Here is a 72,089-nt window from a genome sequence, read left to right as displayed (position 1 = left end):
ACTTTGTTTTATTCTTAATACTGGTAAATTTTACTTTTGTATTTTAAATGATTTATGATTTACATGTTTAACTGCAGCTATCGACTTCAGTAAGGGAGTTCCACCAGCGTTGCTTGTGGAGTACGGTGCACGTGATTAGGGAGCATGTAAGTTGTAATTTGTTTTACATATGAGTTTGAACTTTGTTTTATTTCTTAATACTGGTAAATTTTACTTTTGTATTTTTAAATGATTTATGATTTTACATGTTTAACAAAAATTTTAATTTTTTCGATATTTTTACGGTGGGTCGCTCCGGTGGCCCTAATGTAATACCTCGGATCGGATCGGATCGGGCCACTCGCATCGGTCTGAGGGGATTACATTTAGTGGTATCAGAGCCTATGTTGAGTTAATTTTTTCTGGATAGACCGGTCGGTCAAATGTTAAAAGATGTTTGGCTAGTACATGCCCCTAGACTACAACCTTACTTCTCTAAGACGGAACTTCAAGGTCGAGTCTCTCTCTATAATGAGCTAACCTAAGTTTTCTATCCGTAAGGGCTCTATCTATGCATAAAGGAATATCAGTAATGTTTGTCCAAATTTTATAGGGTTCCTCATGAGTAATGTGAGAGTTACTCACTCGAGAAATTATGATCTGACCCTAGAAATAAAATTGGGACATGTTACTGCTCTATGAGCCTAACCTCGTTGCCAAGGTTGAATTGATTCCATAAGCATATTTCCGTTCTGATTCTTCTATTGGAATGAGGGAGAGTTCTAACGAAAATGTATACTCAGCTGGTTAAAGATTAGTAGAGGACTTGTACTTCTATAAATGCTACTAGAAGACATGGAAGAATTGATGGAAGAATTGATGGAAGCTTCATTTCAACATTTCTGTAACTTGAGGTGAATTTCGAGGACGAAATTCTTTTAAGGAGGAGAAAATTGTCATACCCAATTTAGGGGTCAAATTCTAATTTTTAGAAACTTATAATCAGTTTTAAAATTTTGCAAGAATTCGAGGACAAAACCCATAATTTGCCCATTTTTCCTTATAAGTGAAAAATAAACTTTTACCTCCCCGATCAGTTAACCCATTAATCCCTAAAATTTTCCCTCAATTTTTCCCTAACCGCCACCTCTCCTTGGTAAATCAACATCGTCTGGTTGGCTTCGAAGCCCGTCGTCGCTCCCACCGAGCTCCCTATCGACCGGTGAATCCAACCCAACCTGTGATTCGTCGAGAAATGACGTCGTTCGTCGTGGTTTAGCCAATGAAAATTTATCGAAACTAACCTATTGCCGAGTGGATCTTCACTGATTCCAGTCGTTCTAGCCATCGGTGAGTCTTACATCCCTTCACATTGTGTTCTCCGACCGATTCCGCTCAAAACCCGACCGATGTGTAGCATCAACATCTCTGTTTTCCCTCCGTCGTAGGCCTGGGTAAGTGTTTCTGCCATTTTCTTTATTTTCGATTGGTTTGGGCTGAATGATGATGTTGTATTGGATTAATTTGGCACATGATTGGAAAGGGAGTAATCGGCCAACCGCCCCGACCTCCGTCGCCGCTACCACGCGCCGTCACCCCTACGTGGGCTTGTCTTGGCCTGGAGAAATTTCCAAAACCAGGTCTTACCCGACCCGCCTGCCTTATCCGTCTGGTTCGGTCCAGTTATTGAGTCAACCTACTCAAGTCAACTCGGTCTGAGTTAACCTTCTGACTTTGACCCGTTGACTTTGACCTAAAAGTTAAATTTTTTGAAAAACCCTATTTTATATTTTTAGACGTCTTGAGTCTGAATTCGAAGTTTGTATGCCAAATTCACACCCGATAAGCCGTTTTTCAATGTTTTACCTTCAGATTCAATATGGTTTCTTAATTAAGTTCAGTTTCTAACATAAATTTGATTGATTTGTATTCGAGGAATTATTGGACATTGAATTTAAGTTCGAGGGCGATGGAGTGGAGTTTAAATGGTTGATAGATATGGCACAAAAATTGATGTAATACATTACTACCAGTTTCATGCTTTATGGAACATGTTAGTATTGATTTCTCCATGGATGAGTATAATTCGTCACATGTATGTAGTGATCACTTCCTTAACTCGATCCGAATACAACAAAAGGTTGGTAATTGAATATGACTTATATGATCGTTTAAGAAAGTGGAAGATTGTTCGTGTGTTGTGAGTACTATAAAATATACGCAAATAATGTACAAGTATACACAATCGCTCAAGTAATATAATGATGAGTGAGTATCGTCTCCACAGGGATTTGGTGAAATTACGAAAGTCTAACCAAAGCAACGCACTAAATTATCTAAGTATAGTTAGTCTTGATATATACAAATGTCACGGCAATGGATATGTGTATGCTGGTGGATGCAGATTGATGGTGTGATGGTGTAGCAAATGGAAATGCAGTGGCAATGATGGATGTTAATATTGAGTATGGTGAAATGTCATGGCAATGAAAATGGTAAAAACAATATAAAAAGATAAAAAATAAATAAAATAAGAAAATAATCCTCACGTGACAAGCCAATGAAATGAATGGTAAGGATTGGTCTAAGGTTGCTAAACTTATTTCTCAAGTATTTTAAGCTCTTGTCTTTACTTACTCGACAGGGATTCCTAAGGTGTTCAAAAGAACCTAACAGAATAGGATGCCAAGGCATCTGCTCTCACTCAACGATGTTGGACAGCCTACCCTATTGATAAAGACACCCTTTTTAGTCGTTGAAATCCTATCCTAGTCTCTTCCGAGATCTAAGGGATTAAGTTATAAGCCCCTTAAAAATACCATAACCCATTGCTTATGAAGATCTTATCTTGCGTTTCTTTCGAATACTTACAAGTATTTTTAGCTTAGGATTCTTCCAAATACCTAACCTTCATCTAAGAAATGGACATTCCAGCTTACAAGCCTAGATGGTGAGCATTCATAAGCAAAGCAAATAAAGAACCCAAATAAACTTAAATATACCCTAAAAAATAAAGTTTAAATAATCATTCAACCAACCACCACCAAATAAGTTAGTTCATGGTGGGGTTCGAAATATCCAAACACAAAGTCATGAAAATATTCGTTCCAACAACCCACAAATTAATAGAAAAATAGCAGCAAAAGGGAAGTGAGAAGAAGCCTTCGACGCGCCACCGGAGGTCTCCTCTCGACCACCACGAACCACCTAGCTCGCTAGCTCCTTCCGGCGCCTAGCTTGCCACTCCTTGGAGCTTTATCAATGGAGGAATATCCCAAGGAAGAAGAAAGGAAAAGCGAAAATAAAAATGTGATTTTTTTTCTGCTCTATGCGTGTGCTCTCTCTCCCCTCTTTTTTCTCTCCCATGAGGTGTCATATATAATAAAAATATCTAGGGGTAATGATGAGGTTGTTGGGTGCAAAATACCCCTCATACCCCTAGAATCACATGTTGTACATGAACCTTATCCTCCAAGTGGCAGTGGTCCTTTGGCAGCTCTGGCAGGCGGTTACAGCAGTCCTTCACATGCAGAGACAGTTGTCCAGTGCCAGCTATCCTTATGCAGAAATATCTTTTTGTCTTTTTCTGCGCCAGAAATGCCAAGGCATTTCAATCTGCTTTAGCAACGTGTGATGCCACGACATTACTTTCCAAAGAATCCTTTTTCTTGTTATTCCCTGCACACCATAGACAAACTGCACCTTTCCCTCAAACAGCACCATTAAGAAATAAAATAGCACAACCACCACAAATGCAACTATATGCAGCTACATGATCCTAAAATGACTAAAATGAGCTTTTAAACAAACAATAACTTAAGTGAAAAAGGCTTTAAAAGTAACCTTTTTAGGAAGTTAACACACCCCCAAACTTAAGCTATTGCTTGTCCTCAAGCAATGGATAGCAGTTACATAAGCATAATGTCATGGCAAAGTTCGATAGTAAGACAGTAGAACAAAATTGAATTTCAACCCTCAGAATGATAGACTTCAACATGCTAGACTTATCAAGAATTCAAGTACTTTTCCTAGTAAAAATCCTTGTGGTAGTGTGTGTGCGTGATTGTATCCAATCTATACTTAGCGAATTTAGACAATTCTAATCAAGTCCCCTAGTTTTTATCAAGGCATTTACTTATCATTAAGCACATTTTTACTCCCTTTCCTTTTCTTTGATTTTTGTTTTATTATTATTATGCTATTACGAAGGGAGTCAGCTCATCACACCTACTCTCCCACACTCTAGATGAAAGGGAGCATACCTTCCATCCCGAGCTAATTAAGTAAAGTCATCCCGTGACTTCTTTCATTCACTCATTGCACAAGGCTTCCATTTATTAAAGAAAGTTCCAGGAAATGCACGACAAGAGGAGTGTCCCTCTACAGCTATGCTTAAGCATTTATTCACAGTTTCATTTCTAAGGGAGTTTGTTTTTATTTTTCTTTAAACACCGTACTATATTTCAATGCCAAGACTAACTAAAGTTCCTTCATAAAAATTTCCTAAATTTTCTAAGTATAGAAAACATACAAATCGTGTAAATATTTTCACAAGCATCAAGCCCTAGAGTGAGTTCTATCATTCTCAATAGTCATTTACATTCAGATTCTAGCCTAACAAAATTATCATCATCAGGTATCCTCAAAACATTTCATCTAATTGTCCTACCATTTACTGATGCCATGGCATAATACTATACTAATGCTATCATGCATATGACCTACCAAGAACAATACCTCCCCCAAACTTAAGGGAAACATTGTCCTCAATTCTTTAAAGAGAACTAAACTAACTATAAACTATATGTTATGCAATGAAATGCAACTAAATGAAAATGGATGCAAGAGAGGAACCTCAATGTTTACGTGGTGGTGGTGCTTTGGAGGTGCTAGCAGCTCCTCGTCGGGTGCGCTTTCGGATAGGTGCTGGGCTGGACTCGGAAGAAGTGGAGTAATAGTGCGCGTCCAGCCGTGGTCTTGGTGCGGCGACCACTACGTTGTGCATGAGAAAGATTGGGTGCTGGGATGGGGTTGGGTGTTTCTTCGACAGGGACAGTGGGCGGATATTCAGGAGTCTCGGACCGGTGTGTATAGGAGTAGGGTTAGCAGAGGAGGATCGGGTGCATCGTGCTCAGGCTCTGGAGATCCTCGCATGATGCCGCAGGAATTTCAGGGGAAACCAGGGAAATTCCGTTGACCGTGGGGAAAATTTCTTGAAACAACGTTCCACCACATCATCTATGTCACGTATCCAAAGAAATTACATGTCACGTGTAAAGCATGCAGTTGAGCTTGAGTCTGCGTCACAGCTTCCTCGAGAGCAAGTAACCTTGCCTCGGCATTTGATTCTATAGTACCTACAGATTGCTCATGAACAGGGTCTTTAGACTTGGAATTTTCAAGTCCCAACAATAGTGGAAGTCTAGCCCTAGTGATGCCCGATAATCCAGGTAAAATTTCATCAAAAGCATTTTCCTCAACCTTTTTCTTACGACAAAAAGCGGTAATTAAATTAGGAAACACCAAAGCACTTGTCTTTTTACCCAAACAGTCATGAACTTGTTGAACAATAATACGACCCACATCGATCGGACGGGATATCATAGAATGTAAAAGCAATAAGCGTGAAAGTGATACCGTAGTGTTGTGGGAAGTGGGCATTAGTTTATGCTTGAGAAAGTGATTCCATAACTTTGCGCGCGGCTGAAGACGTTCTCGATTGACCGAGTATCTACTCCTTTGTCGTCCATTCCACTCAGTGTTTTCAAAATAAAGGTCATCCAAGACTCCATCGTATGTGTTGCTATCGACTTCCTCTTTGAACATGCCATGGCCGTCTACTACCTCCTATAAATGAAAATAACGATTAATAGCAGTGGATGTAAAACGGATTTGCTTACCTCGAACGAAGATAGAGTGTTGATTGGGCTTGGAAATGTTAGCATAGAACTCCTTAACTAATGAGGCGTTCACCGAACCAGGATGACGGGCAAACTTCTGCCACTTGTGCGGCGTCACGATGTCCATAACATCGGGTCCAAAACCACCATTGGTTTCCTCGGTAAAATAAATCCCAACTCAAAAAAGAGTTTTCGGTTCTTGATGTTTTGGAACCGAGCCTTGGCCTCATCGTTCTCAAACTGTTGCCAAGCGGTCGTGTCGGTTGGAGCTGGTCTTGAGCGCACCATTTTCAGTGTTTTTGAAGTAAGAAAAATGAAAAAGGAAGAAGCTTTTGAAAGCTTTAAAAAATTGGATGTATTTCGGATATGGACAGAATAAGGGAAGAAGATGAGTAAAAGAGAGAGAAAAAGTAAAAGTTAACATGAAAAAGAAAAAATGAATAAAGAAAGAGAAAAGAAAAAGTTAAAAATTTGGGAGGGAAAAGGGGTGATAGGACGGTTAAGAGTGGAATTAGTGGGTGAGGGGTTGTGCATGTATAGGGAAAGAAAAACAAACTGCCAAAAGGTAATGATGTGATAGGACAAGTCTGTGGAAAGAGAAAAAGAAATGTCAGAAATTAAATTAAATAAAAGAAACAAATCAAAAGAATATCTCTCCAATAATTTGTCATTCCTCCCTTTGGTAACCGCTCCTTGTACGGTTTGCAGCAATGTGGTCCCTACAAATGAGATCAAAAATTAATTACAAAATAAAATAAAACTAAAGAAAAAAAACTTGAATGTTAAATTTTGTATGCACAGACACATATTCAATGCCGAGGGAATCGAATTTGGTTTCCTCTGAGCAGCTTCAGTATCGTGTAGCCGTAACACGTCCTTCTTGTGCGGTGGTGGAATTCCATTGGATAGCCCAATAAGCTTTATGTTTAAGCTCAACCGGGAGATGACAAGCTTTACCATACACTAGATTAGATATCTCAGCTTGGCCATTTGTCTGTGGATGATATGCCGTGGCAATCTTGTGTCGAACTCCATATCTCAACAATGCCTTGGCAATCAACTTGTTATCAAAATGGGTTCCTTCATCACTGATGATAGCACGAGGTACTCCAAACCGAGTGAAAATATACTTGTGCAAAAACTTGAGTACGGTCTTGGAGTCATTCCTTGATGTTGCTATTGCTTCCACCCACTTTGACACATAATCCACAGCAAGCAATATATATATTTTCCTTCAGAAGATGGGAAAGGTCCCATGAAGTCGATGCCCCACACATCAAACAACTCTATCTCCAAAATATTTTGCAGCGGCATCTCATGTCGTCTGGAGATGTTTCCAGTCTGTTGGCATCGATCACATCCTTTGTAAAATGCTTGGGCATCTCTAAACAAAGTTGGCCAGTAAAAGCCTGATTGCAGGACCTTAGCAGCAGTCCTTGCTCCACCAAAATGGCCTCCACTTGGGGCCGAATGACAATGGTACAAAATATCACTTTGCTCATCTTCAGGTACACATCGTCTAATGAGCTGATCGGCACAATGTTTGAACAGATATGGCTCATCCCAAAAATAGTGCCTTGCATCGTGCTTGAACTTGTTTTTAGCCTGACTATTCAAATCAAAAGGCACAATTCCACTAACAAGAAAATTAACAAGGTCAGCGTACCACGGGATTGCCGCGGCATATAAAATTTTCTCATCAGGAAATTCCTCTTGGATATCTACAGTGTCATGGCATTCAGAATTGTTCTCTAGCCTAGATAAGTGATCAGCAACTTGATTTTCAGTTCCTTTTCTATCTACCACCTCTAAGTCAAATTCTTGCAAAAGTAAGATCCACCTAATAAGTCTAGGCTTGGCATCCTTTTTGTTTACTAAGTATTTTATAGCCGAATGATCAGTGTGAACAATAACTTTAGTGCCTATTAGGTAAGGTCTAAATTTATCAAAAGCAAATACTACGGCAAGTAATTCTTTCTCAGTGGTGGTGTAGTTCAATTGTGCTTAATTTAAAGTGCGGCTAGAGTAATAAATAACATGAAAGATTTTACCTCGGCGTTGCCCCAAAACAACTCCTACGGCATAATCGCTTGCATCACACATCAGCTCAAATGGTGATGTCCAGTCGGGAGGGACTACAATGGGTGCCGAGATCAGTTGTTGCTTTAGCTCAGTAAACGCGCTGAGGCATAAGTCGTCAAACACAAAGGGTTGGTTTTGTTGAAGCAATATGCACAAGGGTTTAGAAATCTTGGAGAAGTCTTTGATAAACCTTCTATAGAATCCAGCATGTCCAAGAAAACTTCTTATTTCCTTGACCAAAGTTGGTGGTGGCAATTTTTCAATCACTTCAATCTTTGCCTTATCCACCTCAATACCCTTATGTGAAATTTTGTGGCCTAATACAATACCTTCAGTCACCATGAAGTGATATTTTTCCCAGTTTAAGACCAACTCAGCCTCCTCGCATCTCTTGAGAACTTTTGCTAAATTGCCGAGGCATCGTTCAAAGTCGTCCCCACAAACAGAAAATTCATCCATGAAGATATCCAGAAAATCCTCAACCATATCTGAAAATATAGCTTGCATACAGCGCTGAAACGTTGCTGGGGCATTACAGAGTCCAAAAGGCATCCTCCTAAAGGTAAAAGTGCCATAGGGACAAGTAAATGTAGTCTTCTCCTGGTCCTCTGGTGCGATGGCAATTTGATTGTACCCCGAGTACCCATCCAAAAAGCAATAGAATGCTTTGCCGGCCAATCGATCCAACATTTGGTCGATGAAAGGTAGAGGAAAGTGGTCCTTCTTCGTAGCTTTGTTGAGTTTTCTATAGTCCATACATATCCTCCATCCGGTCATAGTGCGAGTGGGTAATAGCTCATTATCCTCATTCGTAACCACTGTCGTGCCTCCTTTCTTCAGAACACATTGGAAAGGGCTCACCCATGAGCTATTGGAGATAGGGTAGATCACTCCAGCATCAAGCCATTTCAGAATTTCTTTCATCACCACTTGCTTCATAACAGGGTTGAGTCTTCTTTGTGGTTCAAATGAATTGCCGTGGCAATCTTCTAGCAGAATCTTGTGCATGCAGATCGTGGGACTAATGCCTTTCAAATCGGCCATAGTCCAACCAATTGCTTTCTTATGCTGCATCAAAACACTTAACAAACTTTGCTCTTGGTTAGCAGTAAGGTTAGCAGAAATAATCACCGGTAAAGTCTCATCGCTACCTAAGTAAACATATTTAAGATGCCCTGGCAAAGTCTTAAGCTCTAGATTGGGTGCATGCAATAATGAAGGCTTAGGAGAAATGAATTCATTAAAATTCTGAGTTTCAAAATTCATACCTAATCTAACTTGTACTAAGCTAGATTGCTCCTCCAAAATTGGAAAGTCGTCGGACTCCACTAAGCTTTCATCATCCACCCAATATTCATTTTCTGCTAGCTGAATGAAGTTGTTCTGGCAAAGATGTTCAGTCTCTTCTTCAATCACTGAGTTCAATTCAGAAATGCCTTGGCATTCTTCAGTGTCATCAACATATTTGAGCGTTCTAAAAACATTGACAGTCACACACTGATCAGCCACTCTCATGGTGAGTTCACCTTTTTCACAGTCTATCAAGATACATCCAGTGGCTAGGAAAGGTCTTCCCAGAATGATTGGTGCCTTGGCATCAACTTCACAGTCCAGAATTAAGAAGTCGACTGGAAACACAAACTTGTCCACCCTTACTATGACATCCTCGACTCTCCCTTCAGGTTTAACATGGGATTTGTCGCCAAGTTATAAAATAACTGAGGTGGGTCTTGCATCTCCTATGCCAAGCTTCAAGAATATTGATTTCGGCATTAAGTTGACACTTGAACCAAGATCACATAAAAGCCTTTCCAACGAAATTAGATCCAATTGAACAAGGAATAATAAAGCTGCCCGGATCATTTCTCTTTGGTGGCAACTTACTCAATGAAGAACAAAATTCTGTTGCCGTGGCAACAGTCTCTACTTTCCTCTTCTTGGTACAGATGTCCTTCAGAAATTTGGCATACATCGGCATCTGTTCAACAGCTTCCAAGAGAGGTATATTGATATGGAGCTGATCAAGATGTCTACGAACTTCTTGAACTGAACTTCATCATTGTGTTTCTTCAAACTTTGCGGGAAGGGTGGGGGAGGTCTAGCTTCCTTAGCTGTAGGAATAGAATTTTCTTTTGCCTTGGCATCAGAATCTGGTACCTTGTCATAATCCTCCTCCTTGTCCTTCTCAGAAACTCTATCATCTTGTAATTCAGCTTCAGTAGTGGGATTAGAATCATCATGCTGTGGCCCACTATCCTTGACTTATCGATTGATTTGTGTTCTACTCCTAAGAGTTAACACATTGCAATGTTCTTTTCCAGGCCCTTTAGTGACTTCAGTATCACTTGGCAAACGTCCTTGCTAACGCTCTTGCAATACCGTAGCAATCTGACCAACTTGACCTTCCAAAGCTCTCAGAGACGAGCTATGGCTTTGAAGTAAGGCGCCTTGACTATGAAGTAAAGCTCCTTGATTCTTAATTGAAGTAGAATGGTCTTGCAGCATTGTCTTCGTAGTAGATATGAATTCTTGAATTGTAGCTTCTAAGGATCTTATGCTCGCTGAAGATGAAGCTCCTTTGTTAGCATTATGCCGTGGCATAGCATTTTGGTAACCTTAAGGCTCATTGTGATTTTGTTGCCTAGTAGGTTGATTAGCATTGTGGGCTCCTTGATTTCCCCATGAATAATTAGGATGCTGACGCCATCCAGCATTATAAGTGTTTGAGTAAGGATTGTTACTGCCTCGATTGTAATTGCCTACAAAGTTGATGGACTCATGGTTGGTTGGGCATTCGCTCTAGTGATGATTGCCTTGGCATAACAGACATGCCAGACTAGTTGTTTTCACTTCCTTCACATCAGTGGAACATTTTAAGTTCTTCAACATATTAGTAATAACTGAGAGTTGAGCGGACACCAAATCTTTGGATTCTTGCGTTTCTTCCGAATACTTACAAGTATTTTTAGCTTAAGATTCTTCTGAATACCTAACCTTCATCTAAGAGATGGACATTTCCATGCCACTTACAAGCCTAGATGGTGAAGCATTCATAAGCAAAGCAAATAAAGAACCCAAAATAAACTTAAATATACCCTAAAAAATAAAGTTTAAACAATCGTTCAACCAACCACCACCAAATAAGTTAGTTCATGGTGGGGTTCGAAATATCCAAACACAAAGTCATGAAAATATTTGTTCCAACAACCCATAAATTAATAGAAAAATAGCAGCAAAAGGGAAGTGAAAAGAAGCCTTCGACGCACCACCGGAGGTCTCCTCTCGGCCACCACGAACCACCTAGCTCGCTAGCTCCTTCCGGCGCCTAGCTTGCCACTCCTTGGAGCTTTATCAATGGAGGAATATCCCAAGGAAGAAGAAAGGAAAAGAGAAAATAAAAATGTGATTTTTTTCTGCTCTATGCGTGTGCTCTCTCTCCCCTCTTTTTTCTCTCCCATGAGGTGTCATATATAATAAAAATATCTAAAGGGTAATGATGAGGTTGTTGGGTGCAAAATACCCCTCATACCCCTAGAATCACATGTTTTGCATGAACCTTATCCTCTAAGTGGCATTGGTCCTTTGGCAGCTCTGGCAGGCGGTTACAGCAGTCCATCACGTGCAGAGACAGCTGTCCAGTGCCAGCTGTCCTTATACAGAAATATCTTTTTGTCTTTTTCTGCACCAGAAATGCCAAGGCATTTCAATCTGCTTTAGCAACGTGTGATGCCGCGGCATTACTTCCCAAAGAATCCTTTTTCTTGCTATTCCCTGCACACCATAGACAAACTGCACCTTTCCCTCAAACAGCACCATTAAGAAATAAAATAGCACAACCACCACAAATGCAACTATATGCAACTACATGATCCTAAAATGACTAAAATGAGCTTTTAAACAAACAATAACTTAAGTGAAAAAGGCTTTAAAAGTAGCCTTTTTAGGAAGTTAACAAAGATCAATCGGAAATAATTATAAGTTCAGTTATTCAATAATAAATGAATTGGTTTCAAGATCAGTATATTGTGCTAAATCACTTTAAAGGTTAAATATCGGGATTATTTGGATAAGAAATTATCAAAAATACCCCTATGGGGGTAAAATTATGAAAATGTCCTTATGTTCTATAAGATCAAGATTTCCTCAGATGGTGAAAGATAACACAGAAAAAAACATACTTGACCAGTTATAAAAAATAGTGCATATGTTTGAATTGAAAAGAATTACCAAAATGTCCTCGAACTATAATAACCTCCATTGATCAAAGGAATAAAATACCATGAACGCTAAAGGAACTAGAATTCAATCGAGCCTAAATTATTGTAAGTATGTCACTGCCTGAATTAAGTTGATTGATGATGATACGCTTAAAGAGTAAAAAGAACAATGGATGGCTATGGTAAGGGAGACGACTTAAGAACTTACGTTTTGATCCACTTAAACCTTGGAATCATCGATTTAAATTTCTGAATCTATATTGGAATTATAGAATTGACCCTGAAGTGTACAATAACCAAAATGCCCCTAAAGAGTAAAATGGCCTAAAGTATCTCCAAGTCATAGAGTAACTATATATCCTCAAGCTCTGAAATGATTAAATCAACCTAGAATACCAAAATGACTTTATTGTATGACCAAATTGAACTGAATGAAAGTACCATATGCATCCAAATTTCAGAAACATCCGAATTATTCTAGAAAACTCTAAAGTGACCGCGATAGACATGACTACTAAATTAACTAAGTAACCTTAATGACTGAGAATTAAGTAAGTGATTTGGATGAGTCTGGAAATGCTGATGACTTTTAGGATGTATCGTCCCTAAGGGTTATAAACCACGAATTAAAGTACGTCGACAATTCTTGATATTGTTGAAATGTGGGAATTAAATAAAGACCATTGGAATATCTATTCTTCTCATTAAGATATATTCAGCGATGATTCTGAAGGTGATCTATGGACAAAAATTGTTGGTATTAAAGAGTGAATACCCTGGAAGGCAATGAATGAATCGGACGACATGCATTAGTTCTAGGAGTTGTTCAACACAGATTGTAAATGTCCTGAATCTTCATTTCTCTCTTATCAGCTCAAATCACTCTGGTCATATCTGAACACACATGTAACTCAGATGCAAAGGATCTTGAATACCCCATTCGGTTCATTTGGACTTAAAATCCTAATAATTCAATTCATAATCCTGGATACCTCTGATTGTTTGAGTAAAGGAATCACTCTCCGTAAATCTAAAATCTAGCATGATTATGTATAAAGGTTCTTGAACATCTTCCTGATGTATTTGGATCATTGCAGGATTCTAAAGTATCAACTTTAAATGTCAGCTTAGATCTATTAGTAATCAATTCCTTTCAATAGGACCTCATTCCTATAATCCGATCAAATTAAATATATTTCATTTTTTTCATGATGCTATTAAGTGCTTCTGAGAAATACTTGGATACTCTAGTGTGTTCCACATGTACTATGTGACGGTTTTATATGTTTTGAAATGTGTTTTAACAAAATTATTGATTTATTGGTTTATGAACCATAGCAACATGGTATGTGTTCTCTAATTACGATTTTCACCAAAAAAATTTGAATTGTTCCTTATTTATGGAATCATAGAATTTACTGGTTTATGAACTATGGTTTCCTATTTTCACTGGTTACACTCGAACTGTTTTATTAGGATATTATCTGGGTAGGCTGGAGTATGGAGGTACAACTCTGATCAAGATGGTAAATCCTTACGAACCTAAGGTGACCCTTGGGTAGGCTTTTAGTCCCCAAGGCACTCCCTTGGGTTAATAATGAGACTAAATATGGTGTATAGGTGGAAATCGATTATATGATTTGTTTCATGGTTACGTTATGACATTTTACTGGATCATGATCCAGATATTATAATTTATGGTTAAAACTAATTTCTATTGGATTTTTATATGGATAGTATTCAAGAGTATGAAGGTTTAGCCTTTAATCCAGCTGGTAAATCCTTACGGACTTAAGGGTACCCTTGGATAGGCCCATAGGCCCCAAGGCATACCCTTAGGTTGGCTCCCTTTGATGTGTGCTTAGGGTAAGCCTTTATGGATGTAGTTTTGGGGAAATGCATAATGGAGTTTTGGTGGAGGGTTTCACTATGGTTTGAAAAATATGTTGTAAACAATTACTGATTTAAAAGATTATATCTTTTCACTAGTTTTGGTTGGAACACACTAGACATCATATTCGTTCCCCTGAAAAAGTGATGCTATGAATGTTTCGTATGAACTCAAATATTCATGCCTGTTACTTGAAGAAATTTAGTGATATTGTAGATCATCTTGAAAACTTGTATAAGTCAGAGTCAACAAGGAAATTTTATGGCTTTCCATTTATCTACATGTCCTGTAGCATCAACTGGTAGTATTGTATTACTGAGCTTCCCAAAACTCACTCTGTTACTACCATTTCAGGTTAAAAGAATTGTACCAGTGCAGCTATCGACTTCAGTAAGGGAGTTACATCGATGTTGCTTGCGAAGTACGGTTCACGTGATTAGAGGGCATGTAGGTTGTAATTTATTTTACATATGAGTTGAACTTTGTTTTATTTTAAATACAGGTAAATTTTACTTTTGTATTTATAAGTGATTTTATGATTTTACATGTTTAAACAAAAAAATTAATTTTTATGAGGTTTTTACGGTGGGTCGCTCCGGTGGCCCTAATGTGACACCCCAGATCGGATCGGGCCACCAGTATCGGGCTGAGGGGGTTACACATGTGTATGAGCCGGATGACGGCGATGACGCATGGGATAGTCCCTTGTTTTCTATCACTCAACATGAGATAGTGTCTAAAGCATTACCAACATACGAATGGATGAAATATCATTAAGTTATAAAACAACCAAAATATCATTCAATGTGAAAATGACTACCCCTATATTGTACAAAGGACTATAAACACCTCATAACTTGATTAATCTAGTTGTAATTACTCGATGATATTTATTAAGGGCCATTAACTACCAAATAACTAATATATCTTTATTAATATTCTTAGAAATGACTAGTGATCACTACTAGAAAAACCTCTTTAATGACGCGCATTGCGCGTCATCTATGGGTGCAGATGACACACAAATGTGCGTCATTGAAGCCACCAATATAAATCTCAGATGACACGCAATTATGTGTCATTAATCTATGACGCGCATTTATGACACGCGTTTATGACCTGCATTTATGACGTGTATTGAGCGTCATTGAAGCCTTCGTCAGAAATGAAGATGACACACATTTGTGTGTCATATTTACGACTTACATTGCGTGTAATTGAAGCACACGTCATTAAAAAAGATGACACACATTCGTGTGTCGTGATTGTATGTCGTAAATTAATATATATATATATATATATATATATATATATGGTAGATTGACAAATAATCAAACTAAATCACATTTAATGCCTCATAATACTAAATATATATATCATATTATATATAAGCAATCCATTTGCATACAATATATTAACATTAAGTTATCAAAAATATTGTAATCATATGTCAATACAAAATATCACGACATAATAAAGTTTGCCACATAAGATACCCATTCTTTGTGAATATCATCAATGTCATCATCTGTGTATTCTTTCTTCCCATCGCCAACCTAAGTAAAAAATATGAAATAAGTATATAATTTATACTTATTTAAAGTGAAGTATATAATTATCAAAGAGTACTAAAATGACCAATTTTACATATGCATTCTTTCAAGCATATGTAAAAATAATTTTATACATTTAATTAGTAAAACTTCCCATATAAATTATATTTATCACATCACGAATTCACAGTTTTCAGTCTTGCTAACAAGTACTTGCATTAATTTGTTTAGAATACCATCTTACTTCAAGTCCGTATGATAGTTGTATGACTAATGTGTATGTATGATATGACAGATGTGTATCCGAAAAGTTTGCTTACATTCTTATTGACCAGTACTTCAAGTCCATATGATACTAAAATGTGTATGTATGATATGATAGTTTTATGTCAAAGGATTCAAGCTCATAATATCAAACCAGATGACCCTATCATTTTTGAAAGTTTGATGTTTGTTTATTCAGCTTGCATTGAATGACGCTGAGCAGTTTATGAACTTAAAAAATAATTCTATAATGGCATATATCCTGAAGGCTAATGCACTGATTTTAGTGAGTATTTCAACTTATTATGCATTGTTTGCTTAAAATTACTCTATGAACCAATCACAACTCCATGCGGGCATACTTTAGGTGATTTTGACCCATTTGCTTTTTAACAAAAGACATTGAATCAGGAGATGCTGCAAATGAGAGTTTTGATTCTGAGAAAGAGTGGTCTTTGGTGTTTGAGGAGCAAAGAAAGAAAATAATACAACTATGGAATGAATGCAACATACCATTGCATCACAAGACCTACTTTTCTTACTTATCACAGGCGATCCATCAGATTCTGTGTATATTGAGGTGGAGCTATTGTTCATAATATTTTATAGTAATTGATGGCATGATGAAGACTTATTTGTAGTTGACTTTTTTGTTGTTGTTGCGGTTACTTACTTATGGGCGAAGAATCTAGTTTACTGAATTATTTGCCAGAATTGATGCAGTTGATGCTACCACCATCAAACGTGTAGCCAACAGATTCATATTTGACCAGGTTTGCTAGAACTAATCTGATTCTTGTTATTGATTCAACAAGGAGAACCCAAGGGTTCTTAATATTTACATGATTTTATTTTTCGTGGGGTTTTATTTTAATCATAATAATAAGATTATTGCAAGTATGGAAATAAATAAAGTAGGAATGTTCACGGGAACTTACCATTTTATCAACAACAATCTGGACATTCGGGTCATAACCTCCTTTTTTTTCATTTGTCTTGCCTTTTTCCACAACAATGCTCTATCAATCTCGTCTTCCTCCTTTCCCGTTTCTTTCATCTAAATTTAAAAGAACAGCAACAATGAATTAACATAAATATATGCATATATAAACTATTCAATTAATTTACTACATACAATCTCAAGAGTTAGTCCAGCATATCCTTTTCTACTCAACCGATGATTGTATCTATGATGTCCACGATTTTTTTAGCTTTCTTACTTGTTTCCTGCATTAGAAACATTGTAGCAGACGCACTGGTCTTCGCTGCTCCACAACTGGAACCACCTTCTCCATGAGCTGCAGTAAAAATCAACATGATGAGAAACTCTTTTAGGAACTTGATAGGCACAGCTTATTAGAGTATGTTCTGTTGTCCATAATTACATTTCTCACTTAGGTATTGTTTAAGAACTAACACAACTACTAAAGCCAAGTTATCTATAAGTGTTAAAATACAAACTACGTATCCGGTATTACAATGAAAGAATCATAATATTCCTCAACCAAAAATAATTACACTTATCTAGATATTTAAATCAAATTGTGTTACTTGTTGGAAAAGGAAAAAGGACACATTAACAGTTTTTTAACTTCCTATTAACAACGTAATCCTATATATTTAGTGCATTAGGTTATTCTTAAAACCTTCCCACTTTAATTTCTTACTAATACAAACGGTTCCAACTACACTTAAGATCAAACTATTTCTTTTTTTTGACCAATCCCATTGAATCAGTTTAACCATTAATCTAACTCTTAATGCTCTGATAAAAGAAGAGATTTATAACCTGCTTAAATCTTTCCTTAGTTCTCTCAGCCTGTAAGTAAAAGAAATGCGTTAGAGATGAAAGCATACGTAATAAAATCTAGTGAAGTGAAAGACGTTGCAATGCATTAACAAGGAAATTAGAATGAGAAAATAGAAAAGCATAACAATAAATAAATTATGAGCATTAGCTTACTCTACAAGATAGTACTACAATTTAGAATATTGTAACTAAGAAACAAAGGATAATAAGAAAACCTAAATTTAAGCTGCAAGGAATTGAGGCCCAGGAAATGAAAACAGAAACATACATGAAATAAGATGGGTAAAGTTAAAACATAGTTCCTTCCAAGCAATTGACTTAACACCTCATGCATAAGATGCATAATAAGGGAGAGAAGTGTTTTGCTCTGGGTAAAATATGATTTATGTAATGTGCATAAGGGCAAGAAATATCATGCATTGAATAATTTTTTCATTTTTAAGTGTGGTATATGCATGCATGTTCGTTCGGATGCAAGTGTGCTTCTGCTTGAATAATTGCAACAATGGCAAATCCATGGAATTGACATTCAAGCTATATCCACCAAGAATTAAAGCCAACACATGTATATAGGTGAAGCTAATCATTTAAGTTCTTGAAAATGCAAGGCTTCAAAATTTGAGTGCATAAAGCAGTGTAGGATGCACCCATATACTTATGGCCTAAGGGACCATAGTCTATAAACACAACACATAGAAAATAATGAATATTTTCTATAGAAAACATGAAACTGAAAGATGTGAACTGATAAGTGAAAGAACACCACAAAACGAGATTATAGCTTACAAGTAGCTTGGGAACGTTTATGGTGAATAATCACTAGCCCAATACAACAAAGACTATGGACATGATAGGCAAGGAAATTATGGTGGAGTCCAAGAGAATATTGTGAAACTTATTGTTGGAAGATGCATCAAGCCAGTTAAACACAGTAACGCTAAAAAAGTACCAAGTATTGTTATTATCAACATTTGGAAATTTCGGAATAAAAGTTGACCAAAACATGAGCTCCTAGATTTCAAACAAAATCCTTTCAGAGGCAGCTAAAGTAAACGTCTCTTCTGGAGGAAGTCATTGCAACTACATTGAGGACAAGAGAAACACTATGTGTCTAAGATAAACGAAACTTCCCGCCTTTATCAAGTAATTAATGAGGAAATTAACCATTCCGATCATTATCTGAAATCATAAATTCATAAGATGAAAGGTGATAAAAGTTGAGAAAAAAATTCAATACATTTTCTTTCAAAAGCCACTCGTTCTCCTCTTCCAGTTTTACGGCTAATGATTCCAATTCAACTTGGTATGCTTGCAATTACGATAAAAAATAAAACACCAAATTTTCTAAAAGAAACAATCCATTAAAGTTGACACAATTCAATCCAAAGAACTAAACCAATTGTATACCTGCTTCCTTCCCCGAAACCGGCCAGCAGATTCCCTGTTCTTAATCATCCTTCTCTGCCGCTGCTGTGCCGCTTTATCCAACGGCTCCACTAAAACCCCTCTTCCCCTCTTCCCTCTCCCTCCACCACCTCCACTCCCAATAACTTCCATACCGTTCCCAAACCCAACAATATCTTATCCAATATCTGAAACGCACTCCCTCCCACCGGATCGAACGGGTACACTCCACCATTCAACCTATCTGCATGCAACTTAACCTCCTCCTCTTCCTCCACAGCACCAGACTTCGCCAAGAAATCCTCCAAAGTCATCATCTCATTCGGTGCCTCCTCTTTCATCGTGATGTCTTTCCTCTCGCCTGATACAATTTCCCTCCAAACCTCGTCCACACTTCTCACAACATTGTTATTAAAATCCGCTAAAGCTTGAACCTGAGAAGCTTCGAAATTATCCGCGGCAACATTCAAAAGAAGATTAAAATTATGGGGGAAATTAAAAGACGACTTTTAGAGATGACACACAATGAAAAGTGTACTCCGTGTTTTGTTAAATTTTTTGGATTATGACTATTAAATATGACACACATTATTGTAAGTCATAAATCGTTCAGATTTTAAGAAACATTACATTTTTTATGACACATTTTTTATAAGTCATAAATTAATGTGTGTCATCGTTCGTGTGTCATTAAAGGTATATTTTCTTGTAGTGGATAATTAATAATAAGTTATGTTGTGATTTGTGATAAAGACTTGTGCCTAATTTGTGAATTATTATCGTAATTATGGGATATATGCTATGATAATTTACGTTGGATGAAATGTTTTTATGCGTAGCGTATGTACTTCTATTTATTTTTATGATAGTGTACGGAGTAGGACTATCCAGATAGTCGTGGTTCGTGCTATATGATGATTTAATAATTTCAGGTGCCATCGCCTCATTTATTTTCTATTTAGTGGAAGGTAGTATATGATATTTAAGTGATTCCAGATACCATTTCCACCTATATCATCTAATGCTTATATGATTCCAAGTACCGTTGTTTTCTGTAATATCTAATGCTTTAGTGATTTCAAGTATCCTATTATCATTGTTATTGTTATGATTACGTGAACAAGTCATATTACTACAGTTTAGGTGTGTAGTTAATAATACTCTTGTATCCATATAAAACTCAATATTGTTATGATTAATAACACGTGTAATGATGATACATGTTTATATTTATAAATTGTATAAAGTATAATATAACAGAAGTGTATAATGTTGGATTAAAATCTATAATTATGATCACATATTTATAATGTATATTATTATCATAAAATATGACATAAATTAAGTGACCAAATATGTTATAAAGTGATAAGGTATTAGATGTGTCATGGAAATAAAAATTTAGATACTATTAAAGTTGTATTTATAATTCGATAAGGGGTGGAGTTATAAATATAGGCAATAATTGATTCTTAAATCAACTATATAAAGGGGTTATAGTCCCAAGAAATAGATAATCTTGTATTTACTCTTATCTTCATCAGAGAATTTTTACTTAAGAGAACTCTATCTTCTTGGAAGATCACAACCAAATCCAAATATTTGTGGTTCGTGCTATATGATGATTTTAATAATTTCAGGTGCCATCACCTCATTTATTTATATTTAGTGGAATGTAGTACATGATGTTTAAGTGATTCCATATACCATTTCTTCCTAATATCATCTAATGCTTATATGATTTCAAGTACATTTGTTTTCTGTAATATCTAATGCTTTTGTGATTTTAAGTATCCTATTACTATTGTTATTGTTATGATTATGTGAACAAGTCATATTACTACAATTTAGTGTTGGGAAATAAACCGAGTACTAGTAATTTCCCTATAGCCAGATTAGTGAGAATACGAAATAAAAGCGGAAAATAATACCCGAAAAATTGATAACGGAGTTCAGCCAATTGTGCTTACGTCTCCGGACTGCTGCAGATATTTTACTAACGAGAAAAAATTACAGGTGTTTACAAAACACACTTGAGAGAGAACTGGAAGATTTTGGGATGATTTTGAAGCTAAATGAGCTAGGGTATTTATAGTTGAAACTTAGGGACCAATCTTTGTAAATACCCTAATGTCCAATGACTAAAAATGATTTTCCCATTGCTTAAATTCAAAAATAATGGGCTGCCTAACTTTGAAAAATTAGCAGCCCCATTTAGCCACCTTTGAAATCATATAGCCACCAAAAGCCATCTAGAAGCCATGCATTTTTCAACAATCTCCCACTTGAAGACTGATTTTAATATGTCTTCACACCTCGATCAATGCAGCAACTTTCTGGTCTTGATTACTCTAGCATGCCAACTGAAGCTGAACACAACTTCAGTTTGTCCGTAGTCACCGTCTTTGTTAACATGTCTGCTGGATTTTGAGCTCCACTGATCTTTTCAAGTTTCAAAATCCCATCTTCCATAAGAGACCGGATAAAATGATATCTCAACTGTATGTGCTTCGTTCTGGAATGAAAAAATGGATTCTTCGCTAGATGAATAGCACTTTGACTGTCGCAATACAAGACATTGTTTTCTTGTTTCTTGCCTAACTCTTCCAAGAAACTTTGGAGCCAAACCATCTCCTTGCTGGCTTCCGTAATAGCGACATATTCTGCTTCAGTTGTGGAGAGAGCAACTATCTTCTGTAGTTGAGAAACCCAACTCACTGCAGTACCTCCTAGAGTATAGACATATCCTGTAGTGCTCTTTCTGATGTCAATATTTCCGGCTAAGTCAGCATCAACATAGCCTATCAGTATAGTATATCCACCTTTGAAACAAAGTGCTTTGTTTGTAGTACCCCGCAGATATCTGAGGATCCATTTGACTGTTTCCCAGTGTACTTTGCCCGGATTATTCATGTACCTGCTAACAGCTCCCACTGCATGAGCAATATCTGGTCTAGTACAAACCATGGCATACATCAGACTTCCAATTGTTGAGGCATACGGCACTTTCACCATGTGTGCACGTTCTTCCTCCGTCTTTGGTGACTGTTCTTTGGAGAGTCTAAAATGAACACCTAAAGGTGTACTTACTGGTTTAGCATCTTGCATGTTGAACCTGAAGACTACTTTGTTGATGTACTCAGCTTGTGATAACATCAAAGTCACTGACTTTGTGTCTCTCTTGATCCTCATCCCAAGAATCTGCTTTACAGCGCCCAGATCCTTCATAGCAAACTGCTTCGATAATTCTTGCTTCAAGTGTTTAATCTCTTGCATGTCTGAGCCTGCAAAGAGCATGTCATCAACGTACAATAATAAAATAATGAAGCTATTGTCGAACCTCTTGATGTAGCAACAATGGTCTGCTTGACATCTGGTAAACCCACTGCTACTCATGAAGCTATCGAACTTCTTGTACCACTGTCTAGGAGCTTGTTTTAAACCATACAAGCTCTTCTTCAACCTGCATACCAGGTTTTTCTTGTCTGCTTCTATGAAGCCTTCTGGTTGCCTCATATAGATTTCTTCCTCTAAATCACCATGAAGGAAAGCTGTCTTTACATCTAACTGCTCAAGATGTAAATTCTCTGCAACTACAATTTTCAACACTAGTCTTATTGTGGAAAGTTTTACGACTGGAGAGAAAATTTCATTGTAGTAAATACCTTCTTTTTGCTGAAAACCTTTGACAACCAATCTTGCTTTGTAGCGTTTGCTCCCATCATGCTCTTCTTTGATCCTGTAAATCCACTTGTTATGGAGTACTTTCGTGCCTAGTGGTAATTCAGCTAATTCCCACGTCTGATTTGACATAAGCGAGTCCATCTCATCTTTCATGGAAGACTCCCACTTGACTGAATCCTCCACTTGCATTGCTTCATCATAGCACTCTGGTTCACCATTGTCAGTCAGCAACAAGTAGTGCAAAGAAGGAGAATATCGTTGGGTTGGTTTAGGAATTCGGGAGGAGCGTCTCAGTTCTGGTGTGCCTGGTTCTTCTTGAATTGCTTCAGGATTGATCTAAACATCATTTCTAGAAATCTCCTCGAACTCAACAAATTCCTTTGTTTCAGCTTCGATATTGGAGCTACTTGATTCTACGGTTGACTTGTCTTTGTACATCACATTCTCATTGAAAATGACGTCTCTACTTCTGATGATCTTCCGATTTTCGTAGTCCCAAAACTGGTAACCGAACTCATCACCGCCATAACCAACAAAGACACATTTGTTGGACTTAGCATCAAGTTTACTTCTTTCAACAGAGTCTATGTGTACATAAGAAATACAACCAAACACTCTTAAGTGTGAAAGGTTTATTTCTTTCTTGCTCCAAACTTCCTCTGGTATTCTGCCATCCAAAGGAATTGAGGGCCCACGGTTGATCAGGTAAGCTGTAGTGTTGATAGCTTCAGCCCATAGAAATTTGGGTAGTCCGGCATGTATCCTCATGCTTCTGACACGTTCATTCAGAGTTTTGTTCATGCACTCTGCTACGCCATTCTGCTGTGGTGTCATGGGAACTGTTGTCTCCATCTTGATCCCATTGTTTGCACAGAAATCTCTGAATCTATGATTTATGTACTCTCATCCATTGTCAGACCTCAACCGCTTGACTTTTAGACCAATCTCATTTTCCACCATGGCCTTCCATTTTCTGAAGGTATCAAAGACTTCTGATTTCTTCTTCAGAAAATAAACCCACACCTTCCTTGTAGAATCATCGATGAAGGTGACATAATATAATGAGCCTGCAAGAGATGGAACTGGAGATGGTCCCCATACATCAGTATTAACCAACTATAACTTTAAAGCCTTGGGTGTCTTACCAATCTTTGCAAAGTTGACTTTCTTTTGTTTGCCAAAAATGCAATCCTCGCATAGTCCGACATCTACATTCTTTAGATCCGACAGCTTCCCTTTTGACAAAAGTGTCTTCATCCCTTTCTCACTCATGTAGCCAAGCCTTTGGTGCCATAGGTTTGATTTTCCATCAGCATCTGTTGCAGCAATGATATTCTCTAAATTTGAGGTTACATAGAGAGTACCAATCTTCTTACAACGAGCAATGACGAGTGCTCCTTTGGTAATCTTCCATTCACAGCCTGAAAAGGTTGTGCTATATCCTTCTCCATCAAGTTGTCCTACAGAAATCAAATTTCTTTTAAGGCCAGGAATATGTCTCACTCCTTTTAGCGTCCAGGTGGTCTGGTTTGGCAACTTTAATCGGATGTCTCCTTTTCCGACGATCTTCAAGGTTTCATCATCGGCTAGATGAACCTTCCCAAAATCACCACTGACATAGTTCTCCATGATTTCTCGGCATGGGGTGGAGTGGAAAGATTCCCCTGAATCCAAGATCCATGATTCAATCAGACTGTTGACGCTTAGAATCATGGCATCACCTGTCTCCTCTATCACGTTGGCAGAATCCTGTGAGCCGGTATTTTTCTTCAGTGCCCCCCAATCTCTTTTAAAGTGACCCTTCTTGCCGTAGTTAAAACAGGTAAAATCTTTCTTTCCTATTATTGATTTTCCCCTTCTGGATTTTGATCTGCCACGATTTGAATTTCTTTTTGAAGTTCTCCCTCTAGACTCCGTGTGCAAGGCTGAGGAGTTTGATGCTTCACCCGATTCTCTTCGTCGAATTTCTTCACTCAATACCAGATCTCGAACATCGTCAAATTTTAATTTGATGTTTCCCGATGAGCTGCTGACTGCTGTAACAGTAGCATTCCAACTGTCTGGTAGAGATGATAAGAGAATTAAAGCTCAAACTTCATCATCGAATTCAATTTCCACTAAACTCAACTGGGTTGTGATTGTGTTGAGTTCATTCAGGTGTTGTGCCACCGATGCCCCTTCCATCATCCGTAAATTGAATAATCGCCTCATCAAATGAACTTTGTTTGAGGCTGAAGGCTTCTTATACATACTGGAGAGAGCCGCCATAAGACCCGCCGTGGTCTTTTCCTTTGCTATGTTGAAAGCAACATTGCAGGATAACGTCAGTCGGATAACTCCGAGGGCTTGTCTGTCGAGAAGAGCCCAGTCTTCATTCTTCATGCCCTCTGGTTGCTTTCCTGAGAGGGGTTGATAAATATTTTTCTGGTACAAAAAATCTTCAATCTGCATCCTCCAAAAGCCAAAGTCCGCACCATCGAACTTTTCAATTTTCACCTTCCCTTCGTCTGCAGCCATCGCTCCCACTCAAATCTGGATTCGTTTGGATTGTTTCCGACAATTCTTGCGAACCACCGTGTATTAGAACACCTCCGTCGACAAATTCGTATCGCCGACAAAATTTCACTATTCACAAAATTTACTATTCATGTGAACAGTAATGAATGAATAGTAACCTCGCAAAAAATTGACAAAATTCACAACCAAAAGCTCTGATTACCAGTTGTTGGGAAATAAACCGAGTACGAGTAATTTCCCTATAGCCAGATTAGTGAGAATACGAAATAAAAGAGGAAAATAATACCCAAAAAATTGATAACGGAGTTCAGCCAATTGTGCTTACGTCTCCGGACTGCTGCAGATCTTTTCCTTAAGAGAAAAAATTATAGGTGTTTACAAAACACACTTGAGAGAGAACTGGAAGATTTTGGGATGATTTTGAAGCTAAATGAGCTAGGGTATTTATAGTTGAAACTTAGGGACCAATCTTTGTAAATATCCTAAAGTCCAATGACTAAAAATGATTTTCCCATTGCTTAAATTCAAAAATAATGGGCTGCCTAACTTTGAAAAATTAGCAGCCCCATTTAGCCACCTTTGAAATCATATAGCCACCAAAAGCCATCTAGAAGCCATGCATTTTTCAACATTTAGGTGTGTAGTTAACAATAATCTTGTATACATATAAGACTCAATATTGTTATGATTAATAACACGTGTAATGATGATACATGTTTATATTTATAAATTTTATAAAGTATAATAGAATATAAGTGTGTCATGTTGGAGTAAAATTCATAATTATGGGCAAATATTTATAATGTATATATTATTATCATAAAATATGACATAAAGTAAGTGACCAATTATGTTATAAAGTCATAAGGTATTAGAAGTGTCATGGAAATAAAAATGTAGATACTATTAAAGTTGTATTTGTAATTCGATGAGGGGCAGTGTTATAAATATAAATAATAATTCATTTTTAAATCAACTATATAAAGGGGTTATGGTCCCCAAGAAATAGACAATCTTGTATTTACTCTTATGTCTGTCAGAGAGTTTATACTTAAGAAAACTCTATCTTTTTGTAAAATCACAACCAAAGAAAGATTCAAGGATTTCAACCTATCAATCAATTTAGGTACGCTTCCACATGTAGTATTTATTTTATTCTTGATTATTTGGCATGATTAGATCCTGATTAATTTCATATTTATTATAATTTAGTTCTAACAAGTGGTATTATTGCATGCCATGTTCAATCATTTAGAATCAAAAATTTCTTTTATTCTTATTCGATTTGATTTGTTTCTAAAGTTTGAATGATTCAATATTTTAAGGTATATCATTTTTTAGGTATATTATTTTTTTAGGGTATATAAATTATACGAATAAAAGAAAATTTAGTATAATTCTGATAAAATGCGTTATTTATAAAGTTTTACATTTTGGATTGCCATTATCAATATATTAAAACTTTTTTTTTATGCTTGATTGATGAAACATTTTTTTAATTGCTTGGTGCTTATGTGCATTAATTTTAATGAATAATTCAATAATATTTTGTATGTTTTTCTTTTGAATCTGTTTCAATTTTAATTTCTTTTAATTTCATACGATTTATTTTCTTTATTATGGAAATATTATCTTTAAAGAAAAAACTAAAAAGTTTTCAACAGTTTTGGTTAGTAAGGAAATCCAAAATTTGGTAAAATATATTATTTGTATATTTTATGATTTTGTCGTAATTTATTATATGGATTTGAATTATTCATATTATAAAAATTACATTTTTAGTCACAATCAACATATATTGATTATTTTTATGAATTTTAAAACCATAAATTAGGTTATTATGTTTTTTATTATTGTGAATTTAATTTATGGTCTTTGTTTCGTTTTGTTATATTTTTTGTTTTCATCATCATTTATTTGGGGATTTAAAATCGTCAATTATGGATATTGAAGGAATCAACAATTGGATGTCGAAAGAGGAAAAGTATACACTCAAAATTAACGTAAATCGTGTTTTGGTTTAATAAGGTAAATTCATGATTAAACAAATTCTTGTGTAATAGTCAAATATTAATTTTTTTTTAATTTCTAATAACATCATTTAGACAACCTTATTTACTCTGGAAACAATGATGTGATTAGAAATTTCAGTATTGTTTTTTGACTATTATGGATTATAGAATATATATCACATTGATATATTCGATTGGTTTTATTAAAGATTTAATTGTAACCCCCTCAGACCGATACGGGTAACCCGATCCATTCTGAAGTGTCACATTAGGGCCACCGGAGCGACCCACTATAAAAATAGTAGAAAATTTAAATTTTTTTATCAAAATATGTAAACTCATAAAATCATTAATCGCTATGTAGAATTAAAACATATTTTCAGACTCACGTATAAAACAAAATATAGTTACATGCCCCCTAATCACATGTACCGTACTCTACAAACAGCACCGGAAGAACTCCCTTACTGATGATGATAGTTGCACTGGTACAATTCTTTTAACCATCAATGTTGAGTAATAGAGTGAGCTTCGGAAAGCTCAGTAATACAAAACTACCAGATGATGCTGAAGAACATGCAGATACAGATAACCATATATTTCCTTATCAATTCAGACATCTACAAATCTTTATACTGAGCAGAGATCCTACTGATATTTCAGGTAGTAACAGACAATGAGCTTTCAGTTCAGAGAAGTGTTTCGGATGAATAAGTTCAGGAGATCAGAATAGGTTATCTAGTGTGTTCCCGTAAAACCAGTAAAAAGATACATATTTTTATTTTAAAACATATATATATACACCCCCATCCTTTCACAATCTGTTTGTGTAGGTTCCCCGGAACCATACACCCCGCACAACCAGTGAGGCCCTGAGCACACAGCCGAGAAGCCTACAGATAATCTTCCTCCAACAATAAACCACCCAGATAAAACATTTTTCCGTTGGTAAACAGAGATATTAGAAATCAAAACAGAATTCATATCAGATATCAGAACAGAATCCAGATCAGAAATCAGAACAGAATTCAGGTAATGTATCAGAACAGAATACAAGCCGAAAATCAGATAAAATATTTATATGATTAGGAAACACACCATAATTTACAGATATTATTAAGAGGTACTGAATAATCTTAACAGGCAGAGAACCACGGATTTTCAGTATACCGATAAAATACCGGAAGTTCGAAATACTATTGGAAAAGTTCATTAACTGACGAAATCATCAGTTATTCAGAATGTGAATTATCAGGATCAAATCTTATTCGAACAGTTTTCAGAAGTTGTACATAATCAGAAGAGTATTCAGAATCCTTTATATCCATGTCAATTGATCGGATAATCGAACAACTTGAGAACGAAGATTCAGAACCTTAACAATCTATGTCGACTGGTCAATTCATTCTCCTTTCAGGGTATTTACTCTTTAATACCACAAATTCGTATTTACTCTTTAATACCACAAATTCTTGTCCATATATCATCTTCAGAATCATCGCTGAATAGATTTTCCAATGGTCTTTATTTCATTTCCAAGCTTCCACGATATCATGAAATACTGACGTGCTTGATTTGTAGTTAATGTTCCATAAGGACAGTACATCTTATAAACTCATCAGAATTTCCAGACTTATCCAATTCACTTACTTAATCCTTAGTCATTGAGGTTACTTAGCTTATTTAGCAGTCAAGTCTATTCTAGTTACTTTGGGGTTTTCCAGAGTAATTCAGATGTTTCTGAATTTTGGATACACATTGTACTTTCGTTCAGTTCAATTCGGTCTTCGTGGTTAATTTGTCGAACGAATATCCATTTCTTATTACCGAATACGATCTACAGTTGAGCTGAGCCGAGTACTTTCAAAATTTTCATCGAACCACACTTGAGAAGACGAACACACCTTCAAATAATACCTATGTCGTTCAGGTACTGACATATCATTACGGTTGATCGGCTCACTTAAGTTATTCCATAACTTCTAAAGGTAGTCTAACACATATGCTTATTTGGATTCCTTAATTAATCCAAGACATTTACTTAATATAGGCCATAAGGGTATTTTGGTAATTTTGGTGTTCAATTTTTATTTCATTCATTTTAGAACTCGAGGATATCCAATCATTCCTGAGCTTGGTGATATTCTTGAATTATTTCCATTACAGGGGTATTTTGGTCATTTTACAGATTTAATATATTTCAATCTTTTCCTTCCATTCGGTCTTATTATTTAATTCCAATTTATCATCTATTTCAGTCCCTTCGAACAATTCTGATAAAAAAACACCCTCCAATAAATTGTTCTTTAGGTATTTACTCATAACCAAGATATTTTCAGGTCAAGTGCCTTTTCATATTTTTACCAACGGAATATCAGGAATTTTTTTGCGCTAAGTCATGATCTTAACAATCAAATCCGTATTTGATCGAGTTAAGTATGAATCCTCAAAGTACTTTCTTATATAGGGTTAACTCAGACTATTTTTACCTCTCAAGGGTATTTTCATAATTTCTTAACCAGATAATTTCGATATTAACTCTTAACAAACATACTTATAATATAGAGATCCTATGGTTAATTGCTTCCTCGAACATTCTCTGATCTTGAAATAATTCCTTAACATACTTCTAGTATCTTGCATAAACCCTCATGGTGTTAAAAATCGGTTATCCGCATTTCCTAAGCAAAACTAACATTTCTTATGCACATTAGTAATTTTTACCGGATCAATATGTCTTTTCAGAGTTATTAACCAACTTCCAGGGATAATTCTTGTCATCTTACAATATAAGGGTATTTTCGTAATTTTACCCAACCAGAGTATTCTCATAATTTCTCATCTGAGTATCTTTAATATTTAACCCTTGTTGATATAACATATAAGTTACAAATCCAGGGCTGATTCATTTATCACTAATCACAAAACTTGTAATTTAATTCTAACAATCTCTCAATCTCCTATATTAATCATCTGAACCATAATCAGTTGCCAAATTTCTACTGTGTTCGGATCGAGTGTAAGAATTCCTTAACTACACAAATGAGACCAACATTATCTTATTCATACATTTTACCAATATTCACATGTTCCATAAAGCATAAAGAGGTAGTAAAGTATTACCTCGATTTCTATGCAATACTGATCGACCATTAAATTCCATTCGAACGCTCTTGATCTAGAAATCATCTTCCAAATATTTCCTCGGATCCATATCAATAGAAACTACATAAAAAACGGAGCTTAATTCTAAAAAACGAATCGAATCGGATGATAAAATAAGTCAAAAATAGCTTACCGGGTTCGAATTTGGCAAAACGGACTTCGGATTCGGATTCAGAACATCGAAAGCATAAAATATGACTTTTTGAAAATTTAGAATTTTTGGTCAAAATCAAAGTCAACGGATTTGACTGGCAATTTCTAGGCCTTCGGGTCCAAATTTTGAGAAACAGACTGCGGAATCGGATTTGGAACATCGAAAAACGTCAGGATAGGTATATTCGGTCAAAATCAAAGGTCATTTAATACCTGGTTAAAACCGATCAAAGTTTAGGTTAACTGTGGTCAACGTCGGTCAACGGTCAACGAGTCGAGTCGGGTCAAAGGGTCGGGTCGGTCAACTGGTTGGGTCGAGTAAACGGGTCGGGTTGGAACCGGTCAAAACAGTTCCAAAACCGGTAAAAACCAGTCATTTTTCCTTTCCCCAAACGTAGTGGCGGCACGTAGAGGCGCGTGAACAGTGCTACGGTGTCGGAAAATTCCCGGAAAAATTTCTAAAAATTATTTTAAGCGATTTTTAGGCACTTACAAAGCTCGGTTCACAATTTTGACCGAGGAAGAGCTCGATTCTGAAACATCGAAAACTTTGACCGCTTCACCTCCTCATGCGCCGCCGCCGACGGAGACTAAGGATGATACCGACAGACTCGGAACAACACAAGGAACACGATGGTGCAGGAGGTGTCGTAAACGGATCATCAAATCGTCGTGAATCGATGAAAAACCAACTGAAATTGAGTTATTACCGACGATACTTCCGACTGAAATTAACGACGAACGGCGACGATTCACGACGAAAGGTTTGAGGGGTTTTGTTCCTCGGTCGACAACGAACATGATGGTGGTTTCGGTTCGTTGATCGGAGGTCGGACGACGAGTAGATCGGAGATCGAAGTAGGGTGAACGGGAGAGGGAAATGGGGGAATTCTAGAAACTGAGCACGGGTGGGGGGAGTTATATATTTCATCATATATAAAAAATGGTTAAATCATGGGTTTAGTCACTGAACTTTCTGCACTTCTTAAAATGGTATGCCAACTTTACAAATTTACAATTTAATCCCCAATTTCTTCCAAAAATACCAATTAAATTCACCACTTTATAATTTCTTAATTTTAGCCCCTAAATTGGGGTGTTACATTAATTCATTAATATGTATTTAGATTTTGACTTTTGGTTAATTTTTTTTCTTTTTGTCTTTAGTAATTTATGAAATTATGAATTAAATGCATGTTTAAGGAATTCTTTAGAAACAATCAAAGACTTAAGTTTTCGATTTTTTATAGACCTTTTTATGTAACCTTATTTTGAGTTATTTTGGATATTGTAGTGCAAATAAAAAATTTTAGTTTTGACCTTTGATCGTTATAGAAATATTAAATTTGAATATTGATATTTATTTTGAGACGACTTAATTAAAGCAATAAGTCGTTAAATTGGCCTCAGTCATGGAAAATATTTTATACATGTTATGTACATGTAACTTAAGATATGCAAGTATTGATCGGCCCAAAGGAAGATTAGTGGTTGACATAATTGCATGTACAACTTTGGTAATAAACATGCGATAATTATTCAGTTTGATGTGTGAGTAATAAATCGACCCAAAGGAAGATTTTTTCTTAACATGTTCTTATTATCAATGTTTGGTTACCTCATCAGATGTCATTTAAGGTGAATATTTTGTCTAAAGATGAAATAATAACATAGTATTTGATTTCTTGAGATAAGGTTTAAGTATAGTCAAATTTATTATTATTTCATTTATATTTTAATTCAATTAAAAGATAAATTAAGAGAAATTGATTGGTTGACAATATTTCTATTATTTTATATTATTAATGCAACATATGTATATATTAATTAATATCATGGCTATGTATTATCTTTTGATAGATTAGCTTAAACAAGATGATTATGTGTTTCTTGTGATTCATGTGTTTATTAATTGGTCCAAAAGAAAGTTAATATTTGGCCAGATTTCAAGCGACACTAGTAGTAATAACATGGACAAATATAAGGTATTTATTTTATGTGAGATTTACATTAGTCCAATGATTAGTCTTTTGTTCGACTTAGCTTATTGTCAATGTTTGATTATTGTCAATTTTGATTACTACAACAATAATATCGTTTACTATTAATATTACTATCCATAGACTTGATATTGATATAGTGTTTGGTATCTTGTGATTAGAGTTAGCCATAATTTTGGATTTATTTGTTTACTTAAGATGTGAGCTTCATCTTTATTTATTTCTATATTGAAATTATTTATTTATTTATTTATTGATACCACAATATATGCTTTATGGAAAAATGCACTTAGAGAAGTGAATATGAAGGAATGAAAAAATGCACTTACATAATATTTTGGTTGCATAAACATAGACTTTGTGTTTAAGAAAGAACAATTTCCACCTATCATGGGGATAACTTTCTTAATTGGTATAAGAGATTTTGATAGGTGAAATATGTTTAAATTGCATAAGTCTAGTGGTCATGAAGCACACCATTTTAGAAGCATAATCTGCAAAGGTTATTAAGGTCAATGGTTTCCTTAACGAAATTGATAAATATTTTTCAAAACAATAAGGTTCAAATGACATCACTTTTGACTTCTTTGATGTCTATAAAGTACAAGGGTCAAGTAAATGTGAGAGAGTACATTATGGATATATTTCATATTGCTTCAAGAATTAAGACACTTAAGATCGAGTTTTTTCTGAATAATTATTTGTTCTTGTGATTTCACCATCGCTTACTATAAAGTTTAATCAACTCAATGGGAGAAATAAACTCTAAATGAGTTCATTTTTCATTGTGTGAAAGAGGAAGAAAGGTTGAAGCATAATAAGTCTAAAATTACTCACTTGTAAAATGTATATAAAGATAAGGGAAAAAATCATAATGTAGTTTTGAAGGGTCCAACTCAAAAGAGACAATAATATTTTACAAAAGGTTCTTATCTTTTAAGTTAAGTTGTGACATATGAGGAGAAATTAAATTCTAAAACAGGAAACAACTACTTTGGTTATTTTGAACGTTCTAGGGGTTATAAGTTTTATGATCTAATAATTAAAAATATATTTTTTAAGGTGAGATCTATAACACTATCTTTTAGGATGTTGAGTTTGAGGGGAGAAATAAGGTTTAATGAATCAATTTTGACGAGGAATTGGATTATAACTCAATTATTATTATTACTTTTGATGACATTCTAGTGTTTATACATGTTGTTAATCAAGAAGTGAGTATAGAATCTCAATAAGATACGTTTTAACAATTCTCCATTTAAGAAAAGAAATTGTTATGGAAAATCAAACTCAACAATCTCAAAGAACAAGTGTCATTAGGAAGATCCAAGAGATGAGAGAAATATTGTTTTAGATTATAATGTTTTTATAAGAAATAAGGATGATAGTAGAACGATAAAAGATGATCTAATAAACTTTCGTCATGTCATAAAAGTTATAATTCTCAAGAGTGGATTAATGTCAAGTAAGAAAAGTATAAGTTTTATACAAGATAATAAAGTTTGAGGATTTATCTCATTACCTAAAGGTGAAATGGTAATTGGTTATAAATGAGTATTTATAATCAAGATGGATGCAAATGGTGATGTTAATAAGTATAAAACATGTCTTGTAAATAAAGGATATACTCATAAATGAGGCATTAATTTTGTAATGACTTTCTCTTTGGTTTCATTGAAAGACTCTTTCAATACAATTATGATACTTGTTGCTCATATTTGATTTTGAGTTGCATAAGTTGGATTTCAAAATTATGTTTATCAATGGTAACATTAATGAAATATTTTATATGGTGCAATTAGAAAATTGTATCTAATGATACAAAATTAATAATATGCAAATTAAGGAAATCCGTTTATAAGTTCAAGTATTACTCCTGTTAATTGTATAACAAACTTCGCCAAGTGATTATCTCGTTTGGTTTTGAAATAAATTTGGTTGATAACTGTATATATATAAGTTCAGTGAGAGTAAACCAATTAATACCCCTTATTGCTAAAGGAACCAAGTTTACTCTTGATCAATGCCCTAAGAATGATTTTGAAACTAAGGAAATGTAAAAGGTTCATTATGTTTCAAAATAAATAAAGAATTTAATGTATACTATGGTTTATACACATTCAGACATAGCATATGATTTTAGGATATTAAGCAGATATTTAACCAATTTGGGTATGGATCGTTGGATGGCAGCCAAATTGATTCATACAATATATTTAGGAACAAAAATGTTACATGCTCACGTATCGGAGGTATAGTAAGTAAGAGATCATCAAGTTTATGGACTTCGACTTATTGAAATATGAATTCAAAATTTTGTCACATGAACTGCTAATTATGGATTGATAAGAAAGACCACTTGAGTTATTTTATGACAACTAAGTTGCAATCTTTTTTCCCATATATAGCATAAACATCTTAAGTCTAATCACATAGACATTATGTTTTTGGTTCTTAAAGAAAATCCAGAGTGACTATGTGTTTATAGAGCATGTTGGTACAAACCCATAATTGCGTGCTTACTAAAACAACTGTCACCTAAGGTCTTTCATGAGCACACTACTTATGTGAGTGTAATATCATTTAAGGATATTCAGTTTTAGTGGGTGTTTGTAATTTTAATGTTCGTTTATTATAAACACAATTTCAGTTTAAGAATATTTATTTTAAAATATTTTTTTGCAGAAATAAAGTTTCTTTTGGTTTATCCACTATGATTTTGGTAAAGTTTGATTTCACTGGTGTTTAAAGAGAACTAGTTGGAAATACACATGTGCGGTTTACATTGCATGTAATTTTCATGTTACACTCAATGATTGGTCTATGTCATTTGATTGTGTTTGTATACGTGACTATTAACGGGTCTAGTCATGATAAATATGGCAAAGACCGCTTTGATCCTATATGGATATAATTGATGGACGACATTGTTATAGAATACCTATTGTATGATAACAAATTTTGAGCTCATAAGGATATACATTTATTAAGAAACACATGTTGCCTAAGTGGGAGATTACTGGATTAAAATCCATAAATATGAGCATATATTTATAATGTATATTATTATCATAAAATATGACATAAATTAAGTGACTAATTATTTTATAAAGTCATAAGATATTAGAAGTGCCACGAAAATAAAACTGTAGATAGTATTGAAGTTGTATTTATAATTTGATACGAGGCAGAGTTATAAATTTAGACAATAACTGATTCTTAAATCAACTGTATAAATGAGTTATGATCCCCAAGATAATCTCATATTTACTCATATCCCCGTTAAAGAGTTTATACTTGAAACACTATTTTTTTGAAGATCACAACTAAATAAAGATTCAATGATTTTAACCTATCAATTAATTCATGTACGTTTCTACATCTAATATTTATTTTATTATGTTAATTTGCTATAATCAGATCTGATTAATTTCATATTTACTATGATTTAGTTCTATCATATGACTGAATTTGTAAAACTTAACATTGAGATAATTTCATTCACAATTTAATGAATCGATCGCGAACATCAAAGGATTTTCAACGCCTGTTGTTCAGAATATAATTTTTGATATACATCGATAGACATATTTATTCATATCACCTCACGAATAGTTCATTTTTACATTGTAAAAGTATTGGATGCATTGGGTTCAAAATTTTAAAGGTTTGAATTTGATAGTCACTGTATGATACTAATATAACATTTTAGGTCTACTATATATTTCGAGTCGGTTTTAAGAACATTATTTGGATCTAAAATGATAAATCGAGTATATAATAAATATTGAATACTTATTATCCATCATCTATTTTTTGGGCTAATCACGTTTGGACTCTGGAATGTTGAGTTTCGCTCCTTCAAGTAACGTACCTGCATTGTTTTAAAGTGAAAGCTGAAGCAGAAATCCATAGATTGTTACATCCAAAAACATCTTTGGTTTCTCGCAATTTTAGGATCCCTATCTCACAAAACTGCTTGCATTTGGTTTCTCTTTCTCTTCTCTTTATATTTCATTATTTCATTTTCGTAATGAGTTTCCTTGTCTGGGTTTTCTTTCATTTGAATTTTATTTTTTCTCTGTCATCCATTAGATATTTGTACGAAAATACTGTTACCCTTTTTCTTATTTGTGTGATTCTTCTGATAATTCTCTTTAGATTTTAATTGGTTTAATGTTGACACTCCTTTTTATAAATTTGGTGTTTCATGTGGAAAAAAGTTGAAAAAGAAGAAGAAGAAGATTTGATTCTCAATAAACGGTTTTAGATTATTGGTGAGGAAATTGCAGATGGTTCAGAAGAATTTGAAAAGGACATTGTCCTGGGAATCCCATGATTGCATCATGGCGACCCCGATTGTTTTAAGGCATGATAGGAACATCATATTTAACGAGGTCTAGCTATTCAAAACAAAAAGGGACTATTGAGGAGAGATTATGGGCTGCATGTTCTCTCAAGAACCCCAAGGTGAGAATGCCGATGAGAAAGACAATGAGAAAGACGGGGAGAAAAAGAACAATGATGCAAACGGTGAGAAGGGCGATGGTTCAAATGCAGAAGGTGACAAGGAAGGAGTTTCCGGTGGATGGCCGTCATGGTTGGCTTCAGTTGCAGGGGAAGCCGTTGCCGGATGGCTCCCTCGGAAGTCGGAATCGTTTGAGAAGTTAGAAAAAGTAATTTGTCCTCCTTAAAGTTTTCTTTCACATGTCTCTCTATTATCATTTCCATTTTTGCTTGACTTCCATTCGGTTCTTATATGGTTACATTGGATTAATTCAACTATCTAGAGAACCTATGTATATAGTTAGTTAAATGACTTAATGATGATCAAAATCCCACCATCTTTTCGCCGTGGAATTTGGTGCACATTGAGGCTGTGATGTAAACGTCATACTTACTTATGAGAACATTTAGTTCATGCTTCCTTTGGCTTGCCTGTACATTCATCTTCATATTTGAATTTATGAATACGAGTTGCGTAATACATAACAGATGATAATACATATTAATTTTTCATAGGGTCCAGGCATTGAATTGGAATACTAATTCTCTTTAAAAGTGCTAAATATGTTGAAGGGGTGGGGAAAATCTTTGGTGCAATGTTAGAAGTCACATTTGCAGCTAATTTTTGGTACTGATCACTACAGTCTACAGATGAGAATCATTAATCATTCATGAATTCATGTTGTTAAATATCCTGAGGAATTTCTATATGTTGGTGGATGCATACTGAAATGGTCATTCAAATTTAATTTGTCTTTCTGTTGTTGTTTCCAGTTTAAGAGCAATAATTGACATATTACAAGAGCTTCATTCTTGCTTATTAGCTGGTGAATGCAAAGGATGAATTGCAGTAACTGTGGGTAGGGTATGGCATTTGATGCGGTTTAATGACATCGGTTTTTTAAGTAGTTGTTGTTATATGTCTTAGACCATCTTTATTTCTGCAAATTTTTTAGATTGTGTCATGTATTGCTGTCAAAGAACCTAGTTTGCTAAAAATGTTTATCATCAAAATGTTAAACTAGCTGGGGCTTAGCATGATTTTTTTGCCCATACTGACATAGTAAGTTCCATATGCAGATTGAACAAGGAACTTATATCAGTGTATACAAGGCCCGTGACCTAGAAACTGACAAAATTGTCGCCATGAAGAAGGTTTGGTTTATTAATATGGAACCACTTAGTGTTTGTTTTACGGCTAGGTAAATCATCATCTTACGGAAGCTTGACCATCCAAATGTTATGAAGCTTGAGTGTATAGTCACTTCAAGGATGTCTAGCAGCTTGTATCTTGTTTTTGAGTACATGGAGCATGACCTTGCTGGGCTTGCAGCAACTCCTGGTATCACTTTAACTGAACCACAGGTACTTGCCTCTCCATTTATTATTTATTTTAGATAATAATATCTTGTTTTAAATGGTTTATCTTTAACTTGAAGTATTCCGGAATATGGTTTATGAAACTTAAATATTCATAGTTTCTATTTCCTTTCCCTCCTCTTTAATTTTCTACATTTCAAGCAATGCCAAAACAATGGTAATTTGATGGACAGTTCAATATGCAAGTGCTACATCCATACACTTCACATATATAGATAAAGTAACCTTCTGATTCTCATTACAACTTCTTTCTTGTCATTTTCTTATAATGCTAATACAATATCATATGCTATAAATGTGGTTGGTCTAATAAGAGATATATCTGATTTTTCGGTAGATTAAATGTTTCATGCAACAATTGTTTCGTGGCGTTGAACATTGCCATACCCAGGGTGTCCTGCATAGAGACCTCAAGGGCTCAAACCTTCTGATTAATGACAATGGAATTCTTAAGATTGCAGATTTTGGTCTGGGTACAACTTTTCAGATATCAAAAGCTGCCTCTAACAAGTCGAGTCGTAACTCTTTAGTTTAGGGAACCTGAGCTTTTGCTTGGGGAAACTGAATATGGAGTTGCTATAGATTTGTGGAGTGCTGGTTGTATCCTTGCTGAATTATTTTTTGGGAAACCCATTATGCCGGGAAGAGCTGAGGTAGCCTCTCTTTTGTGTTTCGGGATATGAATGCGTTTTGATTTTGCATATCATTTCCAAATGCACTTTCATTTTAGTTTTTGTCTATTCTGTAAAGTAATCCGTATACATCAGCCTGCCTATTAAATTCTTGATATGAATATTTCAGATTGAATTTCAAAAGCCTATTCGCAAGTACTTTATTGATTGAAAGCATTTATATTCTGCAATAAACTTATTCAATATATGGATTTTGAAAATGTTTTCCCACAAGAAAATGGAAAAAAACCCGACAGCCAATAAGTTATTGAAGACTTTTTTTCTTTGTCTGTGGTTTCCATTTTATTCTTAATCTGTTTGGATTTTGTCCTAGAACATGATGATAGATAAGGTTATTGAGTACATTATTGCATAATGAAAACTTTTCATCGCTACAATCCATGCTCATTTTGGGGGCATTCACTTCGTTAGGTCTTTAGCTAATGAAATATTGCACCAAATGAAGAGAAAAGACTAGCTAGTTTGATGAGATTAAGGCTGAGTTATTAAAGTGTGTTTATCCAAGTTATTAGTAGTTTCTTTAGCTGAATTAACTCCCTTAAAAGATTGATATTTGTATCCATAATTTTCCATGTTTCTTTGGCGATAGATTTTATATTTATTTCCAGGTGGAGCAAATGCATAAGATCTTTATGCTCTGTGGTTCACCCTCGGAGGAGTATTGGCAGAAAACAGAACTTTCCCATGCAACTAGCTTTAAACCCCAGCAACCTTACCAGCGCTGACTTGATGAGACGTTCAAAAACTTCCCTCAGTCTGCCTTGTCTCTTGTTGATAAACTCCTTTCAATGGAACCGGAATATCGAGGATATTCTGATTCAGTACTTAGCGGTGAGGTATTCAGACATCCATATATATATATATATATGCCTTTTTATGGCTGTTTGATATTTATTTCCAAATCCATTTTTTATTAATATTCTCTCCTCGTTAATTCTTCACAACAGAGCCTTTAACCTGTGATCCGTCGGATGTACATGCAAAGAATTAGATGTCAATCTTCGTTGTGAGGAAGCAAGAAGGTACGCTTGTTGTGGCCCATTTTGTTGCTTCTCTTTGAAAGCTTTCTCCATTTATGAAACCTGTGCATACTCAAATGCAGGACATATAAAATGATGAGTAACCGTGATAGAAAATGCGGATTTTGAACGAAATTTTCTTTAGAAAAAAAAATCCAAGACAAATAATTTCAATTACTTTTGCCTCATGTGTCACTGAGACTGTTTGTTTGATTAAATTTTTGTAGGTTGGAAATTGAAATGCTTAGTAGTATAAGAAAGCAGCCCAAATAAAGGAAAATATATTTTACTTGCTAACTTATTATATATTCATTCTTTTTATAACTTTCTTTTCTATGTTCATTACGTTTTACTTGTATCTTGTTTATGTGTTTCGTGTACTGCAAATTTTAATCCCATTGTCATAACTCTATATAGTCTTATAATGTATATATCCAATGCTGATGGATTGCTATTAATGAAAAAAATGTGAATCATGAGATAGATCTTCCATGTAGGGAAACCTTTTTTCCCCTTTTATTTTTTTGTTCTCCCATGTAACATTAGAAAAAGAGCAGAGGCTGTAAAGAATCGAGGAGCTGAAACTATTAGAAGCGGGTCAATGGATTTTAAGGGTGTTCGAACACCAGAATTCATTGCGCAAGGACAGTCAAAAACAAGGATCGCTCGTATTGAGAGTGGTGCCGCTGGCTTCTGGATTGATCCACACAAGGTGGCATTGCAGAATGGTTTATCTCAATACACTTCAATGATCCACCCTAGTGCTGCAGCAACATGGAATAAGGCAGGTCCTACACTGAAAGAATCAATAATGCCTCAGGAAACTAAAGCTTCTGATAGAAAAGAGGATAAAACATCTAACAATGATCACGTTTCAGTAAGTAACCGACTCTTTCTACCTGCATTTCCTTATTCTTAAATATTTTTTCCCATTATCATCACCATCATAGTTTGGTCAGTTCATCATAATCATCATTACAAATATTGAACTCGATATGGAACTCAATACATGAATTCACTGGCTATAATTACGCTAATGTAAATATTACATGTTTATATGGTTTTCGTGAACTAGGCATGTCAAGTTTCGATTTTCAGATAGAAATATCTGACACACACGCACACAGAGTTTTATGGTCTTTTAGCAGAACTAGTCCTAGCGTACTTAGAGACTATCACTGATGTCTTTGCAACAAATGGCTCAGCATCACTTGCACAAGAAATTTGCAAACTTTAATCTGTAAATATCAATAAATTGTATTTTGGCCAATACTTTTGATTGTGAGACAGACTGCAGATTATCAGGTTACACAGTTGTCATTGTTCTTTTAATCCCTGTTTCAGTTCATAAAGCTGTTTAAATTGTGCCTGTTGCATAAATTATACATTATTAGTATCTACCGTGTTACCTCTATCTGATATGATCATCTATATATTTGTTTCTTCTTTTTCTCTGCTTTCATCCCTACTACCAGGGATTATGTGTATGGTGTCTTCTTATGTTTTCTGCTGTGTAAACAAATTCTTAAATATGTCAAAATCTGAACCAGAATATGATGCGTTTAACATTTTGTGTTCATTGAATTGCTGTCGTGTTTATTAGAAGTGTTATATTCATAATGTATTTTATATCATGTCCAAAATTACCGAATCTAGTTCGTTGTTTGCTAATGCATTTCCTCTAGTATATATTCAAAATTTTCTCAACTATTCCTTGGCTGTGTTATTGCAGAGTTTTGTAACAAGGAAAAACATGTTCCACTGCTCTGGACCACTGATGCCTCCTGGGGGAAACATTGATGATATACTTAAAGAGCATGAGAAACAAATGAAGCAGGCCGTACGTAAAGCACGCCTCGAGAAAGTCTGAACTAATAGAAGTTGCAACATTCTCAGCGGAGAGGATATTCAGACAATCTTTCTTAAAATGATTTGCTAGTTGCTTCCTTGTGGGAAGCTTGCCGGTTGCTTCCTTGAGATAGGCTTGCTCCAAGTCCAAGCATGTCTAACTGTTATAACAGCCAAATCCAAAGTGCAACCCTCGTAAGCTTATTTCGTTTCATAGCCGACAAAAAGGTGAGATTCCTTGGAATATCTAAAAAGAGAGCATATAATTGAGGCATCTTTTTTGCCTTCTCTGGAACATGTTATCTGATGCAATGTTGCGCGGTGAACGGATGCCACGCGGAAGGAACGAACAAGTGAAAACGGTTTAAATGTTTGTGTTGACATTTCTTGGCGACGAGCTGATTATGGTACTGTAAATACACCAGGTAAAAGGTAGCTGAATAGAATATCCAATATTAATAACTATATAATGATTTCAACATTGTAAACCAAGTCAGAAACATGAGAATATTGAATCACTAGTTATCAATATACTGTTTGTTGAGTAATATTTAGCATGACACATAATAAGCTATATCATCATCAACGGCTTCCACAACTTGTGTCCCTTTTCGCTTTTGGGAACATATTCTTAGACAAAATGGTTAATCCGAGGCATAAAATAATAATAATAAACAAATATCTATTACATAATCGAACAAAGCAAAATAAATAAAGAATTAAATTAGAGGAATGAGATTGGTTATTCATATGTAGACATGAAATCGAGGATGAGCGGAGTTAGATAAATAGCAGAGAAGGTTTTGTAATGGATGTAATTTTAAACTAAGTGACATAACTTATTATTAATAAGTCTTTTCACCAAGTGAAACCATTTATCATAAAGTGCATCAATTTTATTCAATTAATTCATAATTTTCCAACAATCCCCCATATAAATAAAATTGATAATTTCAAACTGACTCGATATGGTTATAGATTATATGTTCGATATTTGCATAAAATAGGTAGGCGCCCCCTTGTGAACCTTCCCTTGTGAAAATATGTTTACCTTATTGGCTGTCCAGTAGACGTGATGTCCTTGAATTGTCTTGCCGTTTGTGTAAGCGATGACATAGCTCACACAAATATCTCCCTGACACGAAATTGGTTCTCATGGTTATGTCCATATAGTCGTGGAAATCATCTAGTTTTGTAAGAGCTTAGAGAACTATGCCCCAATAGTCTCATTGAAGTTGTTCCACTTCACTCTCACATAAGTTATTTATGTTGTTCTGGTCACCGAGACACATAGTGGGTCATTAAAAGCATTGCTTAACCTTATCCATATTTTAGTCATTGTTTTCATAATAGGAATGGAATTGGGATAAGAACCCCCACAGCGACCACACAAGGTCTATGCAAGTAGGTTGTCCCATTGAATTTAGATCTTGGGATCCCAGTCAACTAAGTTGGGTTTTCCTTCACATAGCGCCTTAAATATTCACGGGCTTTAGTTTCATTCCTTTCGATGTTTTATCAACTTGATCTTAACTTAACTCTTTGGATAGCGGATCCACAATGTTATCTTTTGATCTTACAAAATCAATGAATATATTTCTTAATTTGAGATCAGTTGTCTAATGATATTGTGCCGATAACACATAACATACATTACAATATATTCTCTACCAATTCTTTCTTTGTTATGACAATATATGTATATTTTGGACATATACTTTAGCCATTGAAGAGTATGCTTAAAATTATTTATAGCCATTACTTTAGTAAGACATCCCTACACTTTCAAGTACTTTTGTAACACTCTCAGACCAATGCGAGTGACCCGATCTGAGGTGTCATATTAGGGCCATCGGAGCGACCCACAATAAAAATCCAGGAAAAATTAAAATTTCTGTTAAAATAAGTAAAATCATAAAATAATTTATAATTAAAAATACAAGTTCAGAAAACCATTCATATATCACAAACAGAATTAAAATCATACAACTTTCAGACTCAGTATAAAAATTAAATGTGACCTATATAGCCCCTAATTACCCTTGTACCGTACTCTTCAACCACAGTTAAAGGAACTCCCAAAAATGAAGTTGATAGTGGCACTGGATCGATTCTTTTAACCTGAAATAGAGAGTAAAAGAGTGAGCTTTGGGAAGCTCAGTAATATAGAACTATCAAGTGATGCTGAAGGACACGCAGCTAAATGGAAAAACATAAATTTTCCTTGTTAATTCATATGTCTATAGGTTTTCGGGATGAGTTGAGGTTCCATTGATATTTCTCCAAGTAAAAGACATGAAAATTTTAGTTCAGATGAAACATTGAGAGGACCAGGTTTCAAGAGATCAGAATAGGATGTCTAGTATGTTCTAACAAAACAGAGTAATGTATATATATCCTTTAAAAAAGTTAGTAGTTTAAAAATATTTTAAAACCACAGTAATACCCTCAAATCGAACACCATTATGTATTTTCCCCATAACTACATCCATAAGAACTTACCCTAAGTACACAACAGAGGAGCCACCCTAAAGGAATACCTTGTTACCTATTAGGCCTACCCAAGGGTCTCCTCAAGTCCGTAAGGAATTACCAACTTGATCAGAGTTGAACGTCCATACTCCAGAATCCTACCCATACATTATCAAGTAGAAATCAAATTTAACAGTAAATTGTAATATTAGGATCGTGATCTACTAAAATCTCGTAAGAGTACAATGAAATAAATCACATAACTGCCCTCCACCCTTACACCATATGCAGTCCCATAATTTACCCATGGGAGAGCCTTGGTGCCTTAAAGCTTACCCAAGGTCACCTTAGGTCTGTAAAGAATTACTAGCTTCATCAGAGCTGAACCTCCATACTCTAGCCTACCCAGATAATGTCTCAATAAAAACAATTCAAGTAGTAACCAGTAGAATCCCATGATCCATAAATCAGGAACGATTATATTTTTCAGTGAAAATAGGTAATCGGAGTACACAAATCATGTAGTCATAGTTCATTAACATTAAATCAAAACATCAGTAAATCTGTAATTTTGGAAAATCACGTTTTAAAATAGGTAAAAGAATTATATGCCACATAGGGAACACACTAGATGATCCAATTATTCTTCGGAGGTACTTGGTATCTATTAGGTAGGGAGCCATGAAACTTTTGTAATTTAATAGGATTTCATAATCAATATCCCTTTAAAAAGGGGTTTTGATAGCTAACAGATTCATCAGTTATTCGAAAAGTGATTTATCAAGATCATATAGTATTCAGATATTTTTCGAAGGCATTAAGTAATCGAAAAAGTATTCAGAATCTTTTACATCAGAGTTACTTGAGGTTTCAAGTATGATAGGAGTGATTCCATTATTCAGGAAATCAGAGGCATTTTGGATATTTGGTTCTTGGATAATTCTTAGTAATTTATTCTAATAAGGGTGAAACAATGATTCATGATAATTAAGATTTATTTCTATTTATCAGGATATCGAGTAAACTTGAACTGAACAAATCTTAGCACTGTGATAAATGCATACCAGTCAAACTGATGCACTTTTAGGATATTCACACTTTAATACTGACATCACTAGCCGAACTGATCATCTTCAAAATCATCGTTGAATAGATCTTAGGAAGACGATCATGTATTCTCTCCCCAATACTGATTGCACTAGTTGAACGAACCTCTTTTATAATCAATATAGACTCGATCATCACATGATGAACCAATATTTCGTTGGTTTTTAATTTATTCATGAATTGCAACAATCCACTTATTTTAAGTCGTTAGAAAAATGGGCCTCTTCAATAGTCGAGGTTAATTCGACCATCTTAGACTTCAAGGTAGTCTGGTTCCTTTAGAGTTCAAGGTATTTTGGTTCTTTGAACATTGAAGGTTATTTTAGTTATTTCGCAGCTCGATGACATTTCGGTAATTCTGATAAATCCAAACATATGTACATTTTCTGGTAATTTGGTCAGATATATCCAGTCAGCGTTGCTTTTAGGGATAATATTGATCTTTTTGTAGTGCAATGGTATTTTGGTCAAATTACAATTCAAGGGTATTTCCATCATTTCCTTTCGTCCAGTCTTTCCATTTAATTAAATTTTTCCGAATAATTCAAACTTAAATAGTACTTCCAATATTTTAGTCTTTAGATGCTTGCTGATAATAAACAATTATAGGAGTATAAGTTAAGCTTAGGGTATCGATACTTCGATATTATCTAATGAGATCTTTAGGAAGTACCGATACCTAAAGAGCGGTATCAGTACTGGTTGAAGAGGTATCGATACCAAGTGTCTAGTATCGATACCATTATCAAGTTATAATTACATAATGTAAAAATGGTATCAGTACCTAGGGGAGTATCGATACCATAGGGGTAGTATCGATACTATAGTAAGAGTACCGATACTATTAAGCTTGAAATGCTAAATTGAATAGTTCTTTCAGCTTATATTATATTATTTAGTTATAAATGATTCGAACTCCTATATTCATATAAGTCGTATATTCGTGTATATATCGATCGAAAACAAGTTCAAGACGATTTGAAGCTACAAGAATGTGCAAGAGTCATAAGTGTTTGTATTGACTAGTGAGGCTCAGGTGAGTGCATATGATTATAGTATATGATTATATGGAAATTAGACTTGCGATGAGTCTATTTCCATGTTTTGATTGTATGAACGCATGAAAATAAGTATAGTTGGTAGTTGTATTATGTGAATATGTATTATTATGTTCTTTGCTATTTGGCATGATTTGTGTAATGATGTGACTATGTGATATAAGTTACGTGATCATAAACTATGTAATTAACAATGACTTAAGTAATAAAAAGAGGAAGTGGTATAAGCTATGTGGTATAAATATAAGTGATTATATGGACATGTAATATAGGTTAGGTAATGAGGATCTATGTGTCTATATGTCTATATAAGAACAATATATAAACCATGTAATAGGAATTACGTAGCTATGTGTTACCGACTTAAGTAATTATGTGAATATATGACAGGTGATTATGAACCTTATGAAATGTTCTAAGTTTAATGGAATTATATGACATATATTATATTGTATGATAATGATTTTGGTGAATATATGATAACAAGGTATAAGTTATATGAATTAGATCTATGTGAACTGATAAAATGGGCTTATGTGATTAAGTGAATACTGAAATAAGTTAAGTAGCATTGATATATATGATAATAAAATGAGAATCGGATATAAGCTAGAAAATACTGGGATAAGTAATTATACTAACATCTAATATTAATTGTATAGTAATTATACAGGAAACCATATGAGAATACATGTTTAGGTAATAAAATATGTGAAGCTGAACTAAGTGAATATATGAAACTAGTATAAACTTTATATTATATAGATGATTATGGAAATCTGTAAGATAAGCTATATTGTATTGATATACGGATTATATTAAAATATGTATAAGAGTACTTGCTTAAATTATATGGGTTGAAAGGTGATCATAAGAGAATAAAGAATAAGTTATATGATATAAGTTAGGTGATTACATGTATGTATTAATATATCTTGCTTGCATTACATGTTATATGAGATGAAGTTATGTGATATATGTTATAAGACAATGATCTAAGTGACTACATGAAAATATTACATGAACCATATGATATATGTTATGAGATATGACCCATGTGACTACATGTGAAATGATATAAGTTATGTGATGATTTGTGCGACTATGTGAATATGTGACAAGAATAGATGATAATGCCCATGTTATGTGATATGAGACCTAGGGGTATAGTTGGCATACCAAGAGTCGAGGGTTCTATGTGGTCCTCCGGGACAATTATGTGGCATTTCGGTGCAAAACTATATGGAACTTCAGTGTAAACCTATATGGTCCTTCGGGACAACTATGCGGCACTTCGATGCGAATTACGAGTTGTGGTGACAGTATATATACACAACCTTAATGTACTCACATATCTTTAGTTCTCACAAGTGTACTATGGGAAAATAAAAGACATGACATAAGAAGTCTTTGGTGATATTATGTGTATAGTTGTGTGAAATGTATGATATGATGTGTATAAATATTAAGAAAAAGAGTAGATGATAAGATGGATTAAGGATAATAATATTGATAATTATAAGAAGGTGAATGATTATATTGATGAGATATGTGTAGGTATGTATTTGCTACATGAAATAGTACATGCTTTTGTATGATATTATGATATGAAATGAGGTTAATGATGATAATGATGAGATATGAGTATGTATACATTTGATTATATGAATATTCTATGGTTTTGTGTGATATCATAGTATGAAGTGTTCATGCATTGTTAAGTATATAGAGTTTCCATTATATGTTTAAATGCCTCGCTAAGTCATTGACTTAGCGTGTGAATATTTCACATGTAGGTTTCGAGAAGATTAAGGAGCAAAGAGAGTTAAGACAAGTTAACTTCTCCTTTCCGAAGATCAGATCAGAAAAGAATATTGAATTGTATGTAGTTTGTTATAATGAAGTAGTTGGCATGTAAATAAAGATTTGAACAAGATTTGCTCTGATTGGTTTTGTAAAATTGTATTATTGTAATTAATGTAAATTATTCAGTTTTGTTTTCAATATGAACTGGAAATTTAGTTGTTTTGTAAAAGTAAATGTTTTGAAAAGTCAATGTGACACCTCAGATTCGTATCTGGGTAGGGTACGAGTTGGGGGTGTTACAATACAAATGGTATTAGATTATTACCTCGATTTAAGAGCTATATTGATCACCCTCAAACTTTAATTTCATGTCTCATAATGTCTCGGATACATAGAAAACAAATTTACGTCAGAAACTGAACTTAATTGAAAAAAATTGAATATGAAGATAAAACACTAAAAAATGGCTTAATGAGTGCAAATTTGGCAAAACGGAGTTTAGAATCAAACTCAGGAATTCAAAAAATGTAAAATATGACTTTTTAAAATTTTTGCCTTTTCGGTCAAAGTCAACAATCAAAGTCAATGGTCAATGTCAATGGTTTGACTCTGTCGAATTAATTCAAACGAGTTGACTTGGACCAGTTGACTCGGTCTGGGGTCAAATAGAGTCGATTCAGACCGGGTTGGGCCGGTTCGGTCCACCTAGACTGTTTCTAGAAGAACCTAGAGCCGAGGATGAGTCCCACATGCGTACGATGGCGCGTAGCGGCGTGTGAAAACGATGACGGGCTCTGGGCGGTCGGTCGATTACTCCATGAGCACCTAAACACTATATACAATCCATAATTACAGTAAAATCAGCCAATCATCACAGAAAATTAAAATAAAACAATAAAAAATGAACCAAACTCATCCAACGATAGTGAGAGGAGCCATCTCTTGGGTTTTGGTAGTAGCGGAGCAGGGAACTCGATGGGAAGGGTGGTGAGATGAGACGGTAGCTGGATTGATCAGAATCGAAGGAAATCTGATGCGATAGAAGTTATTTCGTCACACGTCTAAGCTCCAATTTGCAACGAACAACGACTTTTATGATGAAATGAGGGTCGGGTTTTAGTGGCAAGGTGCCGACGGTGTAGGTCATGGTGACCGGGAGATGATAAAATCGGTAACAACGAGTAATGAGGAAGGTTAATAATTTTGGGGTTTTCATCTGCTCGATCGGGGTTATTTTATTTAACTAAAAAATGGACAATATTAGGGTTGAGTCCCTCAGTTATAATCAAGGCTACACAAAAACCCTCATACATTCAAAATCAAGCAGTTTAGTCCCCAACATTTTCCCTTGTTACGAATTTAATTCGATATTTTAAATTAATTAAATCTAGCCCCTAAATTAGGGTATGACAAATTATATAAAGGTTTTTTACCTTTCCATAATTCATATGGAGTCTTATCCATTTTCTTGTAGGGCATCTTATTTAAAAGGAATTACCTGATAAAACAACTCCCCCTACATGTCATGTGACAACCTAGAATATCACCATTTCATTTAAGATAATTCTCTTGCTTTGTATTCATGGCCCATTACCATCCATAATTCTTTTAGTCGTCTTATGGATATTATACACTTCATATAATGTACCTAAGAATCCATTCAAGATGTGATTCCAACATAGGAAGTCAGAATGCTTCCAAGCTTTAACAACATTGAATGTGATAATAACATTTACCACATCCTCTCTAATAATAGGAAGATCATCATGCACATATATGATCATATTCAACATGGTCCAATGTAACATCCATCGTTGTCATGTTTTGAAATTCTATCCATAGAATTTAATATGCTTCTCATTATGAATCAATCATCGATATCGTTGAATTTTATTCGAAGTCTAGAAAATTCTTTCCATATCACAATTTAAGTGAATTGATTGGATTTATCGAATGTTTCATTTAAACCACAAACAAGAATTCGTAATTATTCCAACAATAAATTGAATATTAATTCAATTTATTTTACCATCCGATTTTGTTAAACAACAATGTTGTTACTTTCAAAAGATTTCAATTTTAAAAAATAAATCGAATAAATTCTTTTTGGATAGAAGAATTCAAATCATGAAACAAATCTTTTGTTCGCAACATATCACAATTTTGTTTTGGTACCATGTTAACCACAACAATTAATTTCTATTAAACGACGGGAATTTAGTAAAACTAAAACCCGAAACATAAATTCACAATCAACACCATTTTGTTGAAACTATTAAATGCAAGGTTTTAATAAAGTTAAAACCCGAAAAAAATAGAAAGCCTAACACAATTACGTGTATATCATTAATTTTGATGCCTTGTTCTATAGCACCAAAGTTTCACTTTTCCATTTTCTAATTTTAGAGATTGAAAATTTATTCTTTGTTGATTTCAAAGGTAGGTAATCCGTAGTTCATTGTTACGATAACAATAAGATCAAAGGTCTTGTATAGGAGAGACACAAATTAAGTGATCTGCAATTCATTATACCATGCAAACTAAAAATTTCCAAAAGAGTAAATAAATAATATTCGAAGGTACGTGGCACCTTCCATCATTCCATTACATGCACCAATGTACCACTTGAAGATTTGACCAAGAAAAACATAAAATTAAACACTCCCACCAATTTTGAATTGTAGTTTTAAAAAAATTCACCACATACCATAATTCCCCACTGGTTCGTTCGTTATCCATGGTATGTTTGACTTACTTTAAAATGTAAGTATGTTTCGGATTAAAAGAATAAATAATCCATCTTAAGATTGTTAGAGAAAATGATTAATCTGATACATAAAATAATAATAATACTAATAATAAATAAATATTTATTATATAATCAAACAAAGAAAAATAAATAATTAATTAAAATAAAGGAATGATATTGTTGCTCATATGTAGACATGAAATCGAGGATGAGAGAATTAGATAAATAGAAGAGAAAGTTTTGATGAGCCCTGTATGAATAGTTTCCTTAAGACATATTTGTCCTCTCCTTGGTGCTTTGAGTAATTATAGACTTCGGTCTCCATGGATACAACAACAAACCAACACAATAGTAAGCACAACCGTAGTAATCAATCGAACACAATATTGCCTTTTTCTATCACCGAAAAGAACGAATTTCGAATAAACTTTCTAAGTGTTTTCCTATTCCAACATTTTAACCTTGCTTTATGTAACTTGTGTGATATAAACTCGATTATCTGTTTCGAGTCATATAAGTTATTGCCCGATCGTGATTCTAGTAAGAAACTCTACAGTGCTTGAAATGATTTTGAAAGTGCAAAATTAACGTTGTGAATATGAGATAAAAAAATAAAGAATGAAATTGAAAAGGATGTGGATGAATTTGAAGTGGTTTGCAAATGAAAGAAGTGTAGTGGCGATAACGATTGAATGGATGTAATGAAAATGGGGAAGGATGGTTGTAGTTAGCGAGGAGGATGATAGAAATTCGAAGGATGGATTGTGACCCGTTAGCTATATATAGCTAAGAACCAACAATATATTATGATGGAATCGAGGTGGAATAGGATGGAACGTGACCCACTAGCTATAGGTGAGCCAGGAACCAACGTTATAATAAAATGAAATCGAGGAAGTCTTCAAGACTGACAAGAAACTGATAGAGTTCTAATCCAAGAACTAAAATGAAAGCAACCTTTCAAAGAGTTTATTATGCAAAATGTTCTAAGTACAAATGCAATGGAGGTACCTATTTGTAGTGTTGATAGGCATCATATGAAGAGTTTTTAAAATTAAAATAAAAAAATCACCTAAATGCAATTGAATTCAATTAAATGACTTTTCATTCTTCTTATCCTTTGATGGCTAACCATGTAGATTGAAAATGGATGAATTAAACTTTAATTTGAGAAAATTCTAGCCTTAAATTCGTCCAAAAAGGAGGGGTGACTCTTGGGCTGCCTTGCTTTGCTTGCAAATGAAAGAAAAGAGGTTAAATGAAGTCATAGGATGAATGTGGACATTCTACATGTCCAAATCAGCTTGTCTCTTCAAATTCCTTGATGATTTCATCACATAATTTGGTGATTAAATGAAATAAAATTATCCTTCATTACGTTACAAGTGAATAGCCTTCATTACTTTACAAGTGAATAGCTTTCAAAAGATGATAATAAGGTTTTGAATGCATGGTTTGAATGCTTATTATTGTATGTCTTCTTGCTAGAACGTGGAAAGCCTTCAAAGAATGATAAATAAGCCTTGAATAGGTGAATTATGAAGGATTGAATGCATTGTTACTCCAAGAATATAAACAACCCTTGGTTTAAATGATTAAGTCAACCTTGAATTGGATGATTAAATCAGCCTTGAATGCTTTGAATTAGGTGAATAAAGATGGCATTAAATGGCTTGTCTCTTGGTAGAAGATAAAAGGACTCTTCCTTGGCTCAAACTCATGCAAATCATCCTTGTATAAAATTCCCGTAATGAAAATTCCAGCCTGCACTGTCTTCAGTAAATCGATCATATCTCAAGCTCCCGATATCGGATTGAGATGAGTCAAAAGGAATTGGAAAGCTAAGAGATAGAGGAATAATTTTCAATTGATTTTTGGACTCAAACACATCTGTATTGCATCCAAAATTAGAAGATATTCTGACTAATATTCTTGCAACTGCTGAGACTGTTCAGCTTCCCTCTTGCATCTAGACACAAAATTAATAAATGTTTAAGCTTGAATAAAATTTTAAAAAACATGTTATGTGTCGAAACGGTCCTTATAGCTTTTTTAGGGCTATAGAGGGGATCGATCCAACTTAATCTTGGAAACGGTTGGTGTCGAGACGTTTCTCTACCCTAGCGACGGAGAGTTCAAATAGTACACCTCGAACTGTGTAACTAGTCTCGAAAAAATAAGTGTTTATCCTCCATGAATTAGATTAAACACCAAATTGTAGAGTCGCCACCAATCTTTTATATGGTGAGATTGGTCACCAAAATTTCATATTATTTTAATAAAAATTCCTAAGAATAATATAAAATAATACAAATCGGGTCTGCTTTACCAGAAAAATGAGTTCGGGAGTCGGTTACGTATGAGAAAGAATTAGCATCCCCACAACGCCCAAAATTGATACCGATATTTATTAATTAGTGTCTTTGTAGTAAATGATAGATTTGCTCTTTTAATTTAAATTTACAAATGACTTAAATAAATTATTAACTAATAATATTAATAATCTCATTAAAATACTAATTATTAAGATTAAACAAGTTAAGTAATTTAGTAATCCTAATATAAAATATAAATATTTAATATTATAGTAATATTTAATAATTAAAATATAAAATATTAATATTAATTACTATAATTTTAAGTAATATTAAGTTACTAAACTAATAATGTAATTTACCCTAAGTTATTAAAAGGACCAAAATGTAAATTATTAAGATATTAAAGACTATATCTAATGTTTATCATAATATATATATATATATATATACGGTAGTGATCAAATTATAAATAAATAAAATTAAAGAACGAAATTATAATGCATGAAATATGCTTTTGATGAGTAATTTGCAAGGTTACAAAATTACAGGCACCCCAGGAATCATTTATCCATACCCGTATTTACGCTCAGGTCCCTTCCCAAAACGACGTCATTCGGGGAGGGATATAAATAGGCCGAATTAGGCCTAAAATTCCCAAATTTCTCATTTCTCTTCTCTGCTTCTCTCTCTTTAGAGAGAAGCTCTCACATCTCTCTAGAATTCCCTCGCCGGAGGGAATTCATCCCCGGCCGACCGCCATGCGCTGTCACCGATAGTCACTTCCGGCCACCACCCACGGTGGTCGGATTTTACCCAAACATACCAAAATGAAGCCCGTATTGTCCTAAAGCCGAATTCGTCGACTGTTTCTCCTAAAAAACCGTAAATCATTATAGATCTAAAATTTTATACCTTCGAAGTTGTCTTTTCTGGCGACGCTTGGGCTCTTCGACGGTAGAAAGGCTCCTATCTCTCTCTCTATTCCCTAATTTTTATGTGGATTGGTTGTTGCCTGGTTTGCGTACTATCTGTTGTGTGGTTCTCTTGCAAGTTTGCCCTATTTATAGGATTCTTTGGTACACCATTTTATCCAGTTAAACGAACGAACCCCGGTGAGTTACCGGAGCTACGGTGGTGACTCACCCTAAGAGTGGTGAGCTGTGCGGTGGAGTGGTTGGGTTCATTAAATGGACATAGATCTTGCAGATCCGGCGACGACGTGGATACTACTGGTTGGAGCGTTCATCGGCGGGGCATCATCATCTCTACGGCGGCGCCGAAATAGCCCTAGGACTGCAATGAGCACCCTAGGGTTTGGTTGGTTCACTGTAAACCGTTGGATTTTCTTCTGGATCAGACGGCTGGGATTCGTGCGGTGTTGGAACCTTGCATGGAAACCCTAGCTGAACATGGGTTCGCATCTGGGCCTATAGAGCTGTTCGGGTCAAATCCGGGTCTGCACCGGATCCAAGTCTGCTAGAATTTAATTGTAATCAGGCTTCAGGTTGTAACTTTGTGTTTGGGCCTTCGGGTTGTAATTTGGGCTTCAAATTTGGGCCTGTAAAATTGTAATAATTAATTATAATAATATTAATAATATAATAATAATATTAACATTATAACGAATGGGGACTCAGACAAAAACGACTATCGACTGGTGCCCCTCTTTGCTTACTTTTGTGTTAACAAGAATAAAGCAAAGATAGAAAGACAAGAAGTTCTCGTCCAATTGACTTCATATTTTGATAAAAATTTGTTCCACTACTCTTCTGTGGAGATCGAAATTTTGATATGATCTTACTTCACTACTCTTTTTGTGAAGGATGATTTGCGTTGCTTCACTACCCTTTTGTGAAGGCTTGATTTACATTGCTCCACTACTCTTTTGTGAAGGCTTGATTGACTTGAGAAGAATCTGTTTCACTACTCTTTCGTGAAGATCAGATTCGTAGTTGATTTGATTCCACTACTCTTCCGTGGAGATCGGATTGACTTGGAGAGAAATCGTTCCCACTACTCTTCCGTGGGTGCTATACTCATGCAATCTTTGGATATCCCTCTTTTAGGGATTTTGAGTTGACTATTACAATCTCGAGATTTGGACTTTCTACTTCTTTTTGGAAAACCTGCAAATGTGACATTATGTTTGCTATCATGCATTTTCAATGTCATGACCTTATTTATGACTAAAATGTGTGCAATAACAAAATTTTGGGGTATCTTTTCTTCGAACAAGGACCCTTTTTTTCTATCCATTCCTGACTTAGTCTCATCACAGATGCAACAATCATAATCATTTTGACCATCCATCTTGATCTTTTCTTTTAAACCTGAACTTGCTCTTATTCTTCTCGAATTCCACCAGTACAAATGACAATCATTCAATTGATAAAAAAATATTTTAATGTTTTATGTATCATGCCATAATAGGTTAAAATATTGTTAGTCTCATAATATCAATATTTTTCAAAGACTTTTTGTACAATAATACACCATGATTTTATGTACTTCAAATTAAACTACATGTTTTGAATCTTCAAATCAAGATATTTTGCCAAAAAGAAAAATATTTTTATTTATGCAAAGAATTTACATGGAAAACTTTTATTTGTAAAAGAGAAAGTAGGTGTCCTCAAACACCAATAGTATAAATGCTTTTGAATTGGCACACCGCAAAGTGACTTGAGTGCAGCTTCTGTTAAAAGGATCTTGAAATTATGATGAAGGTATGGAGTTCCTCCGCCTTTTTTTTTCTTGTTTCAATCTAGCCTGTGATAGATCCGTCTTGGTCTTTCCCTCGCGATTCTTCAAGATTTAGCACAATCTTCCTTGAGCTTTTAGAGGTAAGAAACTACTGTTTCAATCGACTTTTTTAGTTTTATTTTGCAGTGTTAAGGATTTGTGTTTCTGCAATGAACTGTAATTTTTGGTTATATTAGATACTTTGATTTAGATCTACTAACCATCGATTAAGTTTACTTCACCATCTTCTCCAGATAAGTTTTCCCCTCTTTTCTTCAATCTAGGGTTTTTGAACTCTTTTGAATTTGTGAAATTCAAAAAAAAAAAAATTCCAGATAAGTTTACCTCACCATCTTCTCCAGATAAGTTTACTCACTTCTCCGGATAAGTTTACCTCGTAATTTCATTTTTTTTAACATTTAAAGCAAACTATAACAGTATGTTATCATAATAGATATACGCAAAACAATTCCAAACAATAACTTACATTCTCTAATTTGTTTTTGTCTTTGTCTGCTGGGTTTTGAAATTGAGAACCTTTCATTATTTTCTCTTTTGAATTTCAACAATCAAAGTCAATTTGGGAACTCAGTTTTAAAAAAGTATTTGAGCATCTGGGTCGGTGTTTTTTCCTTGGGGACTTGAAGTGTGAGCATATATATTTTCATCTAATTTTCTCATTTTATTTGTTCTTTTTATTAACCTAAAATATTCATAATCATATTGTTGTTTTTGTTTTTAGTTTTTAGCTTGCATTTTTCGCTTTAAACGTGAATGCTGGTTTTTTTTTCTTCTGTAAAGTGTATGCAGTTTGAGATTTTTTTTTTTACGAACTGTAATTTTACTTTGATTCTGAATTTATAAATTTTACGAACTGTTGGTGGTTTAAAACTTAGTTTTGTAGTTACCTTTGTTTAAATCCGTTTGGTTACCCGTTTGGATTCCTCTTTCATAGTTCCTCATAGCTTCGGCTATAGATGATTACTTGAGGTCATGTCATTCTTTTAGATCTCATAGGGCGTATAGGGGGAGGGTTAGACAGAGTGGTGTCAAAGAGACTAGACTTAGAGTTTGTTCGTTGAATGTAGGCACATTAAATGCTAGGCTGCTGGAGCTGACCGACGTACTTAGTAATAGGAAAATAGATTTTGCATGTATTCAGGAGACTAGGTGGAAAGGGGCTCGAGCCAGAGAGTGTAATGGGTACAAGTTGTGGTATTCAGGCGTAGATAACGCTAGAAATAGGGTGGGTATCTTGGTATCCTCTAAGCTCAAGGAAAATGTAGTCGAAGTTTGTAGACATCGGGATAGGATCTTGATGATTAAGGTTATTATAGAAGAGGAAGTGGTGAATGTCCTTTCAGTGTACGCCCCACACGTTGGCCTAGGTGAGGGGGAGAAACGTTACTTCTGGGATCAGTTAGATGATGTACTTAGGAGCATTCCGGAGGACCAAATAGTTTTCATAGGGGGAGACTTCAATGGCCATATAGGTAGTGCAACCGACGGGTATGACGGTGTTCATGGGGGTTTCGGTTTTGGCAGTAGGAACGAGGAGGGGCGTTCGTTGCTTGATTTTGCTACTGCACACGATATGGTGGTCACTAACTCTTTCTTTAACAAGAGAGATGTGAACTTGATTACGTTCCATAGCGGGGGACATTGTACCCAAATCGACTACATCTTGGTTCAAAATCGGGATCGATGGGCTTGCATTGACTGTAAGGTGTTCCCTGAAGAGGCTTGTGCATCACAACACAAATTGTTGGTTTTGGTGTTTCGCGTACGCCATGGGAGGAGCACCCATAGGAGGGCTAAACTTGGTAAACCTAGGATCCTTTAGAAGAACTTACATGGAGCGACAGCTGATGACTTTAGGAGTAAGGTTTTGTCTAATACAGATTTTAGAACTACAAACTCAAATAATGCTGTTATGTTATGGAAAAATATGGCAAGTTCCATCAGAGAGGTGGGCAAAAACACCCTTGGGTTGTCGAAAGGGAAGGTCAAGGAGCATAAAGAATCGTGGTGGTGGAACGACGAAGTCCAAACTAAGGTGAAGACAAAGCAAACTTGCTTCAAGGAGTTTCTACAATGCAATGACGACGAAGAAAGATCGAGAGCTAAACAAATATACAAGGAAGCAAAGCGGGAAGCCAAGAAAACGGTGGCTAAAGCAAAGAAAAAGGCATATGAGGAAATGTACAAGAGATTAGACACCAAGGAAGGACAAAACGGCATCTTCAGACTTGCAAAATCCAGGGAGAATAGGAAAAAGGATCTAGGTAGCATTAGGTGTATTAAGGACAACAATGGTGTTCTTTTAGTGAAAGATCATGATATTAAGAGGGTTTGGGGTAGTTACTTCTTTGGCTTATTTAATGACGGTGCCTCCCCCTGTAGAGATAGTACCGTTGATGGGCCAGCCGACCATCATACTACGGCAAATGACTGCCCTACAAGTAGGATTGGGTTTGAGGAAGTCATAATGGCTCTTAGAAAGATAGGGAGGGACAAAGCTGTCGGTCCAGATCAAATTCCTATCACTGTGTGGTTGGCCCTAGGAGAAGAGGGAGTTAAGTGGTTGACCAATATCTTTAATATTATTTTAGAGACTGCCAAGATGCCAGAGGAGTGGAGAGAGTCTACGGTGATACTAATCTTTAAGATTAAAGGAGATCCCCAACGTTGTGGCAACTACAGAGGTATTAAACTACTCAGTCATACCATGAAGCTATGGGAAATGGTGATAGAGGCTAGGTTGAGACAAGTTACTAGGGTTTCGGAAAACCAATTTGGCTTTATGCCAGGCAGGTCTACTACGGAGGCGATTCATCTACTTCGACGGCTTATGGAGAAATATAGGGAAAAAAATAGAGATCTTCACATGGCGTTCATTGACCTTGAGAAGGCGTATGATAGCGTTCCCCGCGATACGATCTGGAAGACCTTGGAAACGAGACGGATCCCAACTGCTTATATCCGGGTGATTCGTGATATGTACTGTAGATCTACTGCATACGTCAGGACTATAGTTGGCGACACCGAGGCATTCCCGGTGGAAATCGGACTCCACCAAGGGTCGGCTCTTAGCCCTTACATCTTCGCCTTGATTATGGACGACATCTATTGTGCGACACCAGATGGTGTTCCATGGTGTATGCTTTTCGCTGACGACATTGCCCTAGTTGTTGAAACAAAAACTGAGCTGAATAGTAGACTGGCTACCTGGAAGACTGCTTTGGAAGAAAAATGTCTTAGGATCAATATTGAAAAGACAGAGTATTTATGTTCAAACTTCAGTGGGAACCAAAATGATGAAGATGTAGAAGTATGCATCGAAGGACACGTTCTCCCCTCAAAGGATTGTTTTAAGTACCTAGGGTCTATGATACATAAGGATGGGGGTGTAGATGATGACGTTACACACCGTATAAAGGTGGGATGGCTAAAGTGGAGGGCAGCTACTGGAGTTTTGTGTGACAAGAAGGTGCCTCAAAAACTTAAGGGAAAATTTTATAGAATGGCAATAAGACCAGCGCTGTTGTATGGATCAGAATGTTGGGCAATCAAGAAGGATCACGTAAGGAGGATGGAGGCCGCAGAAATGAGAATGCTTCGATGGGCATGTGGTAAGACTCTATGGGACATGACACCAAACTCTGCTATTAGGATGTCCTTGGGGGTGGTGTCTGTATCCGAAAAATTGAGAGAGGGAAGACTACGGTGGTTTGGGCATGTCCTTAGGCGACACCCGTCGGATGCGGTCAGGAGGGTAGAGTCGATTACAGTCGACGGTGCCAGAAGGAGAGGACGACCAAGGCGGAAGTGGGAAGACTGCTTAAGATCTGATTTGAAGGATTTAGCCCTTACCGAGGACATGACCTCTGATAGGAAATTATGGAGACTTAAGACCAGGGTAGTCGATTAGTGCGGGTCACATCCATAGGGTGTAGCATTTCTGTCTTCTTTTAATGTCTTTATAGTAATTCTCATGACTTCTACTTTTTATACGTTTCTGTCATTGGAATTAATGAAGGCTTAGAACTAGGGTAGCGGATTAATGTTGCCTTAGTTTAGGTTTTAACCCTTTTAACTTTATTAATTCTCGTAGTTTGCTATCGTTCAACTTCTGTGTATCATTCTCTTCATGTTTCCTCTCTTTAATTTTAGTCGGGTCTTAGGTTTCTGTCTATATGCTGAGATTATTATGCAGGGATTTATTAGCAAGGATTACTTCCCATTATATGACGCGCATATGAAGATTGTATATGAAGACTGTTCAAATATTTATTTATACATGCATTGCATTTTATCTTTATTTTTAATTTTCTGACTGCCGGAGGTCTTCCACGGAAGCTGCTCTTAACTATGCGTTGGGGGCAGCCTACTACTCTACCTCCCCCTTACCCTATTGCATATGGGAATAGGGTTTTGTTGTTGTTGTTGTTGTTGTTGAATTTATTGGGAAAGGTAATTCAGGTCCATCAATTTCAGTAAGCACAAAAGCTACTCCAGAAAAAACCTTTTTTACAACATAAGGTCCTTTCCAATTTGACATCCACTTTCCTTGGTGATCCTTTTGAAAAGGTAAAATCCTTCTGAGCATAAGATCTCCTTCGTAAAATTCTCGGAGGTGAACTTTCTTATCATGTGCTCGTATTATCCTCTTTGGTACATTTGACCATGAAAAATTACTTTCATTCTTTTTTCTTCGATCAAATTTAATTGGTCATATATGGTTTGTACCCAGTCTATCTCGTCTAGCTTTACTTCTGATAGAACCCGTAAGGAAGGAATTTCTACCTCAATTGGTAAGAATGCTTCCATCCCATAGGTTCATGAAAATGGAGTTACCCCAGTCGATATTCGTGCTGAAGTTCGATAGGCTAACAGAGCAAATGGTAGTTTCTCATGTCAATCCTTATAAGTTTCAGTCAACTTCTCTATAAGCCTCTTTATATTATTATTAGCTGTCTCAACTGATCCATTCATCTTTGGGCGATAGGTGGTGGAATTATAATGCTTTATCTGGAATTGGTCACAGACTCATTTCATCATTTTGTTGTTCAGATTCAAAGCATTGTCCGTAATAATTCTTTATGGTAGACCATATTGACAAATGATCTCTTTTCTCAAGAATTTATAGAATGTGGACTGAGTAATATTTGCATAAGAAGATGCTTCTACCCATTTGGTAAAATAGTTTATTGCTACCAAAATGAAGCGATGACCATTTGAAACTTTGGGAAAAATTTATCCAATAACATATATGCCCCATATAGAGAATGGCCAAGGAACTGTCATTACATGCAATGGATGAGGGGAAGTATGCTTCCTATCTCTATAAATTTGACACTTGTGACACTTTCGGGCATAATTAATACAGTCTATTTCTATAGTTGGCCAATAGTATCCAAATCTCATAATTTATCTAACCATTGTATGCCCATTAGCATGAGTACCACATATTCCTTCATGTACTTCTTCAAGAATTGATTTAGCTTCTTTGGGATCCACACACCTCAACAGGACTTGATCTAGGCTCTTTTTGTACAAGACTTCTCCATCAAGTACATACCCAGATGACATTCTTCGGATAGTTCTCTTATAATTTTTAGTTGCTTGTTCAGGATAACTTTGATATCTGATATATTGAAAAATATCATAATACCAAGGTTTCTCTTCTTCTTCTTCTTCTTCAATGTTAAGACAATGAGCTGGATATTCATAAGCCTGCATTTCAACTAACATCATATTTGCATGTCCATTTACCTTAAATGCGGCTGCCAAAGTTGCCAAGGCATCTGCCATTTGATTTTCTTCTTTGGGGATGTAATCAAAAGTCACTTCTTCAAATTCTTTGATGAGTTTCAGAACCATTTTCTGATATTTTACAAGCTTAAAATCTTTCGTCTCCCATTCTCCTCTGATTTGGTAAATTACTAGAGTTGAATCCCCATAAACCTTGAGCATTTTTACTTTACGTTCAATGGCAGCTCTAAGACCCAAAATACATGCCTCATACTCATTCATATTGTTTGTACAATCAAAATTAATTCGGTTAGTAAACGGAAAATGCTCTTCATCTGGCGAAACTAATATTGCCCCAATTTCATGTCCCAAAGCATTTGAAGCACCATCAAAAGTCAACTTTCAATATTCATCATTGGACACACTTGTTTCTCTTGTTGAAATTGCAATCAAATCTTCATCAGGAAAATCAAAATCTATTGGTTCATATTCTTGAGAAGTTCTACTCGCAATAAATTCAGCTATTGTACTCCCTTTTACTATTTTTTGACTGACATATTGGATGTCAAATTCTGACAACAAGATTTGCCAATGAGCTAATCGTCCAGATAATGCAGAAAAATTCATTAGATATTTCAAAGGATCAAATTTAGATATGATCCATGTAGTGTGATACAACATATATTGTCTAAGCCTTCGAGTAGTCCATACCAATGCACATCACAATTTATCAATTAAAGAATATCTGGTTTCACATTCAGTGAATTTCTTCCTAAGATAATAAATAGCTCTTTCTTTCTTCTCAGTTTGATCATGTTTTCCTAATACACATCCCATTGAATTATCCCAGACTGATAAATAAAGAATTAAAGGTTTATCTGGGATAGGTGGTACAAATATTGGAGTACTCGATTGATATTTCTTAATTGTCTCAAAGGCTTCTTGACATTCTTCATTCCATGTCCCATAATTATTCTTTCTAAGGAGGCGGAAAATAGGATCACATCTATCAGTTAGTTGCAAAATAAATCGAGCTATATAATTAAGCCTCCCTAAAAATCCTTGAACCTCTTTTTGTGTTTATGGGGGTGATAAATCCTAAATAGCTTTGACTTTATCTGGATCTATTTCAATTCCTTTTTGGCTTACCACAAATCCCAAAAGTTTACCAGAGGTCAACTCAAATGTACATTTATTTGGGTTGAGCTTTAATTGGCATTCCTTTAATCTCTGAAAAAGCCTCCTTAAATTCCCAACATGCACTTCTTCGGATTTGGATTTGACAATCATATCATCGACATAAACTTCTATTTCTTTGTGCATCATGTCGTGAAATAAGTTTACTATAGCCCTTTGATAAGTTGCTCCTGCATTCTTAAATTTACCATAGTCCAAATGGTATCACTTTGTAACAAAACGTTCCCCATAAAGTGACAAACGTTGTTTTCTCCATATCCTCAGGGTATATTCTGATTTGATTATAGCCAGAGAAACCATCCATAAATGAGAACAAGGAATTCTTAGCAGTATTGTTCACTAATATGTCTATGTGTGGCAAAGGAAAATTATCCTTTGGACTGGCTCTATTAAGAGATCGGTAATCAACACATATATGGACTTTACCATCATTTTTTGTTATAGGGACAATATTTTCTACCCATTCAGGGTATTTGGCTACCTTAAGAAATCCAGCATCAAATTGATTTTTTACTTCTTCCTTGATCTTAAGCAAAATTTTAGGGTTCAGTCTTCTCAACTTTTATTGCATAGGTTTACATTCTGATCTTATTGGTAACTTATGCACTATCAATTATGTATCTAACCCTGGCATGTCTTCATATGACCAAGCAAATACATCCTTGTATTCTTGCAGTAATTCAATCAAAACCTATCGTCCTTTATCAGATAAAGTGGCACCAATTTTCACCTCATTCTTTTTCATATTGGATACTAAATTTAAGATCTCAATAGGTTCCTTATGAGGTAGAATTTGCTTATCATCTTTTTCCACCATTTTTAACAATTCAGAGGGTAAATCACATTCTTCACCATAACCTTCTACTTCTTCAGGACACATAGGCTGCTCAAAATCAATTTCCGGGCAAACATCATTAGCATCTATATCATAGATATTTGAGTTCCTGAAAATAAACAAGAGTATATACATGTAATCATAAAAATGCTTTTAAAAATGATTGCTATTTAGCACTAATGCATATTTTATTGAAAAAGAAAAACATATAGTTTAACTCTTTACACAGAATCAAACTATTGCCCCAGGATATAGACAATAATGAAAGTTTTGGTTTATTACTCTAAAAAAGACTTGAAAACTACAGGTAATTCTTCCGGAGTCCAATTATTTAACTCAAAGTCTGATGATGTAGGGCAAATGCCCATAACTTCTTTTTCTACAAATCCATCATCTTATATGACATTGATACTCATTTCTTTCAAAGAAACTTCAACAACCAGCTTTTTGCTTTCCTGATCTTCTTGGAAAACTCGTCCTCCTAACACAAAAGTATCATTTAATGGTGGAAAGGTCATTGGTTCCCATGTGAGATCTTCTCCAGCTAACTTCGCATTTCTTAATTCTTGATTCCTTCTAATGCCCCTCTGTCTCTCTTTTAATGTTAACTGATATCCCAAACCTAATCAATCTTTCTTAGAAATAGGAAAGACTAGATTCACTGGTCCTTGCAAATAGCTTCCTATTCATTTTCCAATTTTCCCCCTTTCCCTAGGGTTAACCTGAGTCCCATTTTCGTGCAATTATAAATTTTGGGTTTAGGCATCCTTTTCCCCTCAGCCACAAATGTTGCATTGACAAACTCCAAGGATATGAAAAACATTCAATAGCTTCTTCATCCAATTTAACATATGGAGAAGTGGTAGAGACTGAAGCGATGATATCTTATTCAACATTAAGACATATCAACCTACCATCTATTAAAAATTTTATCTTTTGGTGTAATGTAAATGGAACTGCCCCTGCCTGATGAATCCAGGGTCTTCCTAACAAATAATTATAAGTGGGTATAATATCCATCACAAGGAACTCCATCTCATATGTAACTAGACCAATAGTTAAGGGAATATCGATTTTTCCCAATACCTCCTTCATGGTTCCATCAAAAGCTCGAACAATACTCTGACTACTTCTCATGAGTGTGCTATCAATTGGTAATTTATTCAGAGTCACTAATGGCATTACATTCAAAGCCGAGCCATTTTCTACTAACACTCGAGATAAAATATGTCCTTTGCACTTAACTGTAGTATGCAGAGCTTTAGGGCTACCATTCATTTCAGAAGGTATTTCGTCTTCGGAAAAAGAAAGGAAATTATCAACCTGTATATTTGCAATTAACCTATCCAATTCGTTAACAAGAAATTCATTTGGTTTAAAAGTTTGATTCAACACTTTTAGCAAAGCATTACGATGTGCTTCAGAGCTTAATAAAAGTGATAAAACTGATATGCGAGCTGGAAATTTATGTAACTGTTCAACAATGTTGTATTCACTTTGCTTGAGAAACTTTAAAAATTATATAGCTTCGCTTTCAGTTACAGGTTCATTGATGGTAGTTTCATCCTCTTTTAACTGTAGCTCTACCTTTTTCCCTTTATCAACTGGACCTTGTTTCTTTGATTTCTTAGAATAACATCTCCCACTGTGGGTAAAATGTTCAACTTCATCTACCTCTTCATTTCCTCCCATTGTTTCCTTCATTTGGCATTTATAATTCCATGGAACTTGATTGTCATCTTTGTAAGGAAATAGGGATGGTGAAGTAATAACCACCTTTGGAGCTTTCTTATCTAGTACCTGAACTCTTTGTATGATCCCTCAGATGCTCAAATATCCATTTCTTCTTCTGATATTTCTTTGAAAAATTCCATCTCCTTTCCATCCATAATTTTTGTACCAAAACCCAAATATCTGAACATTGTTGTATAACATGTCCTTCATAACCATGATAATGAAATATATTTTTGAAGCCTAATTGTTCTACTGTCAGATCAGATTTTAACAAACTAACTTTGATCATTTGAGTCCATACCCATAACATACCTACTTTCCATTTTCCTCTATAACTGCATTGATCGTTGTTCCTGTATGATTTGGCAACGGATTTTGAGCAACATTTGGTTGTTTTTTATCACCAAAATTTATGATATTCTTTGTTCTCAAGCTTTGAACAATTCTTTGTTATGCTTTTCTTTACCCTCCCTGTTTGAGTAAATTCCCCGGATTGGGCTTTATCGTGAGAGGTTGCATGATCCGGGGGGGGTATAAACGCTCCTCAGTTACTTTAGTTTTTAGATGATCTTCTCTTGGTGTAAAGCTTGGAGGATATAAAGGATTTTCAGTGAAAGTACCAACAGTTGGGGCATTTGTTTGATCCATGCTTCTTCTTTGTAACATACTTGCAAATTTTTCCATCATCTCATTTTGGGATTTCATTAATTGTTCATGCATTTCTTCCTGAATTTTCTTGAAATTCTCTTGCATCTGAAACTGATTCCTTTCAATCTGAGAGACCTTATCATCCATTGCCCTTTTTCTGGTATTATATGGATGCTTAGGGGGGTCTAATATTCTTCGAAAAAGAATAAAAAATCTTTTTAGTGAATATGGTTGAAAAGTATAATGTCAAAATGTTCATGCTTAATATGTAAATGCAAGGTGTTGATATCAAGATGATTTCTTTATAACAACTTTTATATTAAAACAAAGTCTTATTACAAAGCTTTTAAAACCTAGTATAGACTACAGATACATCTGAGCAGCTTCTCCTAACTGCTGTATATGTTTAAGTAACTCAAAGACCATATGAGCTTCTTCGGTTCCTGGTTCTAATTCTTCACTCAAAGTATTAGGTTCGTATGCCAAGTTAACTAAATATTATGCCACTCTCTAAGTTTGCTCCAGATACTTTGCAATGAGGTCGTCTCTTTGTTTGACCTTATTTTGAGCGCGTTCCCAACGGTAGGACCATTGTAAAATTCCTTCGTATGGGACAATAGGGAGTTGATTTTCTCTTCTCTGAAGATCTTGGACTTTGGTTTCTAGCTCATTCATTTGATTCCTTAGATTCTTAGCTTCCAAGTTACTTTCTTGACGCAGTGTAGTTTCCAACCTTTCAATCTTGCTTTTTAATCTCTGGTTTTGAGCTTGATTTTCTAATAGTCTTTGCTCCAATGTATCTTTTTCTTTAGCAAGCATCTTGGTTTGGTGTTTTCTTTGTTTGAGCTCATCTTTACCTTTTTCAGCTTTTCTTTTCAGACCTGTCAACTCTTGTTTGCTTGATCCTTCGACAATATGAGATTTTACCACCCGTTGATAGGTTGATTGGAGATCATTGAAATTCATTCTGAGCAGCTTTTCAACATTGCTAACTTGATATGCTCTCCCTTTATGAATATCTATCTCAATTTCTTTGTGGTAGACTTTTTCTTCCAGCTTTTGTATAGTCTTTCTCCACTGTTTTCTTTCGATCTCGAAATCTTGTTTTCCCAACTCCAATGGAGATGGTATAATTCTTAAATATTTTTGATGTATTGAACATTCTCGAAATTAACCACTGGAATGTTGTTGTTGATTCGGTTGATTCTCCATTGTTCGTATTCGGGTGAGAACTTTTGACTGAAAGTAAATAAATTTACTCGATGAATCCATTTTCATGCCTCAACAACTTTTCTGATATTTTTCTTGTACTGATCACTCCTGAATGTAAATTCTGATTCAGATAAACCATATGTCATGGGAATAAACTATCTTGATCCATATTGTCTGGAGACCATCAAAGGTGCATATCCTACGGAATCCCATACGACAGGTAAGGGAACCCAATCATGCTCTCCACACTTATACGTTATGTTTGAAGAAGTATTCCATGAGGCTCACCATAATACATCATTATCTTCGAGATTTCAAAAGATATTCATCCATTTTCTTTCGTCATAACCTTCGGGCCATTTACGATAAAGGAAATCTTGTAGAGGTGAGAAACCCTCTAGAAATACTGGTCCAGGAGCTCTTTCTTCATGTTTAAAATGGTTCAGAATCCATACCAATAATAGGGGTGCACAACCTATAAAACGTCACTCTCCTTCGCGTCTGCAGGAGTTCAAGGAATGAAATGTTTCAGCTAATATGGAAGGATCTGGATCTGTATTCTTGTTCAATCTCTCAAACAGTTCTACAAGTTGATATATCCACATGCCCCAGAATCTTAGGAAAAATGATTAATCCATAAATTCCTAAAGCCAACATATTAATATGTTTCCTTTTGTCTGGATGACAGTAGATTACTTCTTTCAAGGCAGCCCAAGTAATACATTCACTATCACCCTTTTTCTTGATATGTCTTGTAGCCCATTCTTCACTCATCCCGCTCAATAAGAGCACTTTCTTCTTGAAAAGAGCAGTGTTAGGTGACTTGATATATACCCTATCTTCATAACTTCTTGGACAGCGAATAAGAGCTCGATATTCTTCTATAGTAGGTGTCAAATCTACCTTGCCAAAAGTGAAGCAACTATAGGCAGGGTTCTAAATATGTGATAGGGCTCTGAACAGATATTGGTCAATATGTTTGTCCAAAAGATAAACAATATCCCCATATAACTGATAAAAAAGCTGCTTGTCTGATGCTTCCCATATTTCCTAGATTTCTTTCAACTCACCCAGGTTATTTTGGCGAACGTTGATATATGTGTATTTGACCAAATCTGAAACGTACCCAGGTGATAGACTATTTCCCTTGACAAGTGAGACTGCTCAGACCATCTTAAGATAACTACATTGTCTTCTAATTCATATTGGACTCTTTGTTCCATATTTCCAGCTCTCTATATGAAATCAGTCATGAATCAACACCATGATATGAAAATGCAAAATGAAAAATTGAAAATGAAGCATAAAATTAATCAAAATAATTAAACCCTAATTTTATGAAATCTAGTTTCATACTTTATTTAAAACAACAAACCTAACCGCATGATTTCTAGTTCACATGCATAAGACTCGACATGCTTTTCCTTGTGTGCTAACTTTACAAGACTTATTTGGGTTAGGTTTCACCTGAACTTAAGTTCTATGTTTTACTATATGATGGGTTTTGGCTCTAGAGTAAGAAGGGTCAACGAATTCTCTTTTGTTGGTGTCCCCTTGGACTGCAAAGCCCTCAATCCTAGTACACTAAAGACTTTCAGATTAAATTCAATTCGAAGGAACACACTTCCTTAAGTCCATAGGGAGGTGAAAACCACACGAGGAACATAAGGTGTGAACTCAAAGAATGATCCCCTATCCCATACGGAGGTGAAAACCACACGAGGGAATAATTTCCCATTCACTTAAATAGGATAAGAGCGGGGTTTTAGCTCATGTCATGAATGCAGTGCATAGTGGGTGAGGAAAAGTATAAAATAAAAATAATATACAACCTATTATTTTATTCTAATGACCCAAAATTAAATCTGCTTACACATAGAAATATAAAAGTTAGTGAAATAAAAAAAATAATTAAAAAAATTTATTATTTACTGCAAAGACGAATAATTAATAAATTGGTGGCTGGACTCTCATTTTTCTAAAAAAACTCCCCAATGGAGTCACCAAGCTGTCGAGACGTTTCTCTGCCCTAGCGACGGAGAGTGCAAATGGTACACCCCAAACAGTGTAACTAGTCTCGAAAAAATAAGTGTTTATCCTCCATGAATTAGATTAAACACCAAATTGTAGAGTCGCCACCAATCTTTTATATGGTGAGATTAGTCACCAAAATTTCATATTATTTTAATAAAAAATCCTAAGAATAATATTAAAATAATACAAGTCGGGTCTGCTTTACCAGAAAAATGAGTTCGGGAGTCGATTACGTATGAGAAAGAATTAGCATCCCCACAACGCCCAAAATTGGTACAAATTGGTATGGTATTTATTAATTACACAAGTTAAGTAATTTAAAAATCCCAATATAAAATATAAATATTTAATATTATAATAATACTTAATAATTAAATATAAAAGATTAATATTAATTACTATAATTTTAAGTAATATTAAGTTACTCTACTAATAATGTAATTTACCCTAAGTTATTAAAAGGACTGAAATGTAAATTATTAAGATATTAAAGGCTATAGCTAATGTTTATCATAATATATATATATATACGGTAGTGATCAAAATATAAATAAATAAAATTAAAGAACAAAATTAAAATGCATGAAATATTCTTTTGATGACTAATTTGCAAGGTTACAAAATTATAAGGACCTCAAGAATCATTTATCTATACCCGTATTATGCTCAGGTCCTTCCCCAAAATGACGTCGTTTGGGGAGGGATATAAACCCGTATTATGCTCAGGTCCTTCCCCAAAATGACGTCGTTTGGGGAGGGATATAAATAGGCCGAATTAGGCTTAAAATTCCCAAAATTCTCATTTCTCTTCTCTGATTCCCAAATTCATCCCTGGCAGGCCACCATGCATTGTCACCGATATCCACTTTCGGCCACCACCCACGGGGGCCGAATTTTACCGAAACATACCAAGATGAAGCTCTGGTCGTCCAAAAGCCAAATCCGACGACCGTTTCTCCTAAAAAATCCTAAATCGTTGTAGATCTAAAATTTTATACCTTTGAAGTTGTCTTCTCCGACGATGCTTGGGCTCTCCGACAGCGGTAAGGCTCCTATCTCTCTCTATCTATTCTCTAATTTTTATGTGGATTGGTTACTACCTTGGTTTGCTTTCTCTTTGTTGTGTGGTTCTCTTATAGGTTTGCCTTATTTATAGGGTTCTTTGGTACACCATTTTGTCCAGTTAAACGAACGAACCCCGGTGAGTCACCAGAGCTGGTGAATCACCGGAGCTACCATGGTGACTCACCCTAGGGGTGGTGAGCTGTGCGGTAGAGAGAATGGGTGGATTAAATGCACCCATATCTTGCAGATCCGGTGAGGACATGGCTACTGTTGGTTGGAGCGTTCGACGGTGGGGCATCATCATCTCTACGGCAGTGCTGGAATAGCCCTAGCGTTACAATGAGCACCTAGGGTTTGGCTGGTTCATTGTGGACCATTGGATTTGCTTCTGGATCGGATGGCTGGGATTCATGCGGCGCTGGAACCTTGTGTGGAAACCCTAGCTGAACATGGGTTCATTTCGGGGTCTGTAGAACTGTTCGAGTCGAATCCGAGTCTGCACTGGATCCAAGTCTGTTAGAATTTAATTATAATCGGGCTTCGGGTTGTAATTTGGACTTCACATTTGGGCCTGTAAAATTGTAATAATTAATAATAATAATATATTATAACGAATCGGGACCTAGACGTAAACGACTGTCGACAATTGGGTTTTAAAATAAATATATAAATAAACAAATTTGGAACCGTCATCGACCTTTGGGTTAGATAAGTCGAATACCTAAAACTACCATTTGGGCCTGTAAAATTGTAATATTAATAATATAATATTATAACGAATCGGGACCTAGACGTAAACGACTGTCGACAATTGGGTTTTAAAATAAATATATAAATAACCAAATTTGGAACCGTCATCGACCTTTGGGTTAGATAAGTCGAATACCTAAAACTACCTTTTAAAAATAATTTTAAGAAAAAACAATTTTAAAAGATAAAAAAATAATGATTTGCGTTTAACCAAAAAATCGTTTTGAGAAGGGTTAGGGAGTCGGTTACGCGTGGGGAAGGATTAACACCCACAAAACACCCAAAATCAGTACCTAGTCAATTAATTGATTGACTTTGCAATGAAATTTACAAGTTCGAATTTAATTTAGTTAAACATCCTTAAAAGAATAATATATGAATTCTAAAACCTAATAATATTTAATTATTTTCTATCGAGAAGAAATGACCCTCATACCTTGAGGCAATCAATTCTTACTCCAATCAAAATAAAGAAATATTACAGTTTCATTGCAATATTCAAATACACGAAATAAAGCAATTTTAAAAATTA

At 35.1% G+C, this 72,089-nt stretch overlaps 2 pseudogenes; one reads left to right on the top strand and one right to left on the bottom strand.

Moving 5' to 3' along the window:
- Nucleotides 1-17,118: 17,118 nt before the first annotated feature.
- Nucleotides 17,119-36,511, bottom strand: LOC120144685 (annotated as a pseudogene).
- A 559-nt stretch (nucleotides 36,512-37,070) lies between these two features.
- On the top strand, nucleotides 37,071-42,156 carry LOC120144684 (annotated as a pseudogene).
- The last annotated feature ends 29,933 nt before the right edge of the window (nucleotides 42,157-72,089 follow it).

This window comes from Hibiscus syriacus, unplaced genomic scaffold (genome assembly GCF_006381635.1).
Source record: "Hibiscus syriacus cultivar Baekdansim isolate YM2019G1 unplaced genomic scaffold, ASM638163v2 tig00110890_pilon, whole genome shotgun sequence".
Taxonomy (NCBI): Eukaryota; Viridiplantae; Streptophyta; class Magnoliopsida; order Malvales; family Malvaceae; genus Hibiscus; species Hibiscus syriacus.
This window is presented reverse-complemented; position numbering and strand designations above follow the sequence as displayed.